Source organism: Apium graveolens, chromosome 2 (genome assembly GCF_009905375.1).
Source record: "Apium graveolens cultivar Ventura chromosome 2, ASM990537v1, whole genome shotgun sequence".
Classification (NCBI taxonomy): Eukaryota; Viridiplantae; Streptophyta; class Magnoliopsida; order Apiales; family Apiaceae; genus Apium; species Apium graveolens.
The window spans coordinates 283,466,303-283,538,391 of NC_133648.1; the positions used below are offsets into that span (position 1 = coordinate 283,466,303).

General features: G+C 33.5%; 5 protein-coding genes across 5 annotated transcripts; 4 read left to right on the forward strand and 1 right to left on the reverse strand.

Annotated features, from left to right (window-relative positions):
• Nucleotides 1–8,703: 8,703 nt before the first annotated feature.
• LOC141708562 (sister-chromatid cohesion protein 3) lies at nucleotides 8,704–20,024 on the reverse strand. The gene is made up of 22 exons (XM_074512245.1): nucleotides 19,775–20,024; nucleotides 19,503–19,671; nucleotides 18,740–18,852; nucleotides 18,514–18,606; nucleotides 18,030–18,193; nucleotides 17,708–17,944; nucleotides 17,419–17,563; nucleotides 17,133–17,311; nucleotides 16,867–17,012; nucleotides 16,657–16,784; nucleotides 15,460–15,633; nucleotides 14,205–14,366; nucleotides 13,913–14,113; nucleotides 13,701–13,838; nucleotides 13,408–13,611; nucleotides 13,130–13,274; nucleotides 12,824–12,930; nucleotides 12,459–12,596; nucleotides 11,722–11,987; nucleotides 11,504–11,628; nucleotides 10,163–10,459; nucleotides 8,704–9,088 (listed from the first exon to the last, which is right to left on the reverse strand). The coding sequence occupies exons 1-22, from the start codon at nucleotides 19,817–19,819 to the stop codon at nucleotides 9,075–9,077; spliced, it is 3,390 nt and encodes a 1,129-aa protein (XP_074368346.1). The 5' UTR covers nucleotides 19,820–20,024; the 3' UTR covers nucleotides 8,704–9,074.
• Nucleotides 20,025–23,339: 3,315 nt separating this feature from the next.
• LOC141701548 (uncharacterized) lies at nucleotides 23,340–24,443 on the forward strand. The gene is made up of 7 exons (XM_074505183.1): nucleotides 23,340–23,367; nucleotides 23,457–23,504; nucleotides 23,597–23,683; nucleotides 23,771–23,842; nucleotides 23,942–24,031; nucleotides 24,207–24,278; nucleotides 24,362–24,443. Exons 1-7 carry the CDS (start codon nucleotides 23,340–23,342, stop codon nucleotides 24,391–24,393), a joined length of 429 nt encoding a protein of 142 aa, XP_074361284.1. The 3' UTR covers nucleotides 24,394–24,443.
• A 31-nt stretch (nucleotides 24,444–24,474) lies between these two features.
• On the forward strand, nucleotides 24,475–39,791 carry LOC141701557 (uncharacterized). The gene is made up of 8 exons (XM_074505188.1): nucleotides 24,475–24,479; nucleotides 24,739–24,818; nucleotides 36,955–37,378; nucleotides 37,510–37,642; nucleotides 38,084–38,255; nucleotides 38,601–38,838; nucleotides 38,995–39,093; nucleotides 39,389–39,791. Exons 1-8 carry the CDS (start codon nucleotides 24,475–24,477, stop codon nucleotides 39,789–39,791), a joined length of 1,554 nt encoding a protein of 517 aa, XP_074361289.1.
• A 900-nt stretch (nucleotides 39,792–40,691) lies between these two features.
• Nucleotides 40,692–41,450, forward strand: LOC141701561 (uncharacterized). The gene has a single exon (XM_074505194.1). The coding sequence runs from the start codon at nucleotides 40,692–40,694 to the stop codon at nucleotides 41,448–41,450; it is 759 nt and encodes a 252-aa protein (XP_074361295.1).
• A 7,085-nt stretch (nucleotides 41,451–48,535) lies between these two features.
• Nucleotides 48,536–50,834, forward strand: LOC141701568 (uncharacterized). The gene is made up of 5 exons (XM_074505198.1): nucleotides 48,536–48,547; nucleotides 49,516–49,802; nucleotides 50,195–50,331; nucleotides 50,418–50,512; nucleotides 50,598–50,834. The coding sequence occupies exons 1-5, from the start codon at nucleotides 48,536–48,538 to the stop codon at nucleotides 50,832–50,834; spliced, it is 768 nt and encodes a 255-aa protein (XP_074361299.1).
• Nucleotides 50,835–72,089: the final 21,255 nt, after the last annotated feature.

Here is a 72,089-nt window from a genome sequence, read left to right on the forward strand (position 1 = left end):
CCATTTCTCAAATTATGCCTATACTATTCTAAAATAGCTGTGAACAATGCTTAAGTTTGAATAGGAACATACGTCCAATACATTTTCCAAAGTAGTTTTTGTTTTTTATCAAATCCACCAGCTGGTCAAGTTTCATCTTAAAGACCCTTGCAACAACATCTGGAGCATCAACTACATCAACCCCTGGCAAATAATCAAGCATGCGTTGTATTTCGGGCCATTTTGTATTGCAAGTCATTGTAAGGAAGAAGGTCGGATGACCAATTGACCGACATATTGCAAGAGAGACCTTAAAATATTGGGACATATAACGTTTTGACCCAGTGAATGTAGCTGGTAGAATGATATTTTTTCCAATATATGACGGATCAGTATCACCCTTACGTAATGAATCACGTATGGAACTATATAAGTCTGCATGTATGGTTGTTTGATGGGTTTTAACCCAATCAAGCCTGTATTGCTCAACAGCAGTAAAAGCATCAACAATATATTGTTGCCATAGCCTTCCACAAAGATGGGGAGTCAGTGCTGCATAAATTTTAACCAATATGAAAACACGTGTTAAATTAAAAATAAACGAAATATGATATATGGTTTTTTATACATGGTTTAGAGTTATGTGAATATGAATTATAAAAAAAAGCTAAATTTATTACCTTCAGAAGGCCTTATCATGAGTTTGTATGCATACTATTCACGCAATGAAACAAACTCTCTGTGCTTGGTAGGTTCAAATTCATCTGAAGGCTTTAATATCTTTTCTGGACGTCCACCTTGCTTTGCTTTTAATTTGATTTCCGGGTGAAATCCATCATCGCCAGAGGGAAACATTAGTGGATATTGAAGCTGCATAAAATTTCTATTAGTCTCGTAGATCCTCTTCAGCTTTTTATTTTTTGTCTGGACAATTATATCTCTCCAATGAGCAGCACTGTCAAAGTCACCCACAATCAAGGCTCCTACCTCATTTGATGGTCCAACAGGATTGGGCCTTCCAGATGCTGAAGAGCTGGATAACAATTTTAATGTCATTTCCTCGGGTTCGTTATTCTTGAAGCGGTCACGTGCCATGCGAAAACCATGAACTAATGTATTATGCTCATTCAGCATCATTAAAAGACCATTTACGATATCAGGATCTGTACTATCACTTCCAGGAATAGCATTTTTTCCGTTCTCTACTTCATGATCAGTATCATAGACAAAAAGTTGACAGTATTTGGGTGTCTCACCTCGCACAGGACATATGCTTCCAATAAGATGGTAACTCTGACCATGAAGTTTAAATGTGTAAGGTGCTCCTCCACGGTAATCCTGTTGTCAACTTTACCACCAAGAGAGGTGAAGGAAAACAAAGAATTGTAAATCCTGATAAGTTTCTTGTACCGATTAGTTTTAGGACCACCAGATAGCAAATTAGCTAAAAAGGGAGGCGGTTGCCTTTCCGGAGGAAGTTCCACCTGACCGTTTCTACAGCAAATTAAGAATGTGGGACTATGATATTTTGTGGATTTATTATTCCTCTCCGCATTCTACATGACTGCTTTACATCGAGGACATACTTTATCTGGTGAACCAATATCCATTATCCTTTCCACATATCTGAAAAAGTATGAAGTTGAAGATTGTTAGACTAATGTAGTTGGTCGGGAATGTGTACTATTTTGGTATTCTTAAATATATATACACCTTCATTTGGTGCATAAGGTCCATAATAATCATCGTCACTCAAGTATTCATAAGGTATTGCTGCAAGGTAATACAGAAAATTTAAAATCTTCAAAAATTTAATGTTAAAAATAAAATAGTACTCTCGAATTGGTAATGTGTAGGGTATAGCAACTTAGGAGCTTACAGTCCACGTCTTCATCGTCGGAAAAATCTGTATCTGTAACAATGGGTGCGTTAATTAAATTTCTGCAGTGTATTAATGTTTACATACCAAATAAACCATATTCAATAATGATGCGGTTACAAAAAAAAATCTACCTGTTACTGTTATATTATTTTCATCTGCAGCGTCATTAAAGGACTGCAACAAATTTTTACTGTGTGAAACAGAGGGTTCACACACATTATCAGGTAAGGTAGAATGTTGTATGTTGCTGGTTTCTGCAAATTAGAAAAAAAACTCAGATATGTGCAATTCACAGTTAACAACATTCAGATATGCATATAGGCTTTTCGACTTACCATCTGCTCGAGGCGTGTTGTTACCACTGTATTTGTTCAGGACATTTTCCACATTATCAACACCGGCTGAGAGATTGGTAAAAAACAAATAACATAAAAATATATGTAAAAAATTATCATAGCATTTAATCATATTATAATTTTGAGGATTACATTGTTTTGATATTTCTGATGCTGGCATCTGCCATATTAATTTACTCCCTGTTGTAACTGGCTTGTTATTTATCGTGGATGTGCTTCCCATACCCAGACCTGGTTTGCTTAGAGAAATGTTTTGCGAGTGTTTTTAAGAAAAAACGTTATTCAAAATTAGGGACATGAATAGGCATATGTTAATTTAAACTACTCATACATAGTAGATGGGATACCTGATAAATTGACACTGGACAACCTCCTAGATGATGGAGAGGACATTTCTCTCATTATATTTCTTATATCACTTCCAAATGTTCCTGTATAAAGGTGATTCGAACCTTATTTTTAAAAAACATATCTATATGAACTATTTAATCACAAACAGTTAGAGTACCTGCAAAGAAGAATGATTGGAGGGTACTGAAGGATGAAAATATATTTGAATAATCATTTATATTGGTGGTCATTCGTAATCTGACATGTATTCCTTACAAAAATATACCTGATACGTCAATAGTGGACAGCCTCCGAGCAGAAGGAGATATCAATGGTACAGGGACATTTCTTTTTCACCTTCACATGTACATGTCAATGATGAGACACATAAGTTAATATCAGGGAACAAAATTTTCCTTAAATTTTTTTTTAAAAAAACAATATTTTTTCTTGTGACCTCCATATGTTTTAGAGGAAGAAGAGTTTGCGGGCCGAAGTAAGGAAGTCTGGGTCATTTTTGACGTGAGTTTGACATTACCTAGCATATTTATTAAGATTTAAATATTATTGTTAGTCTAAAGTAAATTAATAGGAAATAGTAAATATGGAAAAAGTTGTACAGTAGCACATCATGAGTAGGAAAATTACCAGATCGATTGAGATAATTTATATTGGAGCCATGTACTGAATGATTATGGGTTGGTATAGACGGAAGTCTTCTCTGCCCTATGAATCATAAGCTTATCAACTTTGCCCAATCATATTTGATTAGTTGTGATTGGGATTTAAAAGATTAAAATATAACCTGATATACTTTTATTTGCAAAGTGTGTAGTCAATAGAGAATCTGGTGTACTTGTACTATATTGCGGGTTTGCTAAGATAAGGTTTCCAGATTAAAAGACATTAGTGAGTATGATAGTAGGTATAACTTTTCAAGAAACAATAATTTAATTTCAGTGATAGAGCTTACATAAAGCAGATTTACAGGTTGAGTTACATAACTGCGGCGTTTTATCTTTTGAAGATGATGGCACTAAAAAAAAGAAAAAAATTCAAGTAAATAAAGTTATTATAAAATATTGATAATTTAACATTTTCATAAATGAGTTGTTGTGTTTGTTGAAGAAGTTCCTTTGTACCGGAATCTAATTTAATAATCATAAAGAGAAATTAGAAGAATCAACATTATTAGAATTTTAACGACTAACAGTAATATAAAGAAATAACTGTGAACAGTTGGCTTTGTTTGAAAAATAGGAGGAATATTTTCTGAATTGGTATCCTCTCGACATGTCTTTGATGCAGAACTGCCAAACTTCTCAATGGGATTCATATGCCTTCTAAGAACTATATAATCATGTATAATTAATTCCTTTGACAAAGTTAATTTTATGTTAATTTAAAATATAGTGTAAGTCGATAGTAATAGAACATAAAAAAATACCAGGTTGTTTTGATGTAGGAAAAATTTGGTCAGGAAATGATGGACATTTGGACCCTATTACAGTACGAAATAGCAAGGTGTGAAAATGAAATTATCAATGCAAAAGAATTTTAGAATTGTAAGATAGCACGACAATTACCTGAGTCTAAGTTGTCATGTGACAAAGATAAGTGTTTCATATTCGCCTCAATATGAATTGCATGTGCAAAAGCATTATGATCCGAAGAAGAAAGTGGTTGCAGCGTATATCCTATCATACACAGAAAGAAACCATGTAATTAATCAAGAAGAACCAGTTGTTCCGTCAAAAAAATTGCAAGTAAAACTTACTTGGTTGATTAACATTTCCAGAAATGAGATGAGGCTTTTGGTGAAGAAGTGATTGTCCACCAGATTCTAATATAATAATCATATACACAAATGTATCAATTGACAGAGGAATGACTCTCCTATTAAAAATGTAATGTGTGAATAATGTAGAGGACTAACTGTGAACAATATGATTTGTTTGGAATATAGGAGGAATATTTTCTGAAGCGATGTCTTGATGATGCCGGTGAGGTGCAGCACTACCAAAGTTTTCAGGGGGATTCATACGCCTTCTCAGAACTGTATAACCATTATATGATTAATTATTTGAGAAATATGGAACTCGATGCTAATATAACATAAAAAACATACCAGGGTATTTTGACGTGGGTGAAGGTTGGTTAAGCAGCGATGGACGTTTTGACCCTATTATTAAGTTGAATTAGCAAGGGAGCATACAATTAAAAATATAATTCAATACAAATTTAGACATTATTAAAAATAACAACAATTGAAGAGAGTACGACATGTACCTGCCACTGGTAAGTCATAGGACAAAAATAACTGTTTTCCAATCACTTGAGTTTGATTTGCATGTGCAGAAGCATTTTGATCCAAAGAAGTAAATGGTTGCACCGCAAATCCTAGCATGGTAAAGAACAAACCATAGAAATTAGACAGCATGAATAGGTTGTTCAAAAAACAATGTTGGCAGTATGACTTACTTAGTTTGTTAACATTTCCAGGATTGAGTGGAGGCGTTTGCTGCAGCTCTGATTTTACAATTAAGTCACATACCAAGTCAACATAAATACAATTAAAATAATAACATGTATGTGAAGAACTAACTTTGGATATCAGTTGATGTCCGTATGATTGGTTGTATGTTCTCTGAATCATTATCATGTTGATGTGGGTGTAATACACGACCACCAAACTTCTCAATGGGATTCATACGCCTTCTGAAAACTATGTCATGATATATAATTATTAAATTTCGGAATACTTTGAAAATCAGGTTTGTTGTGCCATGAATATATACACAAAGGAAAAAAGGACATAATCAACACATACCAGCTTTAGTCGATGTAGGAGAAGAATGATTGGGCAAAGATGGACGTTTAGAACCTATTGTAATACGAAAGAGAACAATGTATATCAACATAAAAGTGTGTGGACTTGCAATGTCAACACAGAAAGAGAATAGGTGTCTAACTAACTGGATGGATGTGCAGGTGGTTCATAATCTTCTTTTTTGCTATCCATTTGAAAAAATCAGACAACTACTAATAAAGTTCACCTGAGAAGAAACAACAAATAGCCCATTGATTGTGATATATAAATGGATACACATGTCGACGACGTAGCAGCGAGATATATTTGATTCCAAGAGATTAGGAGTACGAATTACGGGGATTTAAATTTGAATACACGCGCTGGCATAAGATAGATGAAAGGTGCGATGATGAAGCCAGTAGCGGCTAAGTATCGGGTAGGGACTGGGTATAAGTATCGGGTAGGGATTGGGTCGGATAAGCCCGGGAAAATACCAAAAATGCCCCGGATTTAGGGACAAAATAGTAAAAGCCTTGGTATCTAGCACTAGCAAGAATTTAGTTCTATGATACGTGAACATGATACGAAACAACACGAATAATTAGTGTTTAGTCTTATAGCTATAATATAAAACTAAAATCATAAAACTCAATTTCAATACATAGCTATACATAGATGGATAAATGCATAAATGAATATTTGGTGTTATATTTGAGAACAAAAATGATTATAGTTATCTTTACCACATAATCAAATAATTAATAATGGAGTGTAAAAAAATTCACTTTAAATTTAAATTAAAATGAATGAGTTGGACAAAATATTAATTAAAGATGAAATTGTTTGATTGTAAAATGTAACTAGTATTGTAGTGCAAGTATTATTTTAGCAAAAAAAATATTTTTTGATATCATATTATAACTATAGTTATAGTCATTTTCCATCTAATTCCAAACTTGCTTGTGAAAAAGCTCAATAGCATGGTAGAAACAACTTTGCCTCTAAAGTTTCCAAGATTCCCCGTCTTTCATACCTAGATTATTTTATTTTGTTGCTCTTTCGATCGTGTATAGTATCTTAACATGAGACAAATATACTACACAATCCTGCTGCTTTTGAGATACAAACAAGTGTTTTGGTTTAGTGTAAAAGACACGAAATAAAATGTTATTTAAAACATTGATGTGGTTACCTTGTTGTAGAGCTCAGATCGATAACTTAGAGTTACTTAGAGTTATCGTACGCATTTATCTATTTTATATTTACAAGTCACATGCTTATTTTAAATTATAATTTATTTATTTTAAAATTTTTTAAACGAGCACTTAAGTTTGTTTAGATTAGTTTTGGATATCTTATTTTTCAATCATTTTTATAATAATTTTGTGGGTTAAATATAAAATTGATTACTGAAATAAATGTCATATATCACTTCATTTATTGATAATGGAGTCTCATTTTAATCACTACAGTTATATAAATATCAAATAAATATCTCTAAATATGTGTCGAGAAAGTAATATTATCATAGTTGAGTTTAAAAAATTATTCTACCTACTGCAATCATACCGAAAGTTGTGAATTTTAGTTATTTAAATAATATATCTAAAATTTTACGGTTATTTTATCCAATTTAATTAAAAATGTATTGTAAAATAAATTTTTGAGGTATCTGAAATAATAGAATACACAATTTTTCACTTAGTATTGAAGAAAAATATGTATAACTCAAAAAATTATAAATTATATTTTATTTTCTCATCACATATTTAAAGATGTTAATTCGATATTTATACTAGTGCAATCATGAAAACGATACGCACTTCACATCAGTAAACCAAGTAATACATGAACTTTAATTCAGTAACCAATTTTTATATTTAACCCATAGTTTTATTATGTTTCTCGTGTAACAATGAGAGTTATGGGTCGATCGTTATTTTTCTTCCATTAATTACTAAATTATGAGACAGACGCATTTAATGTTTCCGTAATGAGTTATTGCGGAAGGAATATTCAAAATCAATGTGCCAGTGACGCGCGAAGTAGTGGATTTTTTTAAAAAAAATTAAACAATTTTTTTGTGTCACAAAAAATTAATTTAAAATTTTAAAATTCATTATTAATTTGATACCCCTTGTTGATTTTCTATAAATTTTTTTAAGATCATTTTTTTAAAAAAATGTAAACGTAATATTGTTTATTTTACCTTCTATTTTGGTAAAATAAGTACACTAAAAAAATAAGAAATATAATATTAATTTGGAATAATTTATTTATGTTATAAAGCCCGGTTAGAAAAGAATAATATACAATTATATATCAAAATATTTTAACACATCATAACCATAAATTAGTATTTTAAGTATAAATTATATCATTTTTTCGAAATGGAGAATTTTGTACATTTGAATTTGAAATATATATATATATATATTCAAAAATAATAAATAAACTATTTACAAAGTGGACTTCTTATGTTCACATTTATATTTTTTGTAAAGTATTTTATAAATTTAGTAAATTATATTTCATTAAATAATACAATATTAATATTTTTATTAAATATTACTCGTTTAATTATTACTATTACATTATTTCGAAAACGGGTATGCGGGATGGTTTTTGATTCATAAACTCATGATGTCATGAGTTTAAAAATCAAAAACGTTTCTATAAATAATGTAATAGTAATAAATATAAAATGAGTATTATTATATTTGAATTATAATTTTATTATTCAGTGATACATATTTTTACTAAATTTATGAAATACTTAATTTTATTATAATTAAAATATTTAATATTTACAACATAATTTAAACATAATGCAAGAATGCTATATATATATAATAATAATTAAAGAAGAAAATAGCTTCTGTAATAATTCATTGCGGAAGTTCACTAAATCATTGCGGAAGTCTTATTACGAAAGCTTACGTGACTTCCACAATGAAGTGTTACAATTCAAGTCACACAAAACCAACTGTGGTTGGGGAACTTTTGTCATAAATAAATAATACTTATTTGGATACAACATTGTGGAACCAGAAGAAAGGTCAAATAGTAATTTCAAAAGAGTTTTAAATTTAGAAAAGAAATTATCCAAAAAAAATTAATCTTTCATCATTCGCCATTGTACTTCACATGTAAATCAGGCGCTGAAGTTATACGGGCTTCCACTTATGTATAATGCACACTAGATTTTACTGTCCACCTAATTTTGATTTAGAGTTTAGCCACAATTTTAGAAGCTTGCATTGTTTTTCCCCTTGTGTTCAAAAAAAATTTTAACTAAGGGCACGATCACATGTAAATAATCTAGTTATGGTCACAATTGCAAATAGCATCAATTTTGTTATGAACATTGTATTACCCCAGAAAAAGTAAAGATTTAAAAAGCAGAAATAGTATAGTATAAATCTAATCTACCCAGATCAGATAAAGGTTGGATAATCTTAGAAAAATAATCCCCCTACTAAATGCTACTTTAAATCTATATAGCTACATGTACAAACATGGATATAAAAGTACTTCTGGGGAAATTTCTACACTGCCACACTTTTAGTTACACGAGTAGGCAACAATTCGTGGCCCTTGCGCCTTGCAACAGGAACCGTTACCAACTTCAACAAAACTAACCTTCTGCTTCATTTAATTCCAGCACAGTCTATGCTACATTGAAATTTTTGCTTCTTGCAGAACCTGGTATTCTCTAGCTGGATGCCCCTGTAAAACATATATGGGAAATTAAGAACTATCAGCTTCACCTCTTCCCCCTCCCTCTCCCCAACCCAACCCATTTTCAAAAATAATTAGAAAAAAACGATATTATACACCCTCAGGAGGAAGAAAGGCCGCACATCAATAGAGGTTTGCCAAAACACATTCCACAAGTAGATTATAGCCCCACTGGTAGCCTCTAGAACAAATTTACTAAGAGATAGGGTTCAACCCTTGGTAGGGACATTGTGTGAATAAGATTTTACATTTCCTCTAATTGACCACTCTAAAGAATAATGCATATGGGCATTAGGAAGTCGCGGTACCTGAAAAGTAAGTCTCGCAAGGTCCAGAAGAAAGAATCTATAACGTTCAGTTAACTTGAATTCAGTTTAACGAGCACATGTATTCCTTTTTCCTTCTCTTTTATTTGCTAAATACATGTGCATACTTTATTCCTACTTGCAAACAGTTTACTTTCTAATTTTCATGTTCAATCAAGTTGACATAAACTTAAATTAATCGCAAGTAATAACATATATGTATATAATTTAGAATCATAATTCATGAAACAATACTCATACATTTGTCCCCTTTATAAACAACTTTACAAAAATACTCACAAACAAATACTTAATAGATTAGAAAAGAACAAATAGAAATTAACATAGGTCCCTGGCCCCTTTCATACTTGACAATGATTAGCATCAGAATTGTAGACACATATAGGCGCAAGTAAACATTAACATAACGCTATTACTCGATCCCCTCCTGCTATCTAAATCCACTTAAGTTTCAGATCCTATTCATAATTCAAGATTCGCCGATTTATACCTCACGATCTAGTTCACAATATGTACAATAAACTGTCATGTGTACAAGGTCATCATCGTCCTAAAGTCAGGTTTCTCACTCATTCAAACAAATGTGAGTACATCGAGGGGAATCTTAAGCAGTCAAATACTAAATAAGAAGCATGAAAACCAGAGCCAGTGACTATACAGAACTAGAACTGACTTGTAGACTCATCATAAAAGCACTCAAACAGTACGACCCGGTAAGCATAGAGTCATCGCATACCTGATGTTCTAGAAGCTGCCAAGTTCTCGGTACCTAGCCCAGAATTCCCCATACTTGTTCGCCCTTTCCTTTCCTCTCTTGAAACTCTTAGTGACTTGAGCTTCTGGGATGCTCGAAGTGAGTGTATTAAAGGAGCTTCCTCTTCCTCTTCTTCTTCATCTTCATCATTATGGTCATCTACACTGATAGGGTCCTCTTCTTCACTTGAAATTTGCTCATCAAAGAGTTTCTTTCCATGTATATTATCTTTCTTACGCGGCCGACCACGGCGTTTCATGGAAGTCCCTGGTTTGTCATCTGCAACCCAATGCCAATTCTCATGTAAGATATAAAAGGATACATCACTTTCATGACCCAAAATTTAGAGCAAGGTTTAGATAGAGGATTTATAATAGCCTAGTGGCAAGCTTCCGCCCATGACCAAGGTCATGGGATCACATCCTCACTCCCCTCCCCATTTTATTTTTTAACAAGTGTACTGAAAATCCATAGTAAGCCAAAAATGAAAAAAAGAATATTATATAACTAGTTAAACAATAGAATAAAGGACATAACAAACGTGAGCTTACAAAATACTATTATCTTCTGAACATGAACATAAAAAACAGGGTATATAAAATTAATTTTGAGCTCTTGATTCAAGAAAATATAAAGATCAGTAATGATTTGGAAAAGCAGGCAATACAAGTGCGTGACTAAACTAGGATGTTACCTACTGATAGCTAACACTAATACGTACATCCAACCTTTTATCAACTTTCACAAAAGCAGCATAGTTTTAACCGAAACATAAAATGCTTAGTTAATCAGATGAGGTTAAGAGATATATCGGTTAATTTCAAATACAAGCGTTTTCTTATAATTAAAACTAATTCACTTAATAAATTAATTGACATCCAAGTTTTGGCGGTGAATGATGTTAACTGACCATAGTATTTTGAATTTTTTGATTAAAAAATTAGACAGTTGTGATCAGGTTGTAGTTTGTAGGATGATATATGAGTCTAGTGGAACAAGGCCGTCTCTCATCTGATAAGTGGATTGATGTTTCAACTTAAATAAAAATTGCGTACATTCCACACTGTAGATAGTAAGACAGAAAAAGTCATTTCCATGCGATCTAGAAAAAATACAATATTTCCCTTCAAATCAGGTGATTTTTCTCTCAAAAAAGACAAACAGGTTGCCCTAAGGAAGGATTAATATGGTTCCGTAAGAAATTTAGATTTCCCCATTTGTGGTGCGAAACTATGACCGTATCACTAAATTAATATTCTCTTATAATAAATCAGTTTACCACAGAATTTCTTCACATAAATTGGAGCTGCAGTACAGAATTACCTTGTAAATCTTCATTTTTCGAATACTTCTCCTGTAGGCTGTCTTTAAATGTGTAGTACGGGCGCCAACCACTGGGATCTATGTCTGTGTCAACATTCTCGGTTCGTTTTTGGACATCCTTCAAACTAATTGCAAAAACAATTTAGCATTAACTTCCCCATTTTGGAAAACTAATTACAATTTTTTTATAGATCTGTGCTAAAGAGGAGAACCCTTACATGTCCAGAATATCAGGTGTAGGAAGCTTGTAAACAAAATCAACAACGCAATCTAAAAACAACAAATGCTTTGGTGCATCCAGAAAAGCAAACTCAATACCATTCTTTACAATTTTTGAAATGTCTGCTCTATATTTGCTTCGAGCAGCACCAACAAAAGTACCAGAAAGTCGAAGAGATAGATCTTTGAAATCCTTATATAATTTTGCAGATATATCATCCACGTCATCACTACTGGACATTACCACCAAATGTCGTTGATAGGCCTAGTAAAAGCAAGGCAGCAGGAAATTATTAAGCATATTATTTAGCAACCACTAAAACCAAGGCTAAAAAAAATCTGACTACATTAGCAGAAGATTTCAATTTATAGGTTCTATGTGCAAGTAAACTAAACTTAAGGCATCAGTCAATGTCATGTAGTTTGTTAGTTTCCAACTCATATATCCATCCATCTTGACAGAAAATTAACTCGCAACAGGAGCATTCTGCAAGATTATCTATTCTTGCACACGGATGTTCTTATTCATATACCAATATTAGATTTGAATGTTTCCAAGAATTTGTAAAGAAAAAGAAGTTTGTATATTAAATTAAATAGAAAATTCAGTTTGCACACTCACTAAAATGAGAAAGTACTGGGGCCCTAAAATGTTGTTAATAAAACAATAGAAAAAATTATAGAAAAAAAAAATATTAAAAGAAGTAATTCTTTCACCCCCAAGTCCATCACGTACCCTTTTCAGTGCTTCCAAGAATATGTAAGAAATGTCATCGTCATTTTTCTTCAGCACAGATATTAGATGCTTAACAATCTCAGCAACATTTGTTCCATGCATTACAAAGTGAGAAACAATTTCTGGGCCCAGATAATCCTGCAGTCGCAAGACATTATATAAAGAAAAACACCAATTTAGAGACATTCGAAGCAGCAAAAGAAAGCTTAGCCCAATTTGTATGGCGATTATTATTAATGTGTGGCTAAAGTTAGAAAGTGCTCAAGCATTCCTGATACATCCTATACGGTACGCTAGAATTTATTTCGAATGCTTGATCTCTATAGGAACTCTACTATACATTTGCACAGCAATTCAACAAATACCTTGGGAACTGCATTAGTAGCAATCAACTTAGTAGCAGCAATCATGACTGCATCCTTGTTGGTCTCCTCAACATACTCCTTCTTAGCATCTTCTTCTTCAGCCTCATCTGTTGACACACTAAGAAATTAGTCCCATTTCCAATTAACATAATTAAATATTCCAATCATTATATGTGGAAGCATTTATTTGTTAATTAACCATTCTTTAGCACATAATTACTCATGGTTACATGATCTATAAAATTAAAGCAACCCAAAAGACAATCTTACATTAGCTCAGTAAAGACAAAAGTAAGATATTATCACCTGGAATATTAAGTTGCTGCTCACATAGTCCCCAAAAACCTCGAAGAACGGAGACATCAGGACAGTATCCTAAATGCTCCAACTTTGTTGAGTTGAAATTTGTCTTTTTGAACAAACACCACATTTCTGCAAGTATCGTACAAACCTTTTCCGTCGAGAGGGAAGACAAAAAAATTATAAGAATATTTTCATTGTTTGGAAAACAATTCAGTTTCCTAAAAAGCTTTCAACCACTAGCTGTCGCTGAAATTAAAACTAATGGTCAAAAGAATACTCACTCGACAAGCTAGAAGATTTCCACATTTACCCTCTTCCTGAACTTCAGATAAGGGGCGTAGGTAATGCTCAAGTTGTGCAAACAAAGCAGTCCTCTTAGTCACAAGGGAAGTAATGGATGCCTCGGGGATGGTCTTGTTGTTTACAATTGAGTGCAGGCACCAGGAAACATGCAAGTACATATTTAGAAGTAAAAAACAGACGACCTGAATGACCAAAGTTGGAATAAGCGCTCAGGAGGCAATAATAAAAATAAAAAGGGATGGGCAAAATAAAGAGGGTCTTCAATACAAACCTCGTCGTCCATGTTTCTGAAATTTTCGAGAGTATTCACAATATCTTCATATACACTGTCAATTGGTACAGGTCTCGCCAATTGAAGCTCATACAGCCTTTTTAGATTAACAAGAAGTGAGTATTCATCATCACCATCCTACAAATAAAAAAGTATTAGCTTTACTCGCATGGCCAAAAGGAGAGGGGGAGAACTAGTCCTATAGAGCATACCGCAACTTCTTTTATTGAAGATTTAAGCTTAGAGATCAGCTCATCCTCTAGTTCCTTTAATTTATTTTGGGTGAACTCTTGTAGCTCTCCATGGCTCTCAGAAGAACAGAAGTTTATAGCTTTTACACAAGATCTAAGGACATCCTTTTCACTATGTTTGAAAAATGCATCTTTTATGAGCTGAAGAACAGTTTTGAAGCTCTGAAAGTAGACCAAATAAGGGGAAAGTCATTTGTTTAATAATCTGCAATAGTTTGTAATAAACTACACTGGAAAAAAAATTGTGGCCCACCTGTTCTTGCCTCTTCAAAGAATAAAGCTCAAGATTCATATATACTATAATCTCAACTAACAATGGTACTTTCGCATCATCAACCATGTATTTGCGCAAGAGCTGTGGGTAGTTCTTCATCATAGCGACAGTTATATTTTTCTTGTTATTTTCAATTGTTTCCTGCTCAGAATAATGTAAAAAGATTAAAAAATATGTGACCAACTAAAAGACAACTAACCAATTGCACCAAATAGATTGAATACGGAAAACACAGCTATGCATCAAAGTACAACTTAAATAAGAGTTGATTAATAAGACGGTGCTTGAAAGATTAGATAGATATCAAGCTCGGGGTAAAAGTTAGGAAGCAACAGATATTAGCTTATCTAGTGAAGTTATCAAATTCATATTATCACAAATTCGTCTAAACTAAAGGTAAATTATCCTGTAGTCGAGCATTTGCCTGGTGGTAAAGAACTAATTGTATGGAAGTCAAGAGCTAAAACACTCCTTAAAATCCTTTCAAAGAACTCAGTTCTGAATCCAACATGAAATGCTCTTTCTTAGCCCATATCACCAACGATTGGGAATTATGAATATTTTTTTGGGAATTTATCAAAAATACCCATGTTTTCAAACTTATTTTCAAAAATACGGTAAAAGTTGCAAATGAGGTTGCAGAGGTTGCTCGAAGTTGCATATGAGGTTGCAAATGTTTGCATTTCATGTTGCATATAAGTTTGCAACGTACTTTTTAAAATATTTTCTGCAACTTGGCTATTTTTGAAAAAACCCCATTTTTTTGGGGGGGGGGGGGGGGTTGATCTTCGCCGACACCTGCACAGTGTCTTGTTTCTGAGAGGGAAGATACTGAATACTTTGTATTGCCTACCCCACCCATCTACCGTCCCTCGTAATGTTCGCCACATTCAAAAAGACTGTTTACTTGAAAGAAAATACTGTTTATTTGAAAAATATCTCTCTTCTTTGTAACTAATGGTGAAAGCTTTGTCTTCGCACCACAACTAATGCATCATGTATCCTCATAAATAATAGGGCAACGTACACAACACTGCATATTATTTACAAGATAATAGTAGTACTGAATACAGGCTAGTTATTTCTCTGTTAATATTGTTCTCAGAAAATCATGGTAGCTAAAAGGAAGGGAATCAAAAACAGGTTTCCAATTAAACAGGGGGTCTACCAAACTGCAAATGTAAACATATTAGCTATAAATGCTGGAAAAGGTAGCAACGGACAAGAAACTCACTCTTTGAGCTTTCGTATAATATTGTTTTCTGTTATCAGTAGCAGGAACAATTCTCTCACCCACTGACTTTTTAACAGATGCACATAGAAGTCGAGTCAGATTAGTTATATCTTCATTAGTCAGCTCAATTGATGAGTTCTCACTCAGTAGCATAGAGATAATACGCTTCCAGTCCTGCAAAGAAGCATTACAACTTCAGTATTAATGACATATAATATATAGTCACTAGTCCTATGCAACATGACATCTAGATCCCTACCCAATTTTTAGGATTAGGAGAATATAATGGTAATTATTGATTTTATTTACCAGTCACCGATATTTTGTGATAATAAAACATACTTTTGTAGCAATAAACAGAAAAACTAAACAATATACTGATAACAATTCGACATTAACAAATCAAAAAGTTTGAACAAGTCCAGCTCCTATCTCAAACAAATATTAAATAGAAAAACACACAACCAAAATCATGCTAATTTGATTCCCAAACAAAGCTGAACTTTTGTCAAATGTCACAGGCTTTTGGGCAAGTACATTATAGATTAGAAAAATCGCCAAATTCAACTTTTGCTAACAGCAAACTGAACGTCAAACCCAACTTGTCTTCCTCTCAAGTTGGTCATTCATTAAACAGACATTATTACATTTGTGCATAACTCTAAACTATTCCCTTTTGACTAATATATGAATACAGTTGCTAAAACTGCACTAACATTGCGTGAAAAAGAGGATATTTAACTATTAATTTTCGTTACTCTAGCAGACACAAGAAAGCAAATACAAGCTTCAAACATGCAAGGCAAGAACATTGTTTATGGGCTAAACTTACACTATACACAGTCTTAATAAATTGTACTACCAATGACCAAGAGTCCATCACTAGGTTTTAAAAATCCAGCCTCAGAGTGAAAGATGCTGAAAAGAGTATATATGTGGTTAATTAAAAGTTGCCAACGACACAAGTTCCGCATGAACTAATTGTGGCTGTGACACTAAACTAAATATACAATTTGCAGAGATTACAACATATCATCAATGATTTAATTTTTCGTAAAACATAATCCAAGTAGTTTCAGATGTCAACATATCACCTAAACTGTTTCTTTAACTTACTAAATTAGTATTCCCTCGTGTGGACAACAATCAACACAATTGGCGAACAACCCTGATTACAAAGGAGTTAAACCAACATACCTTCATGGCATTCATGAACTCCCACACATCATCAATGACATATATACTTAGAATTTGATCTTCTTGAAACTCTCCTAGTATTTTCAACATTCTGACTAAATGAACCTCTGAAGAATCATTTTCTTCACCTGAAAAGTATAGCTCCCATCAAATGAAGTGTTTGCTGGCCAAATCAGAATCATACATGATACAAGAGACATTTGTGGAAACCTGATGAGTGAGATTGAGAACTATCAAACTTTTGCGCAATCAGGTGATCATACACTAGTGCACCAATGGCCCGCCTGATTTCTGGTGGATCATCAATTAGTAAATCATACAAGGAACCTAATTCCTCATCAGGAACTAACTGGTGTCTGCAATTTGTCAAAGAGGTGACAAGAGATATTTACATGCTTCATAAATTACAATAGTTCATATAAACAACTTAATGCTGACTATTATTATTTTAGTAACATGTTATAACCAGTACATACCTTAGTAATTGTTTGACTAGTCCTATGGCGCATACTGCAACTGAAATATCAATGTCATCAGCGAGCTCAAGCATCCGTTTATAAAATCTCTCTGTAAACAGACCAAGAGACGGAACATTGTCATCCACCTCATAAAGGTTTTGCAAAGCAAGGACGGAAGCCTTTCTCACACCAGCACTCTTCACGTGCAATAAAAAACCAAATAAACATATAAGATTGCCAGTTATACAACAAAGCTGACAAATATATAAGAAATCACAAGACAAGTCGAATGTAAGCTACTTACCTTATCATTCAATGTCCATCCAAGATACTTTAGGTACAAGTCTTGCAAGAACAAGGACTGGTAAGATTGTATCCACACACCAAGTGACTGAATACATGACATCCGAATATCCGGATCAATGTCTCTATAACGGTGCACAAATAACCTACACAACGAAAATATCTTAAGTACATTTGAAACTATTTTGTTCATAAAGGAAGATCTACAGAGTGAAGGGTATAAGTAGACTGATTTTGACAGTGTTTAAGACTTTAAGCCTACACTAGAATGTATACAGCATGAAGACTACCCAGTAAATATTTTGCGCATCATCCCCTCTACCATGGTTATATTTTCATGTGTAACTGTCACCCTATTTTTAAGTGATTCCACACGAGGTCCTTCAGATGTTTTCTTCATTTCAGCATTTAATTGTCTCTGAGTTGTTTCTCGTTGTGCACCAAGAACTTTAGCTACGTTTATGAATGATGTAACAAGCTGGAGACCCATCAAGGAAGCGACTTGACGATAAACTCTAGGAGGAGTGCTGAAGAGGTCAGATCAATAAACAGGGTTAAAAGAGTTTGCATAAACAGACCATATCTAGAAACAATATAAAAGTGAAAACTAACCATGAAAGTGCAATTATGAAATTTATGCACTTATCGAACAACACTTGATCATACAATGGACCATTTTGGCACTCCGCAACCAGATTGTCCCAGAAAAAAACTAGGTTATCTTTAAAATTCTTGAACTCCTTCTTTTTGGAATTTTGATAATCCTCGATTTCCCCCTGACATTCAACTTGAAGTTAAGGGAAAGTTAGATTCCTTAAGGATAATCCTATATAGTCGAATCAGCACAATATATGATCTAATAAGATTGTTACGAGTAGATCCCATCTGGCTAGATATGCAAAAGGTTGCTATTTAGATTTTTAAGTAATAAAGTAATTGATGGGATTCTTTCATTTTCCGGCGCTTACAAAGACGGTTATATAAGCTTAGACAAACAAAGTGATAAATTACTTGAAGAGCTTCAAAGCCTCGGATAAAAATGATTCTAAAAACTAGAAAAAGTATACAAACAAACTACACAATTATAAGAGGATACATCCCTGGCCAGCTTAACAAGATCAACCACAACATCGTCAACATCAGTCTCATCCAAGAACTCTCCTTGAATGCGGTACTTTGCTCCACATGCCTGTGCATTCGGTAAACGTTACAAGTCAGACTAACGTCAATAAGGTGATTTATGTTTGGAAAGTTTACCCTTTCAGAAGGGGAAATATACTCTTTCATTTTAATTATACTAACTAACAATGCTAAAAGTTTACCTCAAACAACATCGTCAAGAGTTCAACCATTGCTGGTTTTGGATCCTTCTCATAACTCTCAACCCATAACTTAACAACTCGCGGAATATGTTTTCCATTTCCTTTAATAACCTCTGCAACATTGACAAATACACTCCAACTATGTATAAAATTGGATACATACTTTGCTTACGTTTGATAGATTAGGATAACATATTTACATGCTATAAATAAATTACCCAAAATCATTTGCACCCATTATTTTATACACGTGCGCACGGAAACAGGCAAACATATCTTATCCCAAACCATTGCTCATGCCAGCTGTAGATCATTATGATCGCTCAATTTTTACCATTCATCAAAGATGATATAATAATCACTAAAATAGCCCTAGATAATGAACCTTGAGGCCAAATAGCAACGGCTATGCCTTATCTCCATATGTGTATATCTAAGCATAATATTAATATACATAGCATTGTGCAGTTATGTAAACCAAACTATAAAGCAAATCCACGAGTCAGTACAATTAAGTTGTCCCTACGCTTGCACCGAAAACAATAAGCATATAACAGTCCAAGTATAGTCAAAAGACACACAAGCGCGCGAACATACTAGAAAATACTAATCAAGTTTACATACAACTGAAAAGGCAGCAACTGAGCATACAACAACAAAATCAAGCATCATAAACCTAACTCTCTCATTCAAGCCACTAGATCTACTCATAAACATATAAAACTCATATACAACATCACAAGTTAATCGACTAAATTTATACCAATCAAACTGCTGTAGGTTCCTGGTTCCGGAACCGAAGCCTCTCCGGCGACACGGCTACGCTTGCTAGTTTTCGGACGAGGTTCTTCGAAATCATCGAACGAATTGTCTCGTTCGGGGCTCTGAACATCGACTACACTCTTACCGTACACCAAAACCCTAGGTCTTTTCTGTTCAAAACCGAAATTAACACACAATTAGCGTTTCAAATACATATAAAAAATATATATATATAATTTGAGTAAGGAGTGGGAAGTGGAGATTGTGACTAACCGAACGGCGAGATGCAGTCGCCGGAGCCGGCGGTTCTTCTTCCATGACCTAGAAAATTACCGGTGAATGTAAAGTGTTTGTTGTATGTATGTGTGTATTTGTGAATTAGGGGAAAATAAAGAGGTAAGTGTAGTAGATTGGAGAGAATTTAGGAAATGAAAATCTCCCGCCTATGTTGAATTGGTGAGCACGGCTTTCTGCTGAAAAATGGGGATGCCAGGTACAATATATTTCCTTTTTTCACTTCTTTCTTTTTTTCTTAAACTAATTTCATTTCTCCTCGAACTATATTTTTGGAAATATTTAAGATGGAGATGTGTCCTCGCAAACAATATTTAACACGAAATTGTGTACTCAGAGATTGCGTTCTTTTTTTTTTAACAGAGATTGTGTTCTTGTTCGTGTTCTTGTTGCACCGATCGATAATATGTGATAACTCATAATGTAATTTTTCTCCCAAATTATAATGGATAAAATGCGAATTTAGTGACGTGGTTCTCTAATTTTATATTGATTATCAATATATTTATTCGTGTATTTTTTTATGTATAAATAATTACTTGTGAGTTATAAGAATCTTTGGTAAATTTTAAAGGTTTATATGTTCTGAATTATAACAACAAATTTAATATAATAAGATTAAGTTTGTATCGAGATTGTTATGAAAATTGTAAGTTGATTAGATTGTTGAAATATTTGATTGTGATTTGAAACGTTCTCTTTGTCTGTATATATATATATATATATATATATATATATATATATATATTTGTGTGTATGTATATATTCACTGGCTATTATATACGGGAAAAAAAATTAATATAATACATCTGAAATATTTGTTAAAATAGTGAAGTTTCAGAAGAAAAAAAACCCTAACATGGATTTGACGAAAATACGTAAACCGTAAAAATTCTAAATACATATCATGTATACTAACAAGTGCAGTATCGCAAGTGATTGGACGGTCAAACTACAAATACACGAAATGTATTTAACTCATATTTCAATAAAATTGAGTTTTATACTATTAGTAGGTTAAGTAAAGAAGAAACAAAACACAAATTTACGGGAGTAATTATATACATGAATTTGCAATGCATAATTTAAAAAGTTGAAACTTTATAATTATTATTGTGTAAATGTTTGTATTTAGTTATTACAATTAGATTAGATCGATGAGTTAACTCGAATAAATAGAAAGAATCGATGTTGCCACAACTCGATTTAATCCAACTCCTATGAAATGCCTAAAATTCATATGAATAGGTTTCACCAACATGATATACATTTACGAACCATAATTGTTATGAGATTTTAATTTTAATTTTACATATTTAGTATTGTATATGTTGTTTCTTTGAACTATATAAGTTAATATCAACATTTTTTTAATTTATCACTAATAAAACTCATTAAATATAATTTTGGATTCTGAATATATAAACATAATATTTTCTAAATTAGTTATACTTTTGAGTTCATTTGATAATTTGTTAGATTAGTTCTGATAAATAAATAATTTTTTGTATATTTAAAACTTACCACATTATTGTCTAGATGTTTGATCATTTAAAATATTGTTAGATTAATAAGGATTTTGCTTTTGACAAACGACTGTTTTTTTCAAAAGTGTTTGGTAAACATGTAATATATGTGATATTGTTTTCATTAATAATGATCATATAAAAAATATATATAAAGTCTTTCAAAAATTAAGAGTTTATATGTATCGATTTAATAAATTGTTCAGTTATAGTCATTGATATAATGGTCATTAAGTTATTTTTATCACAAATTTAGTTGTCAATCAAATGTTAGTCATGCTTAAATCAATGTCCTTTTTAAAAATTATTTTTGATTATATATGCTTATTTGGTATTTTAATTTTTCATTTCATATTTTCTTTTTTAAAATTCAATACATATTTGTATTCGTAAACTATTATGAATGTTGATAGTTTTAGTTGTAAACCAGACTAAAACACATGATTGATTATGTAGCTTCTTCACTTTTTTTGAAGGTAAATGAAATTACTTCTATTAAATCAAATGAAAGACAATAGCATGACAGATGTTGCATATCCACTCCTATATATCTAATAGATAGGGTAGCTCATATAGCAAATGAGCTACTTCGTGTGCAGATCTTAAAAAAAAATCAACTAGCATGTCGTCAAAATGCTTAAAATACTCAATACAATTCATGACAAATGTGTGAAAAAAATATCTTCCTGTAGTTCCCTTGCACACTTCTGCCAGCAACCTTGCATCGTTTTCGAAAATGCATCTTTTGAGTCCATGAATTTGACCAATAATATACGTGAATTTTATATAATTTAAATATAATAATAATAATAATAATAAGATTGGGGCTACAATTAGAATTAGTGATTTTAATTTTGCTAATTAGAAACGAAAATGAACTTGTTTGGTTATCGATCTATTATATCTTAATGAGCACTAGTGAAGAGACCCTAAAATTCGTACTAAGAATGGCACTTTGGTAATTATTTTGACCCATATTTTCAATATTTGACCAGTGGGTCGACCCATATTCCTAAATCAACTAATTCATATACAAAATTGCAAAGATCCATGGAGTATCCATATCTTAAATGGTATTTATAATTAATAAAAAATCACTTTTGAATTTTAAAAAGATCAAACATATTTTTAAAATTGATTTGTTTTTATACCCAATCAATTACAGATCCACAAATCATGTCTTCAGTAATTCAAATTCAAAATTCATTACTACTTTCCTTGATAATCATTATATTCTTCTTCTTTAATTTTTACAGGCAATATACATGAATATTGTATACATCATCATTCATCATCTGCTATCGATTTTTTGTTTCACGCTTTCTGTTATCTTCCGATCAAGATTTTGTACGATAATGTTTAACCAAAGCTATTATGTTTGTTGTGCAGTAATGACAGAACCTGGGTTTCTCGCATCATGACAGTCGCGTAGGTTAAAGCTTTGAACGTGAGGAAATAATCTACTATCTTCTATAACCTCGCACCTGGTATGAATCTGCATAATCAAGGGTTTTGTTCGCTGTTTTTTATACATTTGTATTGATAGGACTAATTGCATACCAAAGAAGCTATGAACGGGAGCAAACGTTCTACTACCTTTGATGATAACGGTCCTGGTACGAGTCTGCATAATCATACTATCTCTTTATTTTCTTTAAACATTGTTATTGATATTTTGTAGTCATCGTTATCACATTTAGTATTTGTTTTAGTTGTTAAGTGACGATGTTGTGGCCAGATATGCGATCTGATTCTCCAACCTCTGGATGAGAACATATCAGATATCCGACGAAATATATCTCAGCCTGTGACGACTACCAAAATATCTGTCAGGTCTGGTGACTACAGTATGTATATTTTTTCAACAATTTAAAGATCTGTTATGTATCTTAGAATGATTGTGTTTATTGTATCTTAGAATGATTGTGTTTATTAATGTATAAATTAATTTTTTGAGCCCAGTTTGTTGAGGTCGTGAGTCAGCTTTGGACAGGTTTCTACGTAATAGGTTGCTCAACATGAATCGTAATGGTCTGGGAAATCCAGGTATTCTGTATTTGCAGCATATCTTAACATATTACGTCGCAGTTCATCGTCTTCTGTTTGATTTTCCATATCCATTTATTGTTATGCAGTTCAGTTAGCAGTTACAGATAAAGAGAATTTTGCTTCAAATAGCGTTGGTACGTTTCTTGATTACATTGTCCTGTCATATATAATCTGTAAATATTTGATGCAACTAATCTTTGATCTTATATCATTCATCAATTATCAGGTTCTCAGCAAAGTGATATAAGAAGAAATTCAGAATCTAGCAGAACCTCTACTATACTATCATCGAGATCTCACCTTACCAATAGCCGTAAGTTATGTAGACAAACATGTAGTCAACATTTAGAGAATTACATTGATTTATACTGTTTGTTTCTACTTTGTTTCTTTGTTTCAGGCTCTGGTAAAGCTCAACTGAATTATAGTATGCAGTGCAATAACATCCCAATACTATCATGTATAACTAAGCGTGAGTGTTCAGTTATTAATCTTTTCTCTATCCAGATCACATATATATATCTATATTATACTTAAGTTGCTGTTATGGTTTACGAATTGATATTTTTAGGATCAACTCCTACCAAAAATATATCAGCATATCCCGCGTCAAGCAATAATACACCAATTATGTCATCGAGATCTCACAATGCCAGCACATGTATGTGGTTTCAAACTTAATTCATACTTTTTGCCCTCGATTTAAGATAATTGATTTAACCATGTTTGTATGACACCTTATGTGGCTGTATGCAACTAAAGATACAGATCATAATTTAACCATGGGTTTGGTTTTCTAATTTATTAGATGTTTTAATTGATTTTGTTTTGCTCAGGCTTTGGTCAAGCGATAATGAATCACACACTGCTTTCCAATAACAGCCCAAACATATCATGTTTATCTAATCGTAAGTTATCAGTTCTTATTCCTTGATCAGTAGCAGTCCATTATTATGCTCTACATATTTGCATAATGAATTAATTTCTTTAGGTACCACTACGCCTTCAAGTGTCAAATCATAGATTCCACAAAAACAAACGTCAAAGGCTCATGCTGAATCTGACATTTCAGGTAATAGTGTTCTTCCAATTTAAACCTGATATATGAGGTAAGGATTTATGACGAATTTATATATTTTGGAATATATTTATATATTATGTTTAAGCCTTTTCAATAGAATCGAAGAGACGTTAAAGAGGCCCTAGCATATCTATAATACTACGTAACAAAGAAAAAACTAAGGAGAATATTGATCCTGCTTCACAGAGTATGAGAAGTTGAATTTTGTCAGATTAATCTTATTTCCAGGAATGGTCATAAGAATCTATATTCTGATTTTCCAATTTAATTGCAGATGTTTCACTTAGGCAGAACTCTGATATGATCGACAATCGATTACCTTCTCACGTGGCTGACAATAGGGCTGCACATGGGTTAGGTTGTGCCGGTTTCACCTATTTAACGACCCAACCCATTTAGTATGGGTTGCAAAAATATCAACACATTAATCTCAAAAAAAATTAAAGAACCCAACCCTACTAATTATGTGACGGGTTGGGTTGGTTAGGGTTGGGTTGGTTGGATTGTACAATTCAATAAAAAAATTTAAAACAAAGAAGGTATGTCCAAATTAGATTAAAACATGGTACTTTTCCTAATCTTCTGCTGATTGTAATCAAAATTTAATGCCTATTTTATTTATATTATCAGTGCCTAATGTTCGGCGGTTCTAAACTTGAATGTTGCACCTGCTCCTTTACGTTCGTTAATACCATTGTTTAATGAATCCAATTATAAACTTATAGTATGTGAGTCTATATAGGTAAAACTAAGTACATAATTAACATTGTAAGTTATTGCATTCTTCATTTAATTTTTTTTATGCCTTTTCATTTTTGTTTATCATTGTTATAATGTAAACAATCAAAAAAAATACATATGAAATGCATGTATTTATGTGACGACTCGTATACTTTTATATTATTTAAAGGTGTTATTATTAAATATTTAATTAAATAAAAATGTGTATTGGTTTTTGACTCCTATGTGTTGCTCTATTATTATTTATGTGTGATTTATGATGCATAGGGTCGTTCGTGTAATTAATGATTGAGTAGTACTGAATTGTTTTCACTTTTAAAGGTGGATTTATTACAAATTTATCTATATAAATACTTGGATTGGCTCTAAAATTATTTTTATGGTTTCATAATTACAATAATTATTTTTGGGATTTTATAAAATTTAGAAATTAATATTTTATTATTTATTTAGCCCTGTATGATTTTCTGAGTGCATTTATTTGTAAAATCCGTACTTAATTCTAAAATTCTTCAAAAATTATGAAACTCATATTTATTTAGGTTTGGAATATTCCGAGAATTTTAAAATTATTTTGGAAATTTTTGGGATTTGTTTCACCCGCGCGTCGTTTCATTATTTGTTAAAAAGCGGGTATAAAGTGTGTTTTAGAAATTGTTTTAAAATTTCAAAAGTTATATTTTTATTTACTTCGGGATATTTTTAACATTTTAAGACTATTTTCATGTTTTTCAGAATTTGTTTTAAGGGCAACTCGGTTCGTTAATTGTGAATTGCGGGTACGAGTTGCGTTTCAAAATTGGTTTAAAATTATGAAAATTTTACTTTATTAGTTTTTATTTAATTCAAGAATTTTAAATTTTATTTGGTAAATTTTTGAGATAAATTTTACCCGCAAATTGTTCGTTAAAACGCGAAGCGCGGGTTGGAACCGGGCCTTGAGAAAGGTGTCGTGCACGTGTAGAGTTCGCGTTAATTTAGAGATACGTGGCAAGTCTTTTGCTGAACAGAAGAAAGAAATAAAAATAAATAAAAGCATAACAGATTTATACAAATATTTTTATCTATTCCCTGTAACTCATCTCTCATTCTCTGTTTTCTTTTTTTTTTCGGTTCCCTCAAATTTCTCTCACTCTTGATTTCATCTCTCCTCCCTGTTCTTAATCTCTCCACTCCCCTTTCCTGTTGTTTCCTTGTTTTTTCCTCACCCGCGTGTGGCGCCAGTCTCGGTAATTTCCGGCCTTTCTTGTCTCTATTTGCCGCCTGTTGTCTACGTTTCTGGCGATGTTAGCTTCTCTTCCGGCCCACACGCGCGCATGTGTGGGTTGGTTCTGCTAGTTTCCAGAAATTCGAAGACTGATGTGGTGGTTTTTCTTATTTTTATTATTTACTTAATTTGATGATTACCTTTATGATTTTCTCGAATTTTAATTCTTAAACTTTGGATTGTTTCAACAAAGTTAATCGGTAGGAATTGCGTTGGAAACCCGAAGGAAACGGGTACCCGCAAAAAAATCTTACCGCCGTCGGCGATGAGCCTTAGCGAGCCAACGGTGGACCGTGATGATCGATATCTGAGTCCTAAAAATTTTAAAATATTAATGTAGTTCGTAAATTATTTTCGAGGTGTAAATAATCGGATAATAATAATTAATTGATTTGGATTGACGTTTGGGAATTTGTGACTTGTGATTGTGTTGTTGGTTCGAGATTGTTGATTGAGACGTCGAATTGTATCGACGGGTATTCCGATAAACAAAGGAGGCGCTGCCCGATTTCCTGGAAATCGAACTACAGAATACAGGAGCGTATCCGGTAATTATCGGGACATCGAGCAAGTATAAACATGTATATACATATATTTTGTGCGAAACCTGATTGTATGTTGTGGTGAACTGTTTTGCCAAAAGTAATAACCCTAATTTCGTAAAATGACGAGTATACGTATTTTCTGGAAACGAACACCGAACCGATCTTTGAGAACGTGAACCCAAATTGTTACGTGTGTTATTATAATATGTATAATTACGAGTAGGGATTGTTAACATTTAGGTAGAAGTGTTAGTGAGGATATGTCAAGCATACCTGGTCGTCTAACGTAGGGTATTTCGACTCTGTAGGTTCTAGTTGAAGGACTCCAGAAGTGATATCGAACTAAAGATAACCTAGTGGACAGTCAATGATCTCAGTAGGGTTCCAATTGAAGAACCTGAGTATTGGAGTCGAATCCAAGGTGATCTAGTGGTTAGACGATAAAGCCCGAGCGTCCGAATCTGATCAGAATTGATAAGTAATAGTCATAAAGCTCTGTAAGGCAAGTACCCCTGACCATTCTTTTATGGTTCAGTATATATGAATGAAATATTGTTTTATTTTTGAACAGGAACAGAAACGTTTTAAGTTACGTATCCCCTGTGTTTGAAAATGTTGTTAAATATGTGTTTTTGGGGAAAAGTAACTTCTGAAAATACCTATCTCTAAAGTGTGATTAAAAATGGAAAAGAGGTTTTGAGTAGTTTGCTGTGACAGAATTGATTTTAACAAGAGATAGGTAAAAGTGGTTTTGAAACTGGATAAAACGAATCAGATATTGGATAACGTTGCGTAAGTGGCTAATTCGGTTGCGCGCATTACATAACCGATTAGTCCAGCATAGTTAATCAGAGATCCAGCTAGTCTTTACGGATCCGGTGATTTTGTGTGAAAGCCCGATCAGCTTTCCTAGACATTTTGTGTGATAGCCCGACCAACTATCCTAGATAATTTGTGTGGAGGCCTGATCAGCCGTCCCTAGATAACATCCAATACATATCTGATTGTGATTTTATGGTCCCCGTAACGGGACAGATGATTTTGTGATTCCAGTAATGAAACAAGTGATTTTGAGGTTCCCGGAGAGGAACAAATTTTATAGGTCCTGTGATGGGACAAGTTTTATGGTTCCCGTAACAGAACAAATGGTTTTGGGTCCCCGTAACGGGACAAATGGTTTTATGGTTCCTGTAATGGAACAGAAGGTTTGAAAATGAAAATAACATGCTAAACTTGAACTCTGGTATTTATGCACAGCACACGACTAATGATTTTATTTTACAGAGCATGCTAGTTTTGATCCAGTTTATACCTGTTTTACATGTTTCTGGCAAGTTATGAATTCTGTTCCTATAACTGCTTTACTTTAAACTGTTTTACTCGTTATTCGTATAGTGGTGCTGCTGAGCAAGCAATTGCTCACCCTTGCAGAATATTTTGTATGTATTACAGATGCCTATGAGATTCTTGGGCGGTAGTCAGGGCAGAGTTCCAGCTCCTTTCGTGTCAGGCTCCTCTGGGATAGTTGTGTTCAGACCAGATGAGGTCTGTTGAGTTGTTGCATTAAATTAGTGGTCAGGATTGTGTAAGGTAATTTGGGTTGTGTTAGTTGAGTAACCTAAACCATACTTAAACCTGGAAAAGGTCTTGATAAAGGGGTCGTAGTTATGTATTATTAATGAGTTGGATTGAATTATGATTGTTAGTATTGTTGTTGGTGATGTCAACTCCTGACCCCGGGGTTGAGGCCGTCACAGTTGGTATCAGAGCTACAGGTTTGAGTCCCTTATTTAGGCTATCGGTAGAGTCAAAAGAGTGAAGAAAGGTTTGTAGATAGATGTAAGTCAACAACTCAATTAGAGGAGTGAGTCTATGAGTTATTCAAGGGTTTCAGAAGCGTAACCCTGACGTTTATTGAAGATTGACTGGAACTGCCCTAACCTAGATTACGTTTCCTTCGTATATGTACTATTAGTAATGTCCAATAGAGATTTCTAGTTTTCCTCTCGAGAAAATGAGTCGGATTACGAGAATTCAGCATTAAGCGGGCCCTTGTTGTGTCAGTTGAGAAGACGCCAACGTTATTTTTAAATATTACCTTTTCTATGTCAAGGGATGTTATTGGCCCGATTGTGTGACCTTGGTGAGTTCGGATAGTATGATAATAGTCATTGGCTGCTATGACGTCCAAGTTTCGTAGTGAATGTGGATCAAAATGGGAGGTGGTATTTTTGAGCCCTACTATTTCTTCCTTGAAATGTATTTTGTTTCCAGAGTAACTGTATCCTATTCCATAAGTTGCTTATCTTTCCGGTGAGGAAGTTGTGAACACGAAGTAAGCTACTTAGGGTTCTGTTGATCTCATTATAAATCAGATTCTTTATTTTCTACTTGTGAATTTCTTATCGGAACATTGTTTCTTTCCTCGGTGACTTTTTCGGGTAATTGGGGCAAACAATGCATATGAATTGACCATTTGTCTATGTGATAAAAGGGTCTGGTGGGACGCCACCGAATTATGTGTTGTGACCGTATGGTACTAAGACTGACCATCTTATGTACTTGTATGGTTGCTCTCAGTCATACTTATGTTTTCTTCGTTTGTCCTCCCCGTATCATTGATTCTTTGACTTTGAAATTTCATTTGAAATCCCGAGGCAGTGGATTGTCAGTAGCTTTTGTGATTAGACAGTCCTGGTCATCGAAAGTAGTTGAAAGTTGACTGTCTGGAGGAAATATAAGATGTACATCGGATTGTTAGCTATCCCAGAAATGATAATAGTAGAGAGGATTTATGATTCAATATTGAAGGTTGTAGTTTTGGAAAAGTTAACCCCGTGGAAGATGGATCAATTGTAAGAGATAAGAAGTCGCCTTGGGAAGAATGGTTGATTGAACCTCAGGCTAGTTCGTTAGCCAAGTCTATGATTCTTAAGACTAATTTGACTTACCAGTTTACCCTTTTTGGGTGGTGCCTAGGATAGCCCGTCTAGCTTTGCGGTATATGGAATTTGTTAATGTTGTATTTTAATGGTGCTAAAAGGTTGCTCGGTTTTTGTTGTATTGAGAAAGCATACCATAATATTTAGTACCTTTATATTCCAGTTTTCTGCGCTGTTATTGATTCTGCTACTGTTATCGTTGCTATTGTTGCTAGTGTTGCTGATCTAGACATCTTTTATAAATGGAACCTAAGAATAGGGACGTGGGTGCTTTAATTGGGCAGCATTTTCCTGACACCGGTGCACCGTTTGAATGGTGATATTTTGTTATACATTCTCATTATGTTTTGAATAAATTCCCTGTTATATTTCAGGAAAATGCCACCCAAGATAGCTATCCAGTCTATAGAAAATAGTAGTAGTTTGGCGGAGGTTCCAGTTATAAATGAAATTCTAGACTTGTTGCGCCAGCAACAGCAATAACAGTTGCAGTTAATCCAACAGATTCAGCAGTAACAACATCAACAAGGAGAGCTAAAACAAACTATTAAATTTAAATCCTTTCAGTCTGTTAAGCCCACAGACTTCAAAGGCGAAGTGGATCCTGTTGTTGCCAGAAATTGGCTGAAGGAAATGGAGAAGGCATTTATCCTCACACAAGTAAGTGATGATCTTAAGACCGATTATGCGAGTTACTTTCTCAAGAATGAAGCAAATTATTGGTGGGAATCCACTCGAGTATTGGAAGGAGAAGGCCCTGTTTCTTGGGTAAGATTTACAGAATTATTCTTGGAAAAGTATTTTCCCGATGGTTTAAGGAATCAGTTGGAAGTCGAGTTTCTAGAGTTGAAACAAGGTGAGAGAAGTGTGTTGGAGTATGAGGCCAAGTTTACAGAATTGGCCCGATTAGTTCCTGAGTATGTAAGTATGGAGATTCAGAAAGCAAGGAGGTTTCAGCAAGGGTTGAAGCCTGAGATTCGTAGAGGAGTTGTGGCATTGCAACTCAAGACATACTCCTCTATGGTTCAGGCCGCCCTGGTAATGGAAAGTGACTAGAAGTTGGCTATTAAGGAAGAAAGTGATAAGAAAAGGAAGTTGGAAGGTGTTAAGGACAAGGTAGACCAAGGAGAATCTAGTCAGGAATTTGAGAATCGGTTTGGCCAAAACAGGAGTAAAGGATTCCGGAGACAGAGTTTATTTTAGGCTAGGACTAGTGTTATTTCAATTGCTTCCACTCCAGCTCAGCCAGTCAAGTTAGCAGTGGATTGTAAATCCTGTGACAGGAGACACAGTGGTTCGTGCAAAAAGAATATGCAATGTTTTAAGTGTGGACATAAGGGTCATTATGCCTCGGAATGTAATCCAGAAAATCCAGGAGTTATGTGTTATAATTGTGGAAAAGTTGGGCATATTGCAAGGAGTTGTAGAACAGTTACTCAAGATACTATATCCCAAGGGCCAACATCCAGCACAGCTAGAGGCAGAACTTCTAAAAGGACCAAGAGATCGAGCATTTAGAACTTGGATGTAGTTGCACCTGATTTACCACCCTTCGAGCTAGAAGAGTTCGATGTGATTTTAGCATCGGGTTGGTTGTCCTGTAGTAAGGTAAGGAGCATTTTTTAGAAGAAGTGAAGTATTAAGTGTACAGAAGCCAATAGTAAGGTAAGTTTCTGGATGCAGAAGCAATATAAAGAATTCTTCCAATCATGCGAGAAAAGAAGTGATAAGCTAAGGACATAAGGTAGATCCACCATCTGTAAAGATACGAAGAAGAGAATACTTAAGTTGGAGGAATTTTGAGTAATAAATAAATGCCCTGGAATCTCTAGAAGTCAGTGGAACGAAATAATTAGTGTGATAATTGTGAAAGTGATTGAAAGGGAAGTGAGTGTAATAGATAGAGACCTCTGAAATGCACCAGTGATGTTGCTGGAAAGAGGAATGAATTTATGAGATTGTGTACTAATTATCGGGAGTTTAACAAAATGATAAATAAGAATAGGTAACCTCTATAAAGAATTGGTTACTTATGTGATCTAATTCAAGGAGTGTGTGATTTCTACCGGATTGACTTAAGATATAGCCTGAGGACATGTCAAAGATTACCATTAAGATAAATTATGAGCATTGTAAGCTCTTGTGATATCATGTGGAGTAATAAGTGCGTCAGTTGTCTATAAGGAATCAAGAAACATGGTGTATAAGGAGTACTTGGAAAAGCAAATTGTATTTATTGATAACATCCTCAGCTGTTTAAGGATTAAGAAAGTTTGTATAGAACGCCCCAGGATTTCCCTACGGAAATTAGAAGGGAAGCAATTATACACTAAGTTTTAAAGTATGAATTTGGGTGGGAAATAACAAGAGATTTTGAGTATTTCACTAACAACCATCTAAGCAAAGCCAGTGTAATAGTTTATGCCTCGTGCAGAGAAAAATGATTAAATGTGATTAAGATTGCTAAGGAATCAGTAAAGGAATTGGAAACTGTGGGAATTGAAGTTGAGTATCTGAAGGTGATGAGAAGTTAGTATATAAGATTATTTCCCAGCCTTAACTGATGGAAATGAGTAAGAAGCGATCAGATATTGGAAATTAAATTGAAAATCAGTATTACCTATCATCCTTAGATAAAGGGTCAAAGTGAGAAGGTGATTCAGACAATATAAGATATGTGGAGAGTATATATGATGGGTTTAAAGAGGAAACTGCGGTAATCACCTACCATGGATTGAGTTTTCTATTATAATAGTTACCCTGTTAGTAAGAGAATACTACTTTGCGAAGTGTTGTGTGGACATAAGCGTAAGTCCTCACTCTATTGAGAAAAAGTGAGAGTAGAGATATTGTTAAGTCCTGAATTAATTCAGTACATCAAGAGTGTAGTGGTATTGATTCAGAAAAGAGTTGAAACAACTCGGGATGGGCAAAGAAAGAAAACGGAATTGCGTCGAAAGAATATGGATATAGAATTAGGATCGTTGATGCGGGTAAATGTTTCATCTTGAAAGAGATTGGTTAAGTTTGAATAGAAGGGACAAATAGAGTCCTAAAGGAATTGAACCGTTAGAGGTATAAATAAATATAGGCAAAGTTGTCTATGAGTTGATGTTGTCACCGCAGTTGTAATGTATATATATAATGTGTTCCACGTATCAATGTTAAGGCAATATATATCTGATTGAACTAAGTTATTGTAATGTTTATGTGTGATTTATGATGCATAGGGTCGTTCGTGTAATTAATTATTGAGTAGTACCGAATTGTTTTTACTTTTAAAGGTGGATTTATTGCAAATTTATCTATATAAATACTTGGATTGTCTCTAAAATTATTTTTATGGTTTCATAATTACAATAATTATTTTTGGGATTTTATAAAATTTAGAAATTAATATTTCATTAATTATTTAGCCCTGTATGATTTTCTGAGTGCATTTATTTGTAAAATCCGTACTTAATTCTAGAATTCTTCAAAAATTACGAAAATCATATTTATTTAGGTTTGGAATATTCCGTCGTTTCAATATTTGTTAAAAACGGGTATATAGTGTGTTTTAGAAATTGTTTTAAAATTTCAAAAGTTACGTTTTTATTTACTTCGAGATATTTCTAAAATTTTAAGACTATTTTCATGATTTTCTAAATCTGTTTTAAGGGCAACTCGGTTCGTTAATTGTGAATTGCGGGTACGAGTTGCGTTTCAAAAATGGTTTAAAAATTATGAAAATTTTACTTTATTAGTTTTTATTTAATTCGAGAATTTTAAATTTTATTTGGTAAATTTTTAAGGTAAATTTTACCCGCAAATTGTTCGTTAAAACGCGAAGCGCGGGTTGGAACCGGGCCTTGAGAAAGGTGCAGTGCACGTGTAGAGTTCGCGTTAATTTAGAGATACGTGGCAAGTCTTTTGCTGAACAGAAGAAAGAAATAAAAATAAATAAAAGCATAACATATTTATACAAATATGTTTATCTATTCCTTGTAACTCATCTCTCATTCTCTGTTTTCTTTTTTTTTCGGTTCCCTCAAATCTCTCTCACTCTTGATTTCATCTCTCCTCCCTGTTCTTAATCTCTCCACTCCCCTTTCTAGTTGTTTCCTTATTTTTTTCCCCACCCGCGTATGGCGCCTGTCTCGGTAATTTCCGGCCATTCTTGTCTCTATTTTCCGCCTGTTGTCTACGTTTCTGACGATGTTAGCTTCTCTTCCGGCCCACACGCGCGCGTGTGTGGGTTGGTTCTGCTAGTTTCCAGAAATTCGAAGACTGATGTGGTGGTTTTTCTTATTTTTATTATTTACTTAATTCGATGATTACCCTTACAATTTTCTCGAATTTTAATTCTTAAACTTTGGATTATTTCAACAAAGTTAATCGGTAGGAATTGCGTTGGAAACCCGAAGGAAACGGGTACCCGCAAAAAAATCTTACCGCCGTCGGCAATGAGCCTTAGCGAGCCGACGGTGGACCGTGATGATCGATATCTGAGTCCCAAAAATTTTAAAATATTAATGTAGTTCATAAATTATTTTCGAGATGTAAATAATCGGATAATAATAATTAATTGATTTGGATTGACGTTTGGGAATTTGTGACTTGTGATTATTTTGTTGGTTCGAGATTGTTGATTGAGACGTCGAATTGTATCGACGGGTAGTCCGATAAATAAAGGGGACGCTGCCCGATTTCCTGGAAATCGAACTACAGAATACGGGAGCGTATCCGGTAATTATCGGGACGTCGAGCAAGTATAAACATGTATATACATATAATTTGTGCGAAACCTGATTGTATGTTGTGGTGAACTGTTTTGCCAAAAGTAATAACCCTAATTTCGTAAAATGACGAGTATACGTATTTTCTGGAAACGAACACCGAACCGATCTTTGAGAACGTGAACCCAAATTGTTACGTGTGTTATTATAATATGTATAATTACGAGTAGGGATTGTTAACATTTAGGTAGAAGTGTTAGTGAGGATATGTCAAGCATACCTGGTCGTCTAACGTAGGGTATTTCGACTCTGTAGGTTCTAGTTGAAGGACTCCAGAAGTGATATCGAACTAAAGATAACCTATTGGACAGTCAATGAGCTCAGTAGGGTTCCAATTGAAGAACCTGAGTATCGGAGTCGAATCCAAGGTGATCTAGTGGTTAGACGATAAAGCCTGATCGTCTGAATCAGATCAGAATTGATTAGTAATAGTCGTAAAGCTCTGTAAGGCAAGTACCCCTGACCATTCTTTTATGGTTCAATATATATGAATGAAATATTATTTTATTTTTGAATAGGAACATAAATGTTTTAAGTTACGTATCCCCTGTTTTTGAAAATGTTGTTAAATATGTGTTTTTGGGGAAAAGTAACTTCTGAAAATACCTATCTCTAAAGTGTGATTAAAAATAGAAAAGAGGTTTTGAGTAGTGTGCTGTGACAGAATTGATTTTAACAAGAGATAGGTAAAAGTGGTTTTGAAACTGGATAAAACAAATCAGATATTGGATAATGTTGCGTAAGTGGCTAATTCGGTTGCACGCATTACATAACCGATTAGTCCAGCATAGTTAATCAGAGACCTAGCTAGTCTCTGCGGATCCGGTGATTTTGTGTGAAAGCCCGATCAGCTTTCCTAGATATTTTATGTGATAGCCCGGCCAACTATCCTAGATAATTTGTGTGGAGGCCTGATCAGCCGTCCCTAGATAACATCCAATACATATTTGATTGTGATTTTGTGGTCCCCGTAACGAGACAGATGATTTTGTGATTCCAGTAATGGAACAAGTGATTTTGAGGTTCCCGGAGAGGAACAAATTTTATAGGTCCTGTGATGGGACAAGTTTTATGGTTCCCGTAACAAAACAAATTATTTTGGGTCCCCGTAATGGAACAAATGGTTTTGGGTCCCCGTAACGGGACAAATGGTTTTATGGTTCTTGTAATGGAACAGAAGGTTTGAAAATGAAAATAGCATGCTAAAATTGAACTCTGGTATTTATGCACAGCACACGACTAATGATTTTATTTTACAAAGCATGTTAGTTTTGATCGAGTTTATACCTGTTTTACATGTTTCTGGAAAGTTATGAATTTTGTTCCTATAACAGCTTTACTTTAAATTATTTTACTCGTTATTCATATTGTGGTGCTGCTGAGCAAGCAATTGCTCACCCTTGTAGAATATTTTTTATATATTACAGATGCCTAGGAGATTCTTGGGCGGTAGTCAGGGCAGAGTTCCAGCTCCTTTCGTGTCAGGCTCCTCTGGGATAGTTGTGTTCAGACCAGATGAGGTCTGTTGAGTTGCGGCATTAAATTAGTGGTCAGGATTGTGTAAGGTAATTTGGGTTGTGTTAGTTGAGTAACCTAAGTCATACTTAAACCTGGAAAAGGTCTTGGTAAAGGGGTCGTAGTTATGTATTATTAATGAGTTGGACTGAATTATGATTGTTAGTATTGTTGTTGGTGACGTCAACTCCTGACCTCGGGGTTGAGGCCGTCACAATTTAATTAAGGGTATTTAGGTCAGAAAAGATTAGAAAAAAATATGATCATGAAAATTTAGTTAGTAGCTGCCAATTTGTTATTCCTTCTAAAATTATTTGCTCAGAACTCACCTAAGAATGACTAAAATGTGTTGAACTTAATAATAAAACCGGGTTGGGTTGGTTTAGGGTTTTACGTAGGTAAATGTGACCCAGCCCATTGTAAACGGCCCAAGTATAAAGTAACCCGACTAACCCATGGGTTTAAACGGCTCGGTTTGAACGGCTCATTTTAGGGTTGGGTTGGGTCGGGTTATACGGGTTACGTAACCCATGAGCAGCCCTAGCTGCCAACCTGATTAATAATTTTGACGACGCATATGATGGAACACATGTGGAAGAACAACTTTTTGACGAAGGTATTTTTTGAGCTTACTTTGTTCAGAACTAGGTAGGTCTGTCGCATGTAATTAAATGGTATTTAATTAATGCGCTTTTTTATTTTGGTATTACTGCAGAAGCTGAACCCGTGGATTTGCCTGAGATTGATCTTTGGGATGGTTATGTTGATATTGGTCCACCAACCTCAACATGTGTTAAGTGTGGTGCCCGTATGTGGAACATGGAATGGAACAACAAATCCAACAAAAATAGTTCTCCTACCTTTTCTCTATGCTGCAAGAATGGACAGGTTCAGCTCCCACCTGAGAAACAACCTCCTGAGCCACTAAGATCATTAATATATGGAAGCGACAGGACAATCCACTTCAAGTTAAACCATCGTCCTTACAATTCATTATTTGCGATGTATTACAGTGGTGGTAAAATAGATCACAAAATTAACAATGGAGGAGCACCTTATTGCTTTACGGTCAAAGGTCAAAATCTTCACCTTCTTGGTAGTATGCTTCCGGCAGATGGTGAATCTCCCAAATATTGCAAGTATACATCTATGATACTGAAAATGAACAGGAGAATATAATGAATCTAATTGGTGTATGCAGAGATGAAATTGATGAGAGCATTGTTGAATCTTTGATGGACATGTTAAATTAGCATAATGAATTGGTTAGCCAATTTCATACTGCACGTGGGCGCTTCAAAGACAATGACCATGATGAGTTTAGATTGGTTCTCTTATCTTCTCAATCAGAGAGTGGTCGTCCTAATATAATTGGACCAACAGATGAGGTTGGAGGTCTGATAGTAAGTACTAATGGAGATTCATTAGGTTTTCGGGATACAATTGTGGAGACGCGTACAAAATCGCTTCAGAGGGTTTGGGAAACTAACATTTTTTTATGCAGCTCCAGTATCCACTTTTGTTCCCCCAAGCAAATGAAGATTTTCACACAAAAATTCCATTGAATAAAACAACAATGTCAAAATCAGCCGATATAAATCCCGATGATAATGATTTTGAAAAGAAACATCGAGAATATGTTTCCATGAAAGAATATTATTGCTATAAGTTGATGATTCGCCTTTCTGAATGTATACTGTAACCTCTCATATGAAAAGTTTTTTCCAGGATATGTTTACTAGCTTCATCAAATTTATCAGAATTTGTCATATACCACATTACCTAAATCATTTTTTTGTGTGTTAGGGTTGACTCTGCATTTATCAGGTCGTTTGCGGTAACAGTATGTCGTTGATGCCTTTTGTGCAATTGAACAATATCGGTTGGATTGGGTTACTACTCACCAAACAACTATAAGGTCAGATCTGTATACTTCTATCCGAGATTCTTTGCGTAAAGGTAATCACGATCCCAATTATGTTTGGAAAGCTGTTGTATTACCTGAATCCTTCACAGGTTTGTAAAGGTATATGTCACAACATTTTAAGGATGCACTTGCGTTATGTAGGGCTATTAGACACCCTTCTCTTTTCCTGACAATGACATATAATACAAAGTGGCCTGAAATAACCGAGATGATGAAATCTTTACCGAGTGTTGATGTGTGCGATGCACCTGACATAGTGTCCAGAGTTTTTAAACTCAAGTTGGATCAGTTAATGCATTTGATAAAGAAAAAAAACTACTTTGGAAAATGCATAGGATGTATTTTTTTTATTAACCTTTCCTCTTATTACAGTTTAGAAACTCTTTACTCTGAGCATTTAATTCTAACGCATTATACAATCATGCATGTAATAGAATTTCAGAAATGGGGTCTTCCACACATGCATATGTTGATTTGGCTACACCCAGATTCTTCCACCAAAACAGTTGCTCAAATAGATGCTCTGGTCAGTGCTGAAATACCTGACAAAGATACAGATCCTGTTGGTTATGCCACTGTCAGCAATTACATGATTCATGGGCCCTGTGGAGTTGACAACACCTATTCACCTTGCATGGTTAAAGGAAGATGTACGAGACACTTTCCTAAAAGGTATTATACAATGTTATAACAAAGATTTTTTATATTTACACAGTTTAAATTAATCAATTTAACCAACATCATATTAATATATTTAGGATCGTTGCCATGTAATTCCTACAGAATTGGATAACTTTTTAACATGAAATATCGGTACATTTAATGCAGGTTCAATGGTAACACGTATATTGATGATTGTGGTTTTCCCATTTATGGCAGACGCAACACTGGTAGAAGTATAAAAAAAAGGTGTTTTTTGGATAATAGGTTTGTTATTCCATTTAACAGAGACTTATTGGTTCTTTTTTAATGCCATATAAATCTCGAGGTATGTAATAGTGCTCGGTCCCTTAAGTATCTATTCAAGTATTGTCTTAAAGGTCACGATACTGCTACTATGGTCCTAAAAAAACAAATCAACGCCTGATAGTAGTGTATTGAAGAAGCAATCCTGTTTAAATGAAGTAAAGCAATATCTTGATGGTCATTATATTTGTGCCTCTGAAGCAGCATGGAGAATATTTGGTTTTGATGTACATTCTCGGTGACCATCTGTTGATAGATTACCTATTCATTTACCTGGAAACAAGTACGTCAGTTTTAGAACAGGTACAAGACTATCCGAAGTTGTTCAGCAAGCTGATAGTAAAAGGACAAAATTTGAGGCTTGGTTTAAAGCTAATAAAGAATTTCCAGCCGCTCAAGATTTTACCTATGCTGAATTTCCTACGCATTTTACGTGGCTACCCCGAGATTGTAAATGGAGACCTCACCAAAGAGGTGATGTAGTTGTCAGATTAACAAAAGTACATGCTACTGGCGGTGATTTTTTGTATCTCCGCATGTTACTTATGCGGAAAAAAGGTTGTACTTCATTTGACGAGCTAAGGACGGTTGAAGGTCATGTTTTTGAAAGTTTCAAGGAAACATGTGCTGTTATGGGGCTTCTTCAGAATGACAGTTAATGGCATGAAGCAATGGTTGAGAATTCGCACTCAGCTCTTGCGAAACAGCTCCGTGAAATGTTTGTTAACATTTGGGCATACTGCTCAATCTCTGATCCACTATTTTTATGGAATGCTCAATGGAAATGTTTTCTGACGATATCATCCTCCTAAAACATAAAGAATGTTGTAATGGGAATTTACAACTCCCAGATTGTGACATTCAAAATTTTGCTCTTGCGGGTATGACTATCTTTAAATTTGGAATTCATTCTCAATATTTATATCTTTTTCTACTCTTTTACGGTTTTTTTGTTTGCGATGAACGGAGTATAAAACAATCTGTATTTTCTATAATCACAGATTTTGAATACATAATTTGACTAAAAACGTTAAACTATTTTATAATTATTCTTGCAAAAATTGAAAAACTTCTGAATGATATTGGAAAGAGCTTAAAAGATTTCCCGACAATGCCCTATCCTCGAGAAGTCTTTCTTTACAACAGTGGCAATGGTTTAATTGCTGAAGAAACATGTTACGATATATAGCAAATAAATAGGCAACATGATGAGAATTATATAAAGTTGAATAGAGAGCAACAAGAAGTGTATGAGGCTATTGTCGAAAGTGTAAATTCTAACAAAGGCGAACAGTTCTTTGTCTATGGAAGTGGCGGATGTGGGAAAACATTTGTTTGGCAGACACTTCTATGTCGCCTTCGTTCTTGAGCGTAAAATTGTTTTTCCAGTAGCCTCATCAGGAATTGCAGCTGTTTTGCTAGATGGTGGTGGGACGACTCACTCACGTTTTCATATACCTATCATTGTAGATCAATGCTCTGTAGCTGGAATAAAGCACGGTACAGATCTTGCTGAATTATTATAGAACACAAGTTTAATCATTTGGGATGAAGCACCCATGCAGCATCGGCATGGTATTGAGAGTGTTGATAAATGTTTAAGAGATATTATGGCTCCTATTGATCCCAGTAGATCATCAAGGCCATTTGGTGGAATAACTGTTGTATTTGGTGGAGATTATCGCCAAACACTATCGGTTATCCCAAAAGCTTCCCGAGGAGAGACAGTTAGATCAACACTGAATCGATCAAAGCTGTGGGATTTCTGTAAAGTCTTCACCTTACGTCAGAACATGAGACTTCATTCGGGACTTTCAGATGAGCGCAACAAGATAATTGCTGAATTTGCTAAATGGCAGCTTGCCATTGGAGATGGCAAGGTCCATAGCATTACTGAGAATCCTGGAGATGATGGTTTGGTAGATTTTGAAATTCCAGAACAGTTTATTGTTCACAGAACAAATAATCCAATTCAGTCTTTATTTGACATAACCTATCCAGATTTTCTGTCGAACATGTCTTCTTACGATTATCTTAGATCCAGAGCAATCCTTACTCCTACAAACAGCCTGGTGGATGATATAAATGATTTTGTGATTAAGAAAATCTCAGGTAAAACTCATACCTATTTCAGTCAGGATTCCATAGATGACAATGGAGGGGAGGATAATGATTTTGATACTGCCTTTCTAGTAGAATACCTGAATTCAATTAACATACCGTGCTTGCCAAAGCATGAGTTACTGATCAAGGTTGGTTGTACCGTGATGTTAATGTGGAATTTAAATCAGATTCCTGGTTTATGTAATGGTACATGAATGATAGTCACTGCATGCAAAAAAAATTCTGTAGAATGTGAGATTCTTTGCGATTCCAATGTTGGATCAAAACACCTTATACCAAGAATTGACATGGTTCCAACCGACACCAAATGGCCATTTGAATTCAAAAGAACTTAATTTCCCTTGCAACTCTGTTTTTCCATGACCATTAACAAAAGCCAAGGACAGTCCCTCGATACTGTTAGATGGTATTTACCGAGATCAGTGTTCTCTCATGGTCAACTATATGTAGCTGTTTCAAGAGTAACTTCTCCAGAAGGACTTCATATTATGATATTAGATGATACTGGATGTTATTCGAACATTACGTCTAATGTTGTATCTGAGGAAGTATTCTATAATTTACCAAAGCTTGATGATATTTGATCTTATTTAAATTCAACTTTGGCTTTTCCTCCTCTATACAGATTATTTGTACACAAATTTAAAGTTTGATTTTACCTGATATAATCCATGTCCATATATGTTACTAATAACAACTTTTATTTGTATGAAGTTACCTAAGCAGATGTAATTACTTACATCTTGATGTTGCCATTTTGAACTTATCCATATATGGAATAATGTTAATCAGATATGTATTATACAGTTGTCTCCTGTTTCATCAAGAAGATTTGTATATATCCGTTTTTCCATTTTTAACGAAATTTCATTGTTCATCGTGATCAACAGTATCATTTGTGTATTCAATTAACATAATTATTCAATTTTTTTTTGTAAATTTTAAGAGATATAATACCTATGTAATTTATAGTAGTTGGCAATCATTATAATTGTAACAAAAATCAATCATTTCTCTTATTACACTTAATTTTTTTGTGTTGATACATGTTTATATTACCTCCATTACTCACAATCAACATATATAAAACCATAATGTATTGAACACTTAATCCTTCGATATCCCACTATCACAAACCATGTCTGAGGGTGAGTATGACAACCATGTTTGAATTTATTACATCAATGTTAATGCTATGTGTTTGAGTAGTACCAATTACATGTCACAATTGATAAGACATACAAAGATGACTAACATATCATCTCTGATGTGTTTGTTTTATTAGAGTTACTTTGAGTTGTCTATCATCTCTTGATCATACAACAAGTGACTGGCAGGTTAAAGTATGTGTGATTAGAGTTTGGCGTACCTTTGGCAACATGGAATATAGTATAGAACGATTAAATTTGATTCTTCTTGACAGAAATGTAAGATCTAAATTTATGAAAATATATTTATTGAAAAGCCGATTATTTACATATTTTAGTCTTATTTGTGACAATCTTACTATTTCAGAATGTACGATTGCATGCTTTTATCCCTTTGGAGTTACTAAGTGTATTTTCACAAACCTTTGTCGAAGGGAATATATATGAAATAGTACACTTTCGATGCGTATGAGGTCTGAAAACAACAAGTGAAAATTCCTCACCGACTAAAATATACTTTTCACAGTCAACTATAGTAAAACATGTCATCAGTGATGATTGGAGTGTTCCATTACAGAAGTATCATTTTGTGAGCTTGCAAAACTTTACTAATAATGTTGGAAATAATTATTCTCATGATGGTCTTGATGACTCTCCTCTTGCCGCATCAGGTATGTCACCAATGTTATTTTCAAAATATCATTTGATTAAAGTAAATTGATATTTTCTTACACATATTTTTTACGGACAACGAAATACATTTGTTATTAGTAAATAACTTGGTATACTTTTTTGTATTTTAGATATAATCGGAGTTGTGTACTAAGAGATCCACTGTACGACTGTATAGACGGTTTATGTCGAATATAAATGCCTGAATTTCTATGTTAGTGATGTCATCTCCAAAGTTGAAGTTAAAATTTTGGGAGATTTAGCCAAAGAGGCGAATGAATTGTTTTACCATGATATTCAACAACCGATAGTTGTTATACTATCACTCTTTAGACAAGAAATAATTTCTGGTATTTATTTTGATGCTTCTATTGGTATATACACTTATTTGTTGTCATTCAGGTTATAAGAAAATGATTATAATTAATACATACTTTATTTATACAGGACGTGCTTTCATCACAAACCTGCCCTTTTCTGTAATTTATGTAAATCCTTACATTCCAGAGGTAGAAATAGTGAGGAATCAGTATACATACTACTATATTTATTTATGTTAATTTCTCTTTTGTTTACTTATGTTAGATATATTTGATAATGTCATGACTAATGTGATTTATGTTTAGTTTACAGATCTTACTTAAACAGGACAAATTAGTACTTAACTGAAATCAACACTTATACTGAAGTCAGAACTTAAGTCATCAGTACTTAAGGTTCAGAAGATATTTATCAGAAGATAATATCAGGACTTAAAGGAAACGTTCAGAGAAGGAAAACAGCTGATTCACAGGAAGTGAAGATCGAGACAAACATAAGAAGAGATATGCATGAAGATGGAATTCTATGAAGAATAGAATACTTGGAAGAAAAGATATCTGATTGATATATTTTAGGAAGCAGAATTATATTCCATATCAATTAGCGATTATCTTATAACTGTGTAGTATATAAACACAGACATAGGGTTTACACTATAAGTATTATCAATATCGAGAAGATTATTCATTGAAACCCTAGCAGCTCTCGTGATATTTTGTTCATCACTGAGAGAGGACAGTTCCATACTGTAACAGAGTTTATTGTTTTGAACAAAGTTTGTTTTCTGTTACTTGAGTTATTAAAGTCCGATTTGATTGTGCTATACACTGTATTCACCCCCCTCTACAGTGTGTGTGACCTAACAACTTAATTATTTAATTTTCCCTATTATTGTATTGTGTTATATGTAGGTATTTCCAATGTTGAATAAATGATTTCAACCTTTTGTTAAAGATCAGTAGAAGGATGAGTGACTATAATATATGTAGGTATTTATTTATAATAATAAATAATTTATTATTGTAATCATGGAATCTATTGAAATTGTATTTGTTATTCTAAGTTTATTATGTCGAATTTTAATGTAATTATTATTATCGTAAACAAGCAACATGCTTACAGTTTCACAGATATAGAACAGTTTAAGAAGACTAATAAAAGAACTATTTAAATGTGACGGTAGCCTCATGATACATGTAGTCTGCATATTCAGGCCTTATCGTCGCACTTAAACCCAACCAGTCATTAGGTTCATGTTGATCAATACCTTTGAGTCTACAAATCATTAGCATTAAATCAAATATAGCATATTAATTCACAAAACAACATCAAAGTTTAAGGCATCAAGCCATGAATATTCCTTCAAACAAAAATTCCAGGTGGTTTAATGACATGATTGTAATGTCTGTAGTTCTAAACTTCAACATTGAATACAACACCATCAATATTGTCTGAGAAATTAAAAATCAATTTGTCCGCAACCTTTAGTTTGTTATCGCTGCTGAATTTGTTCCATCCTGCTGAAAATCTCGGCACCCCATTAGAATGGACAATGCCAGCTTTCCAACTTTTTTGTATTTATGATAAATGTTACCTCATCACCAACTTTGAACGCATGATGGAATGTATGGATTTCTTTAGGAATGTGCTACAGATGAAACAAATGTAACATTGGATTAAACTTATGAGAAGTTTCCAAATTAATGCGGAAAGAGTGTTTATTAGCATTTCACAAATTATTAGTTTTGTAAGTAATTTGAGATTGTACAACTCCGTGTGAGCTATTATCCACATTTGATGGCTTCATAATTGATATGAAGTGAACAAGAGCACCTTCTTCAATTTCAGCTTCCATATCCACCAATCGATTTCCTATTTGATCATGGAATTTATAATTTCATCATATAACCATCAAAACATATTATAAACATGTTTATAAAAAATATAACAAATAAGACATGCTTTTAGGCGGTTCTTTCCATTAGTGATAAATCTCTCAATGTCGTCGCTATCAACAATTTAGAGTGTAAAATGTCCGGCTCATGTATGATAGAAAGTGACCTTATCATAAGGTTGTATATAGTTTTTCCTTATTAAAGGCATTAGTCCACAAAGTCTCTCATCACTTCTGGTGTAAGTTCCTGTGTAAATCTCGCCATTTTTCAAACCAAAGGTTACTGTTATTGGGATATTAGTGTCAAACCGTTGTGCAAGTGAAGAAGGTATTGCCTATAAAATAAAGAAGCTGTCTATATCAATTTATAATTCACTCATTGTGATTTACTTACAAGAGCACCAGTTATCAAGATACCTCTTTTACATTGATAAATAAACTAAAATCTGCTGTCTGATTGTTCACCTATCAATGATAATCGTTTAATTGAAGTACTGAAATAGATATATGACATATGTAATGAAAAACATTACATGTAAATAGAATATCATGCTAATTTATGGAGATCCGTGCACCTGTATTTGAGTACATTGGAATTGAACTCGACATTGTCTGTTATCTGTAGTTTATGATAGTGAATAATCGATTAGGCTACTAATTGCAAGTTCATATTGGATCTAATACTTCAATGAAGAATAATACGATGAAGAGTTCATGTTAGTCAAAATACAACTTCTACTACATGGTTCATTTAATATAGTCTGTAAATTAATGTATATAGATCAGAAGAAACGAAATTGCATACCTGTTTATGTCTGATATTGGTTTTTGATTATTCTTCTTGATTTAGAATCTCACTTCTCCTCAGCAATTCATTCTATTATTTCTGCTCTCTAACAATTTGTATTTTCCCCCTTTTTAGCCAAGTTTCCAATATATATTTTTTTGTAATTAATAATTGGGTTTTACTTATTTTGGTTTTAGGTGATTATATTATTCATGATTCGTTATTAAATAATAAAATTATTTTATATTCAAGTCACAAATTAGTTTTGTATGATAATTGATAACAAATATTAATTTAAAAATATATTTAAAATATAACTATTTAACTATTTAATATATGCAATTCAAGAATTAACTTCGCAAGGATCTGCTTTTTTTCAACGATAATTTTTTTTAAAATTGTTTACTTAAATATTTTGATATTTACATAAAAAGGAGAAACATATGGTTATACATGAGATTTTTCTACTCCCTCGGTCTATTCCAGTTTGTTACGGTTCCGATTAACTGTCCAACACGTATTTTAATATACATAAAAATTAACTTATATTAAAATTATACTTTTTACAATTTTCCTTTTTTCGAAAAAAAGTTGAACGTTTCAATTTTTATTTAAAAAATCAAAATTATAAAAAAAAGAACTCTAATTTATATACACCTTAAAAAGCGTGTCGGACGAGCTCTAAAAAATATAAGCAATCACAAAGGACAGAGCGATTATCTGTTATGGAGCTTAAATATGACACCATCTAGCATACTATAGTTTTACTAGCTTGATATAATTGTATTGAAAATATACATTAGAACCCATGTTATGGTTATTTTGAGAAGGACCGAATTGTATTACTATATGTAAATAGACCTGGCAAAATTGTTCTAGATCTGAACAACCAAGCCGAAATTCATGAAAGCGAAATCCAATCCGAGATTTGAATCATATAATCCGATAATTATCCAAGAACCAATTTAAACTGATCCGAAAAATACCCGAACTGAATATGACCTGAAATAAGCAAAATTTATACTTTAAACAATTTTATGTGTATGATAACATACTTATTTAATCATATTTTTTTTTGTAAAAGTACATTAAATTATATTAAAAATACTAAATTTAAAAAAAAATATTTTTAAAATCTCAAAAATTGAAAAAATAAATAAGTTAGCATCCGAAAATATCCGAACCGAATTTAATCCCAACAGAATTTTGTCTGATCTTAATCCAATTTTTTCCCAATTTTAATCCGAACTAGACCCTTTCCAAATCACATCCGATCTGATCCGAAATGTCTTAAAATATATCATAATCTGTAGACCCGATCCAAAATTGATCCGATCTGAAACCGAACTGATTATCTGTAATGACACAATAGATATTTTAAATTTCATTTAACTTTCTAATTAAAAAAATATTGGAAAACCATATTTGAATTATTGAGTATCTCTAATGTCAATATATTATCAATGCAATATTGTATTACCTTATATAATTACAATATCTGTATTTATATAATTGTACTTGCCTTTATACTATTTTATTGAATACTTACTTTATAACCATTATTTTAGTTACTGATTGTAATATCTCATTATTTGTAATTATATGACATATAATTTAAATTTAGTTTATGGTCTTCAATACTTTTCCATATATTCAAGTGGAAAATAATTTAACTATGTATAACATGACTAATCTGGTGATGTCTGTTTATTGATATAATTATAAATTGCTATTATAGTTCAGAATTTTAAAAATGTTTGTATATGAATGCTAACTTTTTTCAGAATTTCATTTAATATTTGTCCCTTTTGTTATTTTTTGTATAAAATATTAAAAATTTAAGATATATATGTTTTCTAAGTGTAAAGTTCCACTTTGTTAATGATAAAATTACATTATTTCGTTAATTATATGATCACATACCCTTGAATTTGTAGATTTTGTTATTTTTATATACGTTTTGAGCAAATTTTAACGAATTTGGTTGTTATACTTGGTTATCACATATTAATGTATATGTCAATGTGATTTATTTTCACTAAGATACTTTATATTTCCAACAAATGTACGTGTGACCGTAATTTGCTAATAAGGATACAAAATAAAGTACGTGAATAAATAAACTGAAAAAAAAATTTACTTTCAAATATTAATTACAACTACATTTATATTTAATCATCATAAATAAATAATTGATCTAACTTTGAAATTTATTTTGAGAGTATTGCTTTATACTATAGTAATATATATTCAATTAAAATATAATATTATTGAACTATACAGTATGTTTTTTTTGAGAATAACTATATAGTATGTTTGTCTTAACAATAAAATAATAAAGTTACATAACCCCGTTATATTGTCCTGTTTGGTTGTAACCCCGTTTTATCCCCAAATCCTTGCTTTCACACTGCAAGCCATATACCTAGAGCCTGTCACTGTTCAAACCCGGATTCTATGGCAATGAAGGTAAGTCCCGTACATGCATTATTAATCTCTGTCATTCCCATACTTATATGGACATATTTTCGTTGTTTTGTTCGATTCAGTATTATATTGATGTTCATAGATGACATCCAATTGTTAATCAAATTTTGATTGTTATAGTTGTTTCTTAATCTATTGAGATATAACATCAGTTGTTATAAAACAGTATTTACAATGTAAAAGAAATCAATGTATCGATAATCAATTCGAACATCCATTGTTATAATTGAATACATATAATGTATTATAAAATAAATCAATGTGTACCATAGTATTATCAAGTACAGTGCAATGAAGAGTGTTTTGTTATTTTTGGTATTTGTACAAAGATGTAGCTATAGATCATGTTACATATTTGACATTACTTGGAATTTAGTTTATGTTATTTCGGAAGATTTAATCTGATATAAGTTAGTGGAGCAATGCATAAAGTTGTCATTATAAGCTTTTCCAATTTTAATTTTTTTGTACACGGTCTTGCTGGATTGAGTATAAGTTTTTGCCGAAACCCATTGCAATCTAACAAAAGGGCTGTATTAAAATACAATGTACTTGATTGATTACCAAATATTGGCTTAAATATCCAAAGATTGGTACCTTTGATTAAGTAGACTTTGTCATTGTTAACATATACTTTATTGATTTGACAGATTAAATATCAACTGGCGTACTCTGTTTGGTAGCTACTCCTGCTAAACTCATATATAGATAAGCTCTGTTTCGTTGTTGTCCTTTCTTAACATGTTCAGTTGTAAACTTTGAATATCAGGCACAAGCACATCCTTCATTCTTCATTCGTTTATGTGGCAATGATTTCGCAAAGACACACATGGTTAATTGCTTTTAACATTTGTCAAAATTCTGTAATTATACAACTATTGTACTCTTTTAATTTTAGTAAGATATTTTTGTTGGTGCTTAATTAAAATTTAACAAAATTTGTTGTGTAGAAATTACCCTCGCGTTTTGTGAAACGTTGTGGAGATCATGTGCCCGAACATATTACCGTGCAACTGCCTAATGGATACCTGTACTACTGTCGTTTCAACAAAGAAGGAAATAAGTTTGAAAATATTGGTTTGTTTTTCCAAGATTTCAAAAACAATGAAGGAGTTTATGCACTGGTTTACTGTAGGGGTTCCGGGATTTTCACCATTTTCATACTTGACCATAATGGTATGGAGATTGATTATCCATCCAAAAAAAAAGTTGATTCTGGCCCCTGTTTATTTGAAAGGTATGTTTGTAGGCTATATGCAATGTACCTATTACATTATCTTATAATGTTAAGATAATAAATATATGGTCTAACATCTCCCATTACAAAAACAGACAATAATGATGGAATTGAGAAGAAGTTTATGATTCACACTGATGAGAGAGTTTTACTTGCTGCCGAGATCGTAAGACTTAAGCTTTGGTTAATTAAATTCAATAATCTGACATATTATAATCAAAAGTTCCACTTGACAATTATATTCCATTTTTTTATGTGCAACAAGAAGTTTCTTCAAAGTTTATTTAACAGTTTCGACTTATGTTGAAAAGGAAAAATTTTCTCACACTTCGTAACAGAAATAAGTATGAATTTACTTTCTCAACAACAAGTAAAAAATTTATAAATCTCAGAGCAGTCGTCAATAAGAAATATTTGAAAGCTGGTGATACTCTTCTCTTCCAACTGATTTCCAAGAATGAGTTTGTTGTTTCCATTTTCTCCAGAAAAAGAGTTGAAAGGACCTTCCCTATATCAACAGGCACTGATGGTTTGTTTCGCCACCTCTTTTCTAAATTGTTTTTTCATATCAAGCATTCCAATTTGATATTTACATTGTATTAATATATTGTGCAGACCCTGTCATTCGAACAATTCATCAGAATTACAACAATCGAGTATTCGATGTTGTGCTCATACGATCAAATCTAGATCAGAATTCTCATGGAGTGGTACGAAATTACTTTACATTTTTTCATATACTGTTTGTTCAAACTAGGGGAGTTCAATTGATATGTTATTTTTCATGTTAAATAGTATATTCCACCATGGATAATTCCAGAGGATCAAGAATGGGTGAATATTAACAAGGTTTGTCTGATAATGAATAGACGCAGTTGGAAATTCAGAGTGGTTTGTATACATTCCAAGCCTCGATTTTCTGGTGGATGGGATAAGTTTATGAATGAAAGCAAACTCTCAGTGCATGATAAACTAAGATTTAAAATGATCCAAGAAGATGACGTCATTTCGTTCAATGTTTCTGTTATTTGAATGTAATATGTTTGTTTGATGATATTTCTCCTGATGAACTACTGTATTTCAATGTTGAAACATTATAACATCAATTTTTTTAACATGAAAGATTCGTCTGTATGATCCTCTTTTATTAAAAATAGTTATTGAAACATGTGATATGTGAGATCTACCAGCACAAATTGCTCCGTAATTCTCACATAATTTAGAATATTTATTATCTATATTTCTAAAAGCCATTCAATGGATAGTGTAATACTTATATTCCCTTTTAACAATATTTTTGATTTCTGGTAAATTGGTTTTATAGACTATATAATGAATTTTGGACACCTTAGCTAATCTAAATTGTTCCAATATTTTTAGTTATTTAAAGCTCCTAAAATATTTGTAATAGACACATCTCCTAAACCTTCTAATTTTAAGTCTTAGTTCTTCAAAACTCTACAACTTTTTGTAACAGACACATCTTTTGAACTATTTTCTTTATATACTACTTGCAAGAATCAGTTTATAACATCTGATTTAATCAATTTACCACCACAAACCGTAAAAGGTTATTTTACACATTTAAAAAGAATGGAATATGTTGAGCGTGTATGGCAATTTCCTCCTAATGGTTGGGTGAAGATCAATGTGCATAGTGAGTTTATTCAGATTGTTCCTGAAGGCAACAATAGAAATGGTATTGGTGTTGTAATAAGAGACGCAGGATGTCATCTACTCAAACTGATTTATGGCACAATTCCAAGCCTTTCAAATCTGAATAGTGCATTATGGGCTATTCTACTAGGCATGCATCGTGTATTCCAGGATTCCTACGAACGTGTTATCATTGAAACCGACAATATACAAGCATATCATGAATGCAAATATTACAAAGAAGAAGGAATTATACCACATACTAGGCAGACTTTTAGGCTTATTCTTTCAAGGCTTAATGATAATAATATCTGTTATGAACTTAATTTGGTTCACCCTCATAGGAATGCAGTTGCGTGTCGTTTGGCAACCCTTGGCAGAGAGGATTCGCATGACCTTCGCACATTTGATAGGCCTGTTATAGATATACAGAATTTCCTAAACATGGATTTAGATATTGGGCCAGAGCAAGCAAGATTTCAAGACATTGAAATCAATGATCCCGAACCAGCAAACGATGGTCAGGTTGTGCAAGTATAGAAATCTTTCAATCCATGTAATTTGATGTATACAATTCATGTAAGGAAAACATATATGTAAATAGAATAAACTACAAAAATGGTTGTGCAATGTATATATATTATTTAAAGCATCTACAGTAAACATAACATGATAGTAATCCAACATAAACAATCATTCATATTTAAATGTTTTGCATAAAAGCGTTTATTACACTTCTCCAACTACAACTATTACAATATACCATCACAGGAAATCGACTGCAACATAATTTATATATTTCGAGCATAATCATTTAATAGTATGTGAAACTTTCCACTTTCTTCAATCAACATATCAGCACGATCATTCAAATTATTAAGATGTTCTTTCCACCCATCTCCAAACTTTTGGAATGCACTTATCATTTCTTGTGTGTTCTATTTGAAGTTCTTCTCATGACCAAGTAGAGACGTAGATGTATCACCCAGGAATCTGAGTGAATTCCCTGTATAAGAATGTGGAATTTCAGTGCTACTTTGTGAAGACTCTCCATGTTTTTTCCTTGATTCATTCTTCAGAGTATCTTCTAATTCGCTGTAAAACATTGAAACTAATGATATAGGATTTGTATAATAAAGCGATATAAATCATTAAATCAGATACACATTTACATCTAACTTGAATTGTTCCTCAAGGCCAACAAAATGAGCAAATAATTCAGACTGCCTGTTTTCCATTGTAGCATACATCTCTGAGTAGAAAACTGACGCTTCTTCCATATCATTATTGAATTCTGCGCACTTTATAGCCAGATTATGCAAGTCTTGATCCGTTACATTCTTTATGCCTGACTATCTCTTCCTCTTTTCTCTTCGTGAAGTCATTTAATAATTTTTAGAATACATCAAAATGTAAATAAACACCCAAGAATATATATATATATATATATATATATATGAGTATGTCCAGCATGTTTGAGGCAGTTTTCTTTAGTTTATAATAACTTACTTATAGTTATTAAACAGTTACCTAAATTTAGAATAACTGATTGATAGTTATTAATTTCTCTTAGTTTATCTGATTTTAACAATCATGTTACTCGAAGTTACCGATTATCTCATCACGTTGACAAGTTGCGATAAAGAATGCTTACCAAACAACATGTTTAGAGCTGTAAAATATTATGTTTTTATTCAATCAAATTACCCATGTTAGGTCAAACTTAATATTGTTGCCAATTTAAAATCTTAAGGATTAAAATGTGTACAGTCCATATGTTTAGATCACTTTGTAAAAATAGTTAACCGTGAAGAATGTAGTACGTTGCTTCCAAATAATGAGTTTATATTGTCGTTAAACATATAAAGCATAGTTATGTGTACAATGTTTTGTTAACGTTATTGTACTGCGCTTTAGTATAACTATATAAACATTAAACCAAATCGCGTCTCTTTTTGATATTGAAATTATATAATGTTTATTTTATTTAAGAGTTTCCGGATTTTTTTAGTATATTCTCATCTTGACGCCATTGTACATGTTAACCAACTGTACCGAAATGCATACTTTTAGAATTGATTTTATATAGTACGTCTTAAATAGTATGAGCACATAATTGCGTACAAAGTTTTTAGTTATTAATATTATATATTTCCAATTCTGGAAAAAACATATTTTGTTGTTTCCGATGAACGTTTATTCCTCAATTTTGTATACTTACTAGAAAAAGATATTACCGTGTTTAGCGTGGGATCATAATATTAATTTTTTCAATTAAAAAAATACATATACATATAAATTTTATTTTTAATTTTGAAATATTATCTACATTATGGTGTAATTATAAAGTACAATTTAATATATATTCTAATTTGAATATACCTAAACCCTTAAACTAAAAACTTATTATATCTATGTAAGTACGTCTAAATAACTAATAATTTAGTATTCATCTAACCGGTTTTTTTAACAAAATCCATGATTTATACATAAAAATCTCAATGGACATAACATGGTAAGAATCATTAAAACGATATCACTCACACATATTATTGATATATTTGTAAATTAATTCATATTAATTTTGTGGATCTCAAGATCAATAATTTGTAAAAAAATAAGAAATGATATAATCCCTAGCACATAATTAGGGGCTTGACCATAAGTTACCAATATCATGCATATTTGTAATAACCCCAAAAATTTTGGACTTTTTGTAACCCTTATGAATAGTGATTTTGGTGATTATGCTGATTAAGAAAAACTTTTCATGCCACACTATGTAGGAGTTCTTTTATTGATATTCTGAAATCTTATTAGTACTCTATATGGTATATAACTGTATGTAAAGATCGTCAGAATCCAAATTTTTCCCGAAAATCAACCAGATATCGAAAGAACTGAGTATAAGGTACCATGATTAAAATGATTTAAATTCAAGGATTATAAGAGAGGATCATAAAAGGAATACAAAATATTGAGAAAGGTTAGGGGAACCCAAGTTATAAGATCCCGGATATGATCCCTCAAACGATTAACGAGAATGAATGATAAACGAATCATAAAATAATTAAACGACTAAGTAATGCAAGTGGCAAGAAGAAGAGTCAATTAATGCAAGATTAAGACACTTAATTAACATCTTAATTCAAGGATTAAGCTTAAAAGATGCTTCCGCCATAAGCTCTTGACAAGTGGCAAGGAGGATGAGCTCATTGGTGACCAAACAAGCTTATGTCACCTTCCACTCACATTAATCAACCAATAACCAAACAAATATCTTCTCATCACTTCCTTATCACCACAAACCAAGTCAAACACTTTCTCTCCCCCATTTTTATCAAAAAACCCGAAAGGAAAGATAGATGAAAATGGAGGAAGATGAAATGCTTGTATCTTGAGTTTTCCTTGGCCGTGTTTCGTTAACTACTTATCAAATCGAAGACCTCGAGAAGCTCTACACATTTAAGGTAACCACTCTCCTCGCCTCCTTGATTCTCAATTCCGTTTTTAATGTTTTATAGTTCAGATGAATAGTTAACTCAAGAACTAATGTTGTGTTCTTGATTTTGTTTTGAGGTTTTGATCATTATAATGCTAGTTAAGGATCATCTAAGGTTTGTTAAGCATTATCCACTCTCCAAGGAAGGTATAAACTCTAGAATCTTGATCTTAACTTTGAGTTTTGTTTAAGATTTGTGGTTAAAAGTGATGAGTAGTTTGATTATGTATGTATAGTTAGTTAATGGTTGGTTTTGAGTGGATATTGTTGTTGTTGGTTGAAATAATTGGAGGAGTGGTTTGGTTATGAAAGAGTTTTGACTTGGTTAAGTATTATAGTCCAAGGTCTTGATTGGTTGATGCTTGGTTGTTGTTTTGGTATAGTCTAGAAGTGGAAAAGCATGTAAACGTAGCCGTCGTAATGCCCGATTTTTTTTAAACCGAACTTGCACTAGACAGTAGGCACGCAAACCTCACTGTCCAGACCCGACCCACACCATGACTAGATAGATCATTTTGTAAACTTCATTTTGATATGTGGTTCGCCTAAAACGGACTTACGGTTTAGGAGAAACGACCGTTTTAGTAAACGGCATTTCTCGACGATACTTTTACTAAATGTCGAACTTGTAAAATATTTTCGGAAATCGTAAAAGGCTTTGTTGGTCCCAAAACTTTTTGATAACCTGTATAGGATAGTAAATAAGAGTCTCGAGTTGGAGTTGCCTTAAAAATGTTATTTCTCAATTTAATAAAAATAGTGGAGCCGAGGGTGTGTAAGTGACGCCGTTAGTAAACAATCTAGTAGTCGAGCGTTAGCGCTCCTAAGTGTCAAGAATTGAGACATTGTAGGTTACCAGAGCGATTTCAGACCCCCGACTACCCCCGTACTCTCAGGAAAGTTTTCTACCCGTTCTACTATGGTTGTGATGTACATATATTGATGCATTATCTTGAAATAAGTGCATGACTGTTATTAGCAAATCTTGCGTTATATTGGAGCATGTCGATATGGTATATATATGCATGTTGTGAAATCTTGATATTCTATTATTAATTAAAATGCTTATAAACTGCATAATACCTATGCTAGAGATAAGCAGTAGTTGCATATACCCTTAGTATAGGGGACCCAAATGTGAACATTTTTCGAAACCGGGAGTCGATGTTCCTGAGTATAATAGGTATATATATTATATATATATAGTTTTCTATAACTATTAATCGAATAAGGCATATTCGATAGTTTTGAATAATAATCAAACTTATTTTTGATTATTCAAATAAAGATCGTACTTTCGTATAAGTATATCTTTTGTTATTTATTATTCATTTCAAGTATGAGTTTAAAAACTTCTACTTCAAATATTTTTATAAAGATTATCCTTATGGGAATATTATTTAAATAATAATATTCAAATATTTCGTAATATATCGGGACTGATTTATTTTATTAAATCAACATTACTCCAAATATTCTTAAAAATATTTTCGAGTCTTCAAAATGATTTTAAAAGTTAGAGCGGATCCAAAAACTCATTTTCAAAATTAAGATCTTCCTTTTGAAGGGGATTTAAATACTCGCTCAAAACTTGAGGGATTCGGCTCTGTGGTGTATTTTATATTCGCAACGAGGTTGCTGTTTTGAGAAAACATTTTGATTACTTGCCCAACGTTCGGGAAGTAAGTCCATTTATTTGAGTCGGCATAAGCAACATGGGCTCAGTGGGCGTCCATGAAAGTGTAAGTGGCTCAGTGGGAGTCCATCAATGCGTAAGTGGCTGAGTGACAGTCCAGCATAAGGTCCTAATGCGGCCAGGGTGATGACCAGTGGGGGATTCATCCATCTACTAGGAGAAAAAGTTACTTATTAGTATCTTTGCCTGATCAGCAAGATATCAGGTTTATGCCAAAAAAATTCTCTTCTTTCCAAATTCATTGGATATGACAACTCTGTTTATACTTGTCATGACAGAGGTTTTCAGGGAATGTATGAGATATATATATATATATAGGTGTATATATATATATCGGGAATTAATGAAGTATCTAGTAACTTCATTTCTTTAAATAATATTTCAAAGATTGAATCTATTCAAGTCTTATCTCGTAATCTCATCTATGTGATGAACTTTTGGAACTGATTATACCTTGAACGGTGGTAGTTCAAGTAGTATTCGGAAAAGATATAAGTATATTGGAGTACCTTGTAACTTCATCTTTTTAAGTTATATCTAGTACATGATTATCTTATTTATGACAAAGATTTTCAGAAAAACGTTGAGACAAGGTTAGATATATGAGATCACCTTGCAATGATATTTTTATACATTTATAGACTGGAACTCTGTGTATATTATGCATGGAAGAGGACTTCCAAGATTTTGAAAAGTATATATACATATATACAGAATATTTTGTGACTTGGTCGCGTTAAGATATCAAACTTGGTTCATATCTCCTTGACCAAGACTTTCATGAGTATTATGACGGGAATGCTCATATATTGTTAATCATTATACATATTATTTTGGTGGGCTTGTTGCTCATCCTTGCTTTCTTCTTTCATCACACAACAACAGATAGACGAAATGAACAGGACTAAGCTCCCATTTCGCAAGCGGTTAGGAAACATTCCGCAGTTTCCCGTAGGCGTGGATGACGTTGTAGCTAAGGTAAGAGCTACCAATAGGCTAGATTTTCAACTGTTGATGTACCAGACTGGTGTATATTTACGAACTGTAATAATGGCAAGGGAAATGTAAATTATTCAGAAACCCTTTTAAGGTGTAATGGTTTATAATTGTGGAATAAAATGACTTGTGTTATTTTTAGTAATCATCTCTGAGACTATAACTTGTGGTGTGTGTGTATATTATGGGGTCACAGTATGTAGTAGTTGGTTGTTTATTATGATTGAGTGTTATTAAGGGAAATGGAACTCGTGACGACCCGGATCCCCGACCCCTGATTTTGGGGTGTTACAGAAATGGTATCAGAGCCAAGAGTTATAAACCTCAGAGATGATGCGTCGTTAAAATTATAAGTTCACTAAGATAATAAGAACTCTTTCCAAGTTTATAGTCGGACTACCTAACGTAATACTGACAATGAAAACCCTTACGGGAACCCTTATAAATATCATGATAGTAACATAGTTCGTTATCATATAGGGGCAGCGGGGCACTGAACCCTGATGTTCAGGAGCATCAGCATGAGGATATTTTATTACATGTTGGAGATCAAATTGTGAATCCGATAGAGTACCCTAACGAGGGACTAGACGAGATTCATATTAAGAATGTTGCGGTTGAGGATGTTATCCCAGAATGGATTGTTGCTAAGGAGGATCTCGTGGAGGATCCTGACGAGAATAAAGAGGGGACCGCTAAGGAATTGATGACCGTAGTCAGGGCGACTACCAGAGCTAGGATGGTCGCAAGGGCGGCACGAGAGGATGGAGAGTTACCAAGGGCACAACGAATAGTGAGGGCAGATGGAGCGGGGCCTTCCATGGCACCAATTATACTAGTATCTGAACCTCTCCAGGAGGTTCATGTAGACATCCATGAGGTTCCACCAATTCTTGTTCCCTCCCCTATACAGAGCCCAGCACCTACTAAGGAAATGCCACCTTTATCTCTTGCACCATTGTCACCTGATACCGTGCTTGGTTATCCATTTGGATCTCCTGGGTCTGCACCTCCTACATCCCATGTAATGCTAGATGCTACCGTTCAGGCTTCTCTTATCGTTAATTATTATATGACTTTGGGTGGCCTGTCTGAGGCCCGTAATGTTAGAAGTGATCTGTTGGATCGACTTACTGCACCAAGGATTGAAGGCGGGGTACTTCCGGCAGGATTAGCTTATAGCATGGACATGATTGAGGCTACCACTCGAATTGCAGCTAGAGGGCATCTTGAGGGCCAGATTGATCCAGCTCTACTTGCGACTATCTTAGGCCTCATCACCGCTTTAATGGAGCAGGTTAGGGATGTTGTGCGTGCCCGCATTTCTTGATCCGCAATAGTGTGCAGAGCAGAGCGAGCAGACAAGGATTTCATGTAGCACCGCTTTTGGAGAATTAGCCTAAGTTATGAATGAGTAGTTTTAATGACTAGATGATTATCTGTGGTAGTACTTTTGGGATAGAAGCGATCAGATCAAATGATGTAATTCTCTTTCATGTGTTCAGTTGTTGTACCCTCGAACAAATAGTTATGTATATATTCGTTCCTTTCAGTTCAGATCAGTTTGTTTGTGATAAGTTCATATTGTTAACTGCACTATTAACACTTAAGAGTGTCATGAAGTTTATAGAACTTGAGAATTCATAATTTATGATCATGTAAGGACTGAACGAGGGAAAGACCTAAGCAAAGTAAGTAAGACAAATATCAAGAGATTCTCAAAATTTTTCCAAGCATTATGCCCCCACGAGGAATAAGATTTGGGGAAAACCCTGAATGTGATAATCGGGGAGGTTGCAATCAAGATACAAGGAACCCATAATATAATGAAGTGGAAAATGAGGATTTTAACGTATAAGATAATCCCAATTATGGGAAAAGAATGAAACATTTCATACTGAGAAACAGAAATCGAGCAAGTTAGGGAGAACCAGAACGGTACTCCTATGGGGAAATTCATGGACCTGCCTAAACAAAACTTATACTTTTACCCCCAACCACCACCCTGAGGAAACAATGCGGTGGGAAATTCTTTCAGGACCTTTAAGTCGCTAAGCTCTCAGAGTTCCAAGGAACAAGTTGACCCAGTCGAGGCAAGAGCCTGGCTAAGATAAATAGAGGAATCATTTGAGATTCTAAATGATAAACGAAGCACAAAAGACTATTTTGTCACTTACCTTCCCTTCCTAAGATAGAGGTCACCCGCTGGTGGAAGGCTAAGGAAGATAGATAGATAGTGTAGAGGTTTTAAAACCAGGCCAGAGAAGGACAAGTATGATGAATTATGAATCTAGGTTGTGAAAGTCGTCAAGGTTCATCTGAAGGACACGAATCCAGAATGACGGGATGTTTGAAATCAATGATTATGTTGTGTTGGTTCATGAAATGGTTGTAATAGAAATGAAAATAGAAGACTGAAAGGGGAAGGAGTATAAAGGGATATAAAGGAAATAGAGTTGAGAAGTGACAAGGGAGTTAGGTATGGGAAACCCTAAGAAACCCTTGCAATAAATATAGAGAAGTGTGTTATCATCAGTGTGATAGTGACTGATCATGAGATAAATTCAAGGTTGAAGGCGTAAGCGATACATATAATTAATCCCCTTTAAGTTGAGAGTATTCGATGAAACTTTGAGATAGACCGATGGATTAATAAAGAAACACGAATGGATTGAGGAGACATGATAACAAGAAATTACGAAAATGGGATGAAGGAAGTGACCTTCAAGAATGTGAAGTGTATGTAAGACCTGTGACTTGATTCCCAAAAAGGGAGACACCAAGTATAGAAGATATCTCAACATTGAGATGACTGTTGAGATAAACAACAAAAGTAAATGAGGATTAGAAAAACAGAAGAATTTCACATTGAACACGACCAATATCTTCCAGAACATCCATGCTATCATTACCAAATTAGGAAAGAGAAGCGGATAACCATTTTTATCTTTTGGAGGCCATATGGATTGACCTCAACTTGAATAAGGATGCTATTATGAAATTTGGTATAGACTATCGAGGTGGAAATGATTAAATAAGATACCCTTATCAGGGATATATAACTTGATTTATCCATGGAAGGATGTAAGTACCTTTTTAAAGGTGGAATTAAGGATATAACCTCAATAACTTGAGATGAACCATGGGGGAATGTATAGAGGTTGGCATTTCACCCTTAATAGGGATATTATGAGTTTGGGTAATACGGAATGAATGATTAAGGCAACAACAACCTTTAAGGATCAGTGGAATTTTTTTCAGAAGTACATAGACAATGGTTCTAGTATTAGTAAATGGTATTTTGATATGCCCTGTATCTAGGGAATACAGGAGGGACGATTCAAGGATAACCTTAGAGGTTTTACAAGGAGAAAGGTAATATTCAAAGTTCTGAAGAATAAAAATTTTGATAAAGGAAATATGACGTAATTATAATAATGCCAGGTAGGCACGTGTTGAACCATAAGAAAGTATAGATTGACCCAATGAGGGTCAATATTGGTGAAAACAAGAAGGACCCAAGATAAGAGACGTCCTAAGTATGATCGAGAGTCAGTCGTGACAATGTTCACATCTAAAGACTAAGGCAATGACTTATGGAAAAATGGTGATTTTTTTTCTTTCTCACCAGGACTTAAGAAAAGCATTTTCACATAAGCAGTGATTGAAATGAGGTAGAAAATTTAGTTGGAGGTGTTTAAAATGACATTGATTGTAAGGAAATTTTACTATCAGGAAAGGCCAAAGTGGTGGCCGACATTTTAAGTGTAAGAGGACAATTATAGGCGCTCGTGCCAAAGGAATACATTGATGATGGTTAAATCCGTGAAGGTTGTATTATGGTTTGAAAGATTGACATTTCTTTTGATGATTGTACAATACTCAACCGTAATAGTAGTTTGGTAAAGATTTAATTCATGTAATCGCCGTGAGCGGGCTATCTATCTTAGAAGGTCCTATATAGAGAATAAGCCAGGACCATGTTACGAAAGGATTAAATAAACCTTTGAGCTTCATATCTCCTAATAAAGAAATATGGTTAATAATGGTATTAACCTGCTATCGTTGCTTTCATTGAAACTCTCCTGCAATTTTGTCTGCTTCATGTCATATGTACGTCAAGTTCAGGAGTGTTCTACATGAATCATGAACGGTGATCAAGTTGCCTCCTTAGAAGAATTCGATACGATAGCTATGGACTTTGTATGGTTAGATATTAAGATTTCTTGGAAAACGAATGATTATAGTAGGTCCGTGGTGGACTATAGTAATGCATCAACGATTCTTTGAATAATGAGCCGATTACAACCGTGAGAGTTTTATTTTAATGGATGTTGAGAATGGGTACCACTAATCGGGTTGTGGTGATGTATAAGTTATCATTGATAGACTAATTAAGTCGATTATCTACCTATTGAATATTTATTCATTCTTATCAATAAAGAGTAGTATTACTATACGAAGAAGGTTGCGGTATAGCAATGGATTCTAGTAACTACGATGTCTAGAATGAAATCCGAGATTCGATTTTCGCTGTCGAGGGAGTTTCAATGGTGATTGTTTTTAAGCTCGAGCAAGAGCATGGGTCCATAGAATGATGGACGGAATAGGGAAAGATTTAGGAACATAAATTGCCATAATACTTGATGTTGAGATATATACATATCTATGTTTTGTTCTCCTGTGATAAACCTTTATAGTTCAGGGGTAGACTCCACGACAGATGTTTTGTGGCAATATTTCTATATAATTCTCTTAAATTCTTCCTTTTCTCTTCTTTTCATCTTCCTGTAAACTGATAAGAACAACCCTTCAAGAAGGGGAGGTATTACCGAATGACAATCTATCTATGTGATGGAAGCCTAGTAGGATACCACATGTTGTTAGATTGCTTGTCAAGTACTAAAGGCTGGCCACCTTCTGTACTAAGTATGCAATAGAACAAGTGTTCATGATCATAGTGATCTCTCAATAAATTCTTTACTTCTATATGATTGATCAAACTTTGGAAGATGGAAGCAGCTAGAGATGAAGTGGTATTAGTATGGTGGTATTCCGAATCTAACGCGTTCGTGTACTAAGGTTGACGCGGTTATTAGAAGGTTTTAGAACGCTAACGAGCAAAAGTGTAACCAGTATAATATTAGGTACGGAAGGTAGTATCGATTACGAACTAAAAAATAGTAGGTATTGAGAAGCAAAAGCTATAATGCTAGAAACTATGATGAGAGTCTGTACAATAGACTTGAAAGAATTTGGAATGATCACTTACCGCGGATTGAGTTTTCTTACGATAATAGATCGTATGTCAGTATCGAGATATCGCCTTATGAGATCCTTGAGGGAAGACAATGTCGATCTCCCTTATGTTAGGATGAAGTTATATAGCGCAAGATGCTCGGACCAGCCGTGGTCCAAAGGACCAAGGATATAATAGATCTAATCAGAGGACGACTGGTAGTAGCCCAAGATGGACATAAAAAGTATGCTCATTTGATAAGGAAAGGACAAAGAGTATGAAATACGAGACCTAGTGTTGCTAAAGGTATCCCCTTGGAAAGCCTTGGAAAGGATTGATGAGGTTCGGAAAGAAAGGAAAGCTAAGTCCACGATTTGTTGGACCCTCGGATATATTAAGACGTATTGGGAAGTTATCAAATGAACTAGCCCAAGCCCCGAACTTGCAACAAGTTCGCAAGTTCCAAGTATCAATGTTAAAGAAGTATGATCCATAGGCGAGACACATATGGGAATATGAACACGTAAACCTCCGACCAGACTTAACCTATGTGGATCAACCAATGAGGGTTATGAATAAAAAAGGAACAAGTGCTTAGGAAGATAGTTATCAAACTAGTCAGAGTTTGGTGGTAGAACCACAATGTGGGAAAATTGACTTGAGTTAGAAAGTGCGATGCTAGAAAAGTATCCCCAACCATTTTCTATCTGATTCCGGGACAGAATCCTTTTAAGGAGGGGGGACTGTAATAACCCCAAAAATTTTGGACTTTTTGTAACCCTTATGAATAGTGATTTTGGTGATTATGCTGATTAAGAAAAACTTTTCAAGCCACACTATGTAGGAGTTTTTTTATTGATATTCTGAGATCTTATTAGTACTCTATATGGTATATACGTGTATGTAAAGATCGTCAGAATCCAAATTCGAAGACTTTGATTTTTCCCGAAAATCCACCAGATACCGAAAGAATTGAGTATAAGGTAACATGATTAAAAGGATTTAAATTCAAGGATTATAAGAGAGGATCATAAAAGGAATACAAAATATTGAGAAAGGTTAGGGGAACCCAAGTTATAAGATCCCGGATATGATCCCTCAAACGATTAACGAGAACGAACGATAAATGAATCGTAAAATAATTAAACGACTAAGTAATACAAGTGGCAAGAAGAAGAGTAAATTATTGCAAGATTAAGACACTTAATTAACATCTTAATTCAAGGATTAAGCTTAAAATATGTTTCCGCCATAAGCTCTTGACAAGTGGCAAGGAGGATGAGCTCATTGGTGACCAAACAAGCTTATGTCACCTTCCACTCACATTAATCAACCAATAACCAAACAAATATCTTCTCATCACTTATCACCACAAACCAAGTCAAACACTTTCTCTCCCCCATTTTTATCAAAAAACCCGAGAGGAAAGAGAGATGAAAATGGAGGAAGATGAAATGCTTGTATCTTGAGTTTCCCTTGGCCGTTTTTCGTGTTCTACCTATCAAATCGAAGCCCTAGAGAAGCTCTACACATTTAAGGTAACCACTTTCCTCACCTCCTTGATTCTCAATTCCATTTTTAATGTTTTATAGTTCAGATGAATAGTTAACTCAAGAACTAATATTGTGTTCTTCATTTTGTTTTGAGGTTTTGATCATTATAAGGCTAGTTAAGGATCATCTAAGGTTTGTTAAGCATTACCCACTCTCCAGGGAAGGTATAAACTCTAGAATCTTGATCTTAATTTTGAGTTTTGTTTAAGATTTGTGGTTAAAAGTGATGAGTAGTTTGATTATGTATGTATAGTTAGTTAATGGTTGGTTTTTAGTGGTTATTGTTGTTGTTGGTTGAAAACATTGGAGGAGTGGTTTGAAATGGTTTGATTATGAAAGAGTTTTTACTTGGTTAAGTATTATAGTACAAGGTCTTGATTGGTTGATGCTTGGTTGTTGTTTTGGTATAGTCTTGAAGTGGAAAAACATGTAAACGTAGCCGTCGTAATGCCCGATTTCTTTTAAACCAAACTTTCACTAGATAGTAGGCATGCAAGTCTCACTTTCCAGACCCGACACACACCATGAGTAGATATATCATGTTGTAATTTTCGTTTTGATATGTGGTTCTCCTAAAATGGACTTACGATTTAGGAGAAACGACCATTTTAGTAAACGGTGTTTCGCGGCGATACTTTTACTGAACGCCGAACTTGTAAAATGTTTTCAGAAATCGTAAAAGGCTTCGTTGGTCCCGAAACTTTTTGATAACCTATACGGGACAGAAAATAAGAGTCTCGAGTTGGAGTCGCCTTAAAAATGTTATTTCTCAATTTAATAAAAATAATGGAGCCGAGGGTGCGTAAGCGACGCCATTAGTAAACAACCTAGTAGTCGAGCGTTAGCACTCCTAAGTGTCAAGAATTGAGTAGTTGCATGGTGACCGAAGGTTAACCTTGTACATTGATGACATTGTAGGTTACCAGAGCGATTTCAGACCCCCGACTACCCCCGTACTCTCAGGAAAGTTTTCTACCCGTTATACTGTTGTTGTGATGTAAATATATTGATGCATTATTTTGAGATAAGTGCATGACTATTATTAGAAAATCTTGCGTTATATTGGAGCATGTCGATATGGTATATATATGCATGTTGTGAAATCTTGATATTCTATTATTAATTAAAATGCTTATAAACTTCATAATACCTATGCTAGAGATAAGCAGTAGTTGCGTATACCCTTAGTATAGAGGACCCAAAGGTGAACATTTTTCTAAACCGGGAGTCGATGTTCCCGAGTATAATATATTTATTTATATTATATATATATAGTTTTCTATAACTATTAATCGAATAAGGTATATTCTATAGTTTTGAATAATAATCAAACTTATTTTCGATAATTCAAATAAAGATCGTACTTTCGTATAAGTATATCTTTTGTTATTTATTATTCATTTCAAGTATGAGTTTTAAAACTTCTACTTCAAATATTTTTATAAAGATTATCCTTATGGGAATATTATTTAAATAATAATATTCAGATATTTCCTAATATATCGGGACTGATTTATTTTATTAAATCAGCATTACTCCAAATATTGATAAAAATGTTTTCGAGTCTTCAAAATGATTTTAAAAGTTAGAGATGATCCAAAAACTCATTTTCAAAATTAAGATCTTCCTTTTGAAGGGGATTTAAATACTCGCTCAAAACTTGAGGGATCCGGCTCTGTGGTGTATTTTATATTCGCAACGAGGTTGTTGTTTTGAGAAAACATTTTGATTACTTGCCCAACGTTCGGGAAGTAAGTCCATCTATTTGAGTCGGCATAAGCAACATGGGCTCAGTGGGCATCCATGAAAGTATAAGTGGCTTAGTGGGAGTCCATCAATGCGTAAGTGGCTGAGTGGCAGTCCAGCATAAGGTCCTAATGCGGCCAGGGTGATGACCAGTGGGGGATTCATCCATCTACTAGTAGAAAAAGTTACTTATTGGTATCTTTGCCTGATCAGCAAGATATCAGGTTTATGCCAAAATAATTCTGTTCTTTCCAAATTCATTGGATATGATAACTCTGTTTATACTTGTCATGACAGAGGTTTTCAGGGAATGTATGAGATATATATATAGGTGTATATATATATCGGGAATTAATGAAGTATCTAGTAACTTCATTTCTTTAAATAATATTTCAAAGATTGAATCTATTCAAGTCTTATCTCGTAGTCTCATCTATGTGATGAACTTTTGGAACTAATTATACCTTGAACGGTGGTAGTTCAAGTAGTATTCGAAAAAGATATAAGTATATTGGAGTACCTTATAACTTCATCTTTTTAACTTATATCTAGTAAATTATTATCTTATGTATGACAAAGATTTTCAGAAAAATGTTGAGCCAAAGTTAGATATTGAGATCACCTTGCAACGATATTTTTATACAGTTATAGACTGGAACTCTGTGTATATTATGCATGGAAGAGGACTTCCAAGATTTTGAAAAGTATATATACATATATACTGAATATTTTGTGACTTGGTCGCGTTAAGATATCAAACTTGGTTCATATCTGCTTGACCAAGACTTTTATGAGTATTATGATGGGAATGCTCATATATTGTTAATCATTATACATATTATTTTGGTGATCTTGTTGCTCACCCTTGATTTCTTCTTTCATAACACAACATCAGATAGACAAAATAAACAGGACTAAGCTCTCAATTCGCAAGCGGATAGGAAACGTTCTGCAGTTTCTTGTAGGCGTGGATGACGCTGTAGCTGAGGTAGGAGCTACCAATAGGCTAGGTTTTCAACTGTTAATGTACCAGACTGGTGTATATTTATGAACTGTAATAATGGCAAGGAAAATGTAAATTATTCAGAAACCCTTTTAAGGTGTAATGGTTTATAATTGTGGAATAAAATGATTTGTGTTATTTTTAGTATTCATCTCTGAGACGATAACTTGTGGTGTGTGTGTATATTGTGGGGTCACAGTATGCAGTAGTTGTTTATTTATTAAGATTGAGTGTTATTAAGGGAAATGGAACTCGTGACGACCCGGATCCCCGACCCTGGATTTGGGGGTGTTACAATATTTGTCTAACTATCTATCATTAATATTTGTACAATTATTTAAGTTTCCATTTTTTGGGATTTATTAAGAATCAATACATTAACAGTTATCCGCAGAAATGCATGAACATACCGCACAAATTATAGATTTGTAAAGCATTAATATCAGTATAAATTAGAAATAACTAAATCAATGATTGTTGCACAATGTCAATCCATATATCTTTAGTTGTGGTAATGCATATCTCAACAAATAGAGCATATTAAGGAGTGTGATTGAACCTGTTCGAACTCTTCATTAGACTCCATATATATCGGCTCCGTGTTGTATAATTTTTCATTCTGTCAATACACAACACTACTGCTAATGGGTCAGTAATTCTGTTAAAGCACCATATTTTCTCATTTTCTTAAGGAATCCATTTGTTTAATATAAGCATATTTTGTTCAGTTAAAATTCTTCATCTTTGTAAGCAGATGTCTTTAATTCCCTGTGTACGGTCGATACTTCACCGACTGCTCGGAGAATTATAGTCCGTGTCACTCGGATGTGGCCGTCAATCAGAGATGCATGAACTAATTTTATGGGAATGAATCTGATTTTACTAGATGATGATGTTAGTTACAATATTCAACCTTTATATTATGGTATTGTTGAGTTTTAGTAGAGACTTTTTCAAACTAATTCACGCTTTTATTTTTTCTATATAGGATTATCATGTTCATGCCTTTGTTAACAGTTCTGTTTGGCATTTGTGGAATGATGTCATTCATGAGGGAAGTGTTTATGAGTTTACCCGCATCATGACCGTAGACGCTGTTGGAAAGTTGAGGCCTGTTTCTTCTCCTATCAGAATTTTCTTCACAAATGTAACAACATGCCAGCAAATCGTCAATCCTCTTGTGAACATACCTATGCATAAGTTTGAACTCAAAACAATTGAGAATCTGTATAGTTCTTGTTACGACCAGCATTTTGTGTAATATTATTTGCGAACTCTATATAAGCTTAGAGTCGATTATAAATATATTTATTGATTGTACACTTGTGTGAATGGAATTTGCTGCATTATAAATTGCTTTATTTAAAATATGAATTTTTCAAAGCGAGAGTTTTATTAATTTCTCTTATTCTTGATTTATAGAGAATATTCTTTACCATGGGAAAATTATCTTTTAAAATTATTTCATTCACAAATCACAATATTGATCTCATAAAATTCCTAAAAATCCAAGTTATTTTATAGTACAATTTTTATAATTTTTGAATTTCTATTTTATTTTATAAAAAATAAATCCTTGAAAATTAGTTGTTTAGTAATTAGCAAATTATATGGATACCCTTGCATGCAAATACCCTCCCATTCAACTTAAAGGGCTAAAAAGACAATTCCAACCCCACTTACTCTCATTTTACTAGCCAAATTACTTCTTTGTCCTTGCATGCAAAATGACCCAATTCTTGCTAGAGGGTTACTTTTGTCAATTACTAATTACCAAAACCATAAAACAAGCACAAGTTGTCATGATCATTTCATTTTTCACTCCACACTCCACCCTTACCTCACTCTCTCCTCCCTCTTTCTCCTCCCTCTCGGCTTTCCCATAGCCGAAGCCACCACCCCCTTATTTTCTTCATTCTTTCATCAAACATCCATCTTATATTCAAGTAATCTTACTCCCTATATGTTGTTCATATATATTCCAAAAAGTTTAGAGTGAAAAGTTTAAGTTTTGATCTTGCATGTCATAATTTTAACTAGAACTCAAAATACAATCTTGATTCTCATGGATTTAAGGTTGTATTATTGAGAGAACTACAAGGAATGGTGAAATGCCAAGTCATGAGAGTGAAGCTATTGTTTTTAATGGTCATTTCCCTTCCATTTCATTCGGCTATGACCATAAGGGAGCCGAATGAATGGTTTTTAATGATGTTTCTTTGTGGCCTTGTTGATTTTGAATGTTTATGTGATGATAGCTTGGTTTTGGAAGTAAAAACTTGCTAAAACCCTTTGCATGCTAAGTGATCATTTAGTTATAGTTAATGCTAGGCTTGCATGTTGATTTTATGATAAAATCTATTATGGAAATAATATTTTTTTGGCTTGTAAATTCGAATGCATGCATGCATAGATTCAACTCATGATTTTTGAAAGTTCTTGATCATTTGGATTGATAATTGTTAATAAGCTTTAATTTCAGTTGAGTTAAGATATTGATTTTGATTTGTACTCCTTGATATGTGATTTTAATTCGAATATATATGGAAGATTTAAGTGGTTATTTTCGAAAAGTTAATGACTCGTAATTAGTGTATTGTGTTAACTCTTGTTTTGCTATATTGCACCTTAGGTAAGGATGATCTCCACTAAGCCAATATTGAGTGTGGGAGTAGTAGTTCAATATATTTCCTTGGTTTAGGTTAGGTTTGGGTTTTTATTGATGTTTGGTTCGGTTTGTCAAGTGAGAATCATGGTGGAAAGGGGAGCATTAGATTCTGCAAAATTTCAGTTTGGTACCATGAGGTTTAGAGTGAGATTTGACCTTGTCATTGTCATGCACTTTGAGTCCCAAGTCACCAGAAGTTAGCACTAGGAGTATACATTAGGTTTTAGGTGTTTGTTAGAGGTTTGTAGGTTGTTTGGTTAGGTGCACGAGTGAAAACACAATATCTGTCCTGCAGGGGATAGTTTTGCTACAACTTAGAAATGGGAAGGTTTGACCATGTCATAGGTAGGCCCTCATTATGCCCTATTTGGCCTTAGTTAGAGGGAGTGTCAGGGGAGTTTTTCCAGCCATAGTTCATAGGATTTGAGTTAGGTACATCTGTCACAAGTTAATTCAAATCAGGACCCTTTTCTGTCCAGAAAATAGGGGAAACGTGGACTTTAAGCTTAGGCCTAGGGAGGCCCAATCTAGGCCTTTGAGCCACACCAAGTTTAGGAGTTGACTTATGATCATAAGAGTCTAGTGTAGAAGTTTTAGAGGTAAAGATGAAGTGTAAGAGTGTCAAATGCACCCAAGAAACCATAGATGTCATCTTGAAATCACTATGATGATCACATTCACCTATCACATAGTTTTAGAGCACTTATGAGTGAAGATTTGGTTGACCATCATAGTTGAAAGATAGATTAAAGTCATTAGAGTGAAATGCCTAAGTAAGGGTCAATAGGAATTTGATGGTTTAGTAAAGGCACTTCGAGTTAGGAGGTCAAAATTTGGAGTTTTGTCTAATTTAGCGACCAAGTGACTTAAGTAAGTGGAGTGAGATCATCCAAGCTTATTGATGCAATATAGTGTGTGCTATATTATTTTGTACTTAAATATGGTATGTGAGCATATGTGGCTATGTGTACTATAATGATTATAAGGTGATTGTAAATATGTTTGCATATAGGCCTAAGTGCCATTGTGTTTAATTTCGGTTTACAAATAGGTTGAGTTGGTGAGAATATATTATAATGAGGTTATTATTATTTGTGTAGGATCTCTAGATGAGGGTAAACTTGCCATTAAAGTCGAGTAAAGCTTCCAGTTGCTCCTACCTGCCAGTCAAGTCAAGCCTTTCTCAAGGCAAGTGATTCAACCTACCTTTTTGTTTACACTACAAGTGTGCGATAGCCAGTTCTTATATATGACGCGAGTATCCTAATTCACCTTGATATACATGAACCAAGTGGTTTCAAATCTATCTTCGTATTATATGAGAATGCCATGAACCCTCAAGTATTTATTGTAAGTAGTTTAACTTTACTTGAAGATTGCTATGCAAATAAATCAAAATGTCATACCATGCTAGTATACCAAAGTAATTGTGATGTTGAACTATGTGTAAGTTATAGTCAGTAACCTCATCTTGATGCCTAAAAGCCAGTCATTCCTTAAAGATTGTTCATGATTGTTTGATAACCCTATCCTTACCCTAAAACATGATACCCTGTTATACCTTGAACTGATGCTCACCTTCTTTATATTTTAATACCTATGTCTTATCTGGAACCATTACCTTGAACCTAGTTTGACTTTGTTCCTTCATACTATCCGATAACCTTGCTAAATCTCATTGTCAAAATCTTTGTAAATAGAAACCTTGAAATTCCCTTGATAAAGTATAGTCTAATGGATCATGGCCTTGAAATTTAGTGGACCTATTCCCAGAGCTTCAAAGTTGATCTAGAACCCTTGATTAAGATGTTCACTGTTTAAGAAATTAACTGTCAATTGGCATCAGTTTTTTTTAAAGGTTAAAATTTGGATTTCTAGTCCCAAAGGGGAACAAATATTTTCTTTAAATAGTAGATCTGGACTGAGACACAAGTCCCTTTCGCTCTTAATTTGTAGGCTTAAAAGTTGCCTAGGGAATCCCATATATGTTCTAGAACCCCGCGAGGTTCGGGATTACTTCGCGGCTGATCACCGGCTGTAATCCGTAGCGTCATAAAATGGTTTTTGATAAAGAAATGGTTTTGAATTGTTTTGTTACAAGTAAATGATGCCATCACCCAAAAGTTATCTCTTGTTATTATTAGCTCTTCCTTCACATTGTTACTCCTTTATTTTGTTTTATGTATTGTATTGTATAGCACTTGTTGAGCATTTGGCTCACTACTTGC

Bases quoted from the DNA above. Each gene is read 5' to 3' on its own strand.
- LOC141701557 (XM_074505188.1), top strand. The intron at 37,643-38,083 runs GTAAGTACTAAT...TTGCGGTAACAG, and splicing joins ATGAGGTTGGAGGTCTGATA to TATGTCGTTGATGCCTTTTG. The intron at 38,839-38,994 runs GTATTATACAAT...CATTTAATGCAG, and splicing joins ACGAGACACTTTCCTAAAAG to GTTCAATGGTAACACGTATA.
- LOC141701568 (XM_074505198.1), top strand. The intron at 50,332-50,417 runs GTTTGTTTCGCC...TATATTGTGCAG, and splicing joins TATATCAACAGGCACTGATG to ACCCTGTCATTCGAACAATT. The intron at 50,513-50,597 runs GTACGAAATTAC...CATGTTAAATAG, and splicing joins ATCAGAATTCTCATGGAGTG to TATATTCCACCATGGATAAT.
- LOC141701561 (XM_074505194.1), top strand. From the start codon at position 40,692: ATGCAGCATCGGCATGGTATTGAGAGTGTTGATAAATGTTTAAGAGAT.
- LOC141708562 (XM_074512245.1), bottom strand. From the start codon at position 19,819: ATGGAAGAAGAACCGCCGGCTCCGGCGACTGCATCTCGCCGTTCG. The intron at 17,945-18,029 runs GTTAGTTTTCAC...TGACCTCTTCAG, and splicing joins TTCATAATTGCACTTTCATG to CACTCCTCCTAGAGTTTATC. The intron at 13,612-13,700 runs GTTTGTATTGAA...TTGGTCATTCAG, and splicing joins TCAGAAACATGGACGACGAG to GTCGTCTGTTTTTTACTTCT.
- LOC141701548 (XM_074505183.1), top strand. From the start codon at position 23,340: ATGAATCGTAATGGTCTGGGAAATCCAG. The intron at 23,368-23,456 runs GTATTCTGTATT...ATTGTTATGCAG, and splicing joins TAATGGTCTGGGAAATCCAG to TTCAGTTAGCAGTTACAGAT. The intron at 23,843-23,941 runs GTGAGTGTTCAG...TGATATTTTTAG, and splicing joins ACTATCATGTATAACTAAGC to GATCAACTCCTACCAAAAAT.